Consider the following 64,788-nt stretch of genomic DNA (forward strand, 5'->3'; position numbering starts at 1 on the left):
GACAGAAAAAAATAGCTAAAAACAAGTGATTCAGATAAGATAGATGATAGAGAGATGATAGTAATAAAGAGAAAGGGATAGAGAGAGAAAAATGATCTTCAAAAATCTTAGAGCTCTACAAAATACAGCATTTAAAGTTTTTTATTAAGCTTTTTTTTTTTTTGACAATGGACAGGTCTGCTCCTGACAGCATCCCTATTCTACTTCAAAGATCATCAAAGGCTTCGTATGAGGCAAGCTGGCAATTGGGTGAGAAAAATGCCCTTTATGTCAGTTACAGGCAAAATACTGTCTAAAACTGGACAAACTGGATGCAAGAGAGTCAACTGCCAAGTTTTGCAAGGACAAGGTAGGTAAGTCCTTTATAATTCCTGCTGCACAAAAAAGTCTGTCAAATATTTTGGGCCAGAAGGCTAAAGTTGATGCCCCAAAATTATGGAGAAATTTTGAGGGCTTGTCCAGCCAGCCAAATATCTCTGTTATTTCTATACCTTTGGAAGCTGCTTGTCTGCACTTGTTACATATTTAGGTAATATTTATTCTTTCCTAAGTCTCTGATGGGGTTGAAGACTAGATAGTTATAGTCTCACTGTTAAATTGTTTAGGATGATAGAAATTGATAGATAATAGAATTTTTATCCAAGGGTGCCAAATGTACAAATGTAAATCTTATCTAATAATTTTATAATTGTTATTATTACAGTTTGTTATTATAAGGAAAAAACCTTTTATTAGTCTAAAAAGGCGATGTAGCCTTAGGATTATAGTGTAATTCAAATCCTGATTGTGTATACACCACATCCAGTTGGAATCTTTGTTCTGAGACTCGCCTGTCTCAAAGTTGTGTAAACACTACTCCCCAGTTCTCCACTGGTATGCCATTAAAGCAGTTTACAGCCAGTCACTGAGCAGGGGAGAGAATAGAGCTAGACTTTCTGCTAACATGAGGAAGTGGAGATAGAGGAGGAAATAGAGGATTCAGCCATGTGATTTAGCCATGGGCATGTGTCCAAGATGGACCAGGAGAGAGAGTGCAGCAAGAAAAGCTACAAAGTGCAATATTCTGGGATGTACTCTGGGAGGAGATCAAATTAGTTTAGAGGGTTAAGAATAGAGTAATAACTGCTCAGTTCTGGTGTTGTGAAGCTTATTATTAAACCAATATAAAAGTCTCAATTATTTGTGTGTTAGCTGGGTTAAGAGAGAAGCCAAGATAAACAAACACAGTTCAATAAAAATAACATTAATAAATAAGTTACACAGTTCTTATTCCAAGAGGAAGAAACATGGGGGAAAAATCTCAAACAAATTAAAGCAATATCCAGAAGCCAATTCTGGATATTCTGGATATTCTGGATATTAAAGCCAATATCCAGAATATCAAATCCAGTAGCTGAATGCCTAGTCTCCGGGGTTCACTCTCAGTCTTTGGGCTGCAAAGGTATGAGCATCTGTATTTCTGCCTTTGGCATCTGTAGCCCACATTGCTTGTCTCCTAGGCATGGGCTGGCTCTGTTTCATACTCGCTGTTCTCATTTGTAGTCAGCTCATGGTCCTCTTAGCTCCAGTCTCCTGGGTTATCCACTGAAATTGTGGCCATACCTTAACTGTCAGCTCCTTGGTCTTTACTCAGCGATTCTAACTGTCCTGCACAGTGCCAAGCTTCAGCTTCTCTTCATGATCCCTCAAGTACTGGGATTCTCAGGATACCTAAAGCCATACCTCTCTCAGTGTTTCTATCACCCTAGTTCTCATAGCAGCTCATTAAGCTCTGAGAATTTAAAGTTTTCCTAATCCAAAGCTGCAAACTCATTCTATAGTCCTCTGTAAAAACAACATGGCCAGGTTCATCACAGCAACATCTTGCTCTTTGGTACCGATCTTATTCCTAGTTTGGTGTCTACTGCTGTGACAAAGCACTGATTACAACCAACTTGAGGAGGGAAGGATTTATTTGGCTTACAGATTACAAGCCATCATTAAAACAAGCCAAGGAAGAAATCCAAAGCAAGAACCCAGAGGTGGGAACAGAAACAGAGATGAAACAGGAAGGCTACTTCTTGGCTGGCTTCCATGGCTTCCTCAATTTGCTTTATCATAGACCGCATGACTGCCTGCCAAAGGGTGGCACCGCCTCCAGGTTTCTGGGCCCTCCCATAGCAATCATTTACCAAGAAAATCAAGGCTAGTCTGATATAGGCAATTCCTTAGTTGAGGTTCCCTCTTTCCAGGTGTCTCTAACTTTGTGTCAAGTTGATAAAAACTAAACAGCTCATCCCACCTAAAAGTAATCCATGGCTGATAGCTGATATTGTATAATTGATGACTAGAGGAAAAAAAATTGTTTACCATCATCTTCGATATCCATAGACTTTGTCATCAGAAAAGCAAACGCAAGCTAAATATGCCTGAGAAAATAGGCCAGGTTCTAAAAATGTATATAACTTCTATAGAGTCTCTAACCAAAAGGATTTATTGGCCTTACCCGTGAAGCAATTGATTACTGAAAATCACAATAGAAATACAATCCATAGTTTTTAACTGTTCTAGAGTTCAATCTAATTTAAATGTTTGAAAGATTATGAAAATACCCTGTATAGAACATGTATGCCCAGTATGTACACATGGTACATATGTATTTTATGTGAACATATCTCTCTGCACATACAGCAAACACATAAACACATATGTTTGTGTCTTTATCCATTTCAAAACAAGCTGAGGCAAGGAATTCAAAGCAACCCTGGTCACTGAATGGTTACATCTATTTACAGCAAATACCGCAGATTGATTAGGAAGGACTAGCAGACGACAGGTTAAAGCCCCTTTCACAGCATTTGCAATGGCCACTATATTTTCCTAATTAGAGGATTTTAAATACTTAATTCAGTTGCAGTTTGTTCAATAAAGGCATTTGCGTCAGAGAAACCTATTACAGAACGTGCAGTGCATTCGGCATATACTATGATTGGCCAGAATGTGGTGTTATTATCTTAAAAACAAGGGGGGGGGAGGAAGAGGTTTTTATGTGTTTTTTTTTAAAATTTTAATTCTGTATGAAGACTTGCTCTCCTTTTGAGGATTAAAGAAAAATGCTTGGTTTCATAGACAAATAGACTGGACCCCGTGGAAGCTGACTGGCATACAGACACAAAATACAGATCTGATAATTGGATCTTCAGCTCCCATTAGAAGGAAGGAATTGTCAATAACCCACAATTAATATTTACTGGGGGACTCAAGATGCGAGTAGGAAGTAGTGTCAAACACATCCACAAAAAGTTATATTATTTCAAGTTACATATAGATTTGGCTCAAGGTTTTTCCCACCACCATCGTATTTTTTCATTCCTTTAGAAATCTAGCCATGTCTTTTTAAAGAAGAGCTGACCATATGTTCTTTAACTTGTTTCTTTTTTACTTCTCCTTCAGGCAAAAAGAAGCAACGGCAACAAAAATAAAAGTTTTTATGACCTCGCACTGAATCGAGATACCAAGACAAGAGTTAAATGAAGAGGCGTGGTGGTTTTAATGAAGAAAAAGAAAACAATTTAAGCGTTGCCAGGTGGAAAATGAGACAGTGTCTTTATATGGCATGTGTGGAAGAGGAAGAGCCACATGGATGCCTGGGAAGGCAGTTTCTAGTGTCAGGAAATTTTTGCTATGGTCTTTGATCTGCGGTCCAATTTTAGTTGTGGTCTAGAAGAAGAAAACAAAAAAAACAAAACAAAACAAAACAAAAACAAAAACAAAATGAAGAGGAAAACTATTATTTGCTTTAATGTAAACAGTCTCAGTGATCCAAGTGATGCAAAAAGAAGGTAGGAAAAGTGTTGATTCACAAAAGCAAACAAATCTTTAAAACAAAAATCAAAACAATGCAAAGATCTCCTCTCCTCTCCTCCTCCTCAGCCACTGCCAAGAATCAACCCTCAACGTCAGAACTACCACATGCCCAGCATGTTCCTCACCCAAGATGACCGGGTTTACCGTGGGTGTATTTTTTTATTTTTATTATTATTATTATTATTTTTTTTTTGTGAAGAGTTGCATTTCCTCAGAACTCAGGACTATCTGGATCTATCTGGAATGTTTCTTATTCACGCAAATTCTACAGCATGGATGGGATTATCTGCTCACGGGATGTGGTTCCTGGAGTTGTTTCCCGGCTCTGTTTACCTATTAAAATATATCTATGTCTAATGAACACCGTTTTACAAGGGGATGATGCCATGTTACAGAGATGGTAAATTACATGGGGCAGAGGTGCTGATGTCTACCTATGCTGGCCTGTGGCACAGAGAGTGGACACGGGAGTCTGCCTTCTACTCCCTAATTCTTGGGAAGTCTGGATAAAACATGGCTGGAAAAAACAAAACAGAGCTACAAACCGTGACAGAGAGATGGATATTTATTCTTTTGCCTATTTATTTATCCTGTGGGGGCTGGGGATTGAATCCAGGAACTCACACATACTACTCAGTCAATTCACCGCTGAGCTGAACTCTCATCAATGGGGAATTTTTATTTGTTCGAGACACTTGTCTTATGCTTTATGCCAGACTGGTTTCATGCTTGTGGCAACCCTCCTGCCTCAAACCCCTTGGTTTTAGGATTTGCCAGGAATGACCTACCACACTTGACATTAGAAAAATTATGACCTGCCAGAAACAAAAAGAAAATACCAAGATAGAGGTAGGCATGTTTTGACAGACTTTTATACAGTTCTTAGGTGCTGGTATCTTGAGGTCAGTGGACATCAGGGTCAAAGGCACTTTGTGGAGCCAGCAAGGGTTGTTTCCCTTCTAACTGGGAACAAAAGGCCAAACCTAATCCACTGGGGATTGTCCTGGAATCTCCACCACCACCGCCACTACTAGACATAGAGGGGAAAAGTTCCCTGTGAGAAACTGTGGGAGAGAATCTGCTCTGAATATAAGGATAGATATTTAACCACAAGCCCAAGACATGAATAAAGCTGCCTGCAGACAAGCCTAATGAAAACAAACACAACAAACCTAATTGTTTGTTTCTTTGATGGACTATAAATACTGAAAACCAGGATGGTCCATAGCTTGTGGCGTTAGTATTGTTGGATAAAAAGGAAAATAAAGAAACACCCAAAGGATGGTCATTCCATTTGTTTCTCTTGCCCTCTCTCTCAAGCATCAGTTCTGGGGTGTGATTTCGTGATACTTTTGAGTTAGAAATATTTCCTGGATACTCACAGGATATTCGAATGGGTGAGGCTGACCCTAGATGCTATGATTCGTGACACAGCTTGGTGTCTTTCTGAGGGACAGAGAGGTCTTAGTTGTCTGCCTGGATTCATTGTCCCTCTCACGCAGAAGAGAAACTCCAAGCTTAGAGAGTTACCATTTAGCCATGGTGAGGGAACAGTGCCTTTTTATCTCTTTACCATGTTCTCCCCAAGACCAGGCATTACCTCTTCTTTCATTCTTTTTTTTATTAATTACACTTTATTCATTTTGTATCCCCCCATAAGCCCCTCCCTCCTCCCCTCCCGATCCCACCCTCCCTCCTGTTTCTGCATGCATGCCCCTCTCCAAGTCCACTGATAGGGGAGGTCCTCCTCTCCTTTCTGATCTTAGTCTATCAGTTCTTGTCAAAAGTCGCTGCATTGTCCTCTTCTGTGGCCTGGTAGGGCTGCTCCCCCCCTCAGGGGGAGGTGATCAAAGAGCAGGCCAATCAGATTATGTCAGAAGCAGTCCCTCTTCCCATGCAATGAAAAGATGCTCAAGCACTTACCCTAAAACACTTTAGATGCTGTTTTAGTTTTGTTCTGTTTTTGCTCATTTCTAGACGATGTAAATAGCACAGACGTCCAGAGTGTTCCTGGACATTATGTCTTTTTTTATAGAAAAGTTTCCTGCATTGACTCTGCTCACCTCTGTCCTGCTGTATCGTACCCAGCTTCCCTTCACTTTCTGCTCCTTGTTTTTCTTGGGGCCCAGAGACTGCTTGTGCTTCTCTGAATAATTGCAGGTTCACTTTAAACAACATAATGTCATTTTCCCTGGACATCCATAAATCTGATATATTTTGATTATTTATCTCTCAGGCAATAAAGATCTTTGGACAAAACACATTTCATGAATTAGCTCAAATTACATTTTGTGCTGCAGAGGAAGGTGCCAAACATTTGATACTCCACCACATTGGATTTAACTTCAGGGGAGAATAGGACTTCTCGCTGTCTCATTAAAAGTAAAGTGAAAATAAAAATCTGTTTTGCTAAGAAAAACATCGGGCCATTTATTTTAATTTATCTGTCACTTTTATTAGAGAATTTCATGGTGATGTATGTGTTCTGCAGTTTAGGGATGAATCAAAATGAGCCGATGTCCATAAAAATGTACATCTGTCTTTTTTAGATGGTTTATTGTACAGTATTGATTGTGAACTATTAAAATGACTGTGAAAAATTGGAAAATACTGATACAATCTATACCCTCCCTCACTTCCTGGTAGTGTCGTCTTCATTTTTTTAGACATATTCTGCCTCAGCACAAGATATTTCAGTTGAAGGTATCCGGATAGGGAAGTAACTTGCCAGCTGGGAATTGAAAATGTGCTTTATTGCGATCTGTTTTACCTTAGAGGGGCTGTGCCAGTCATATTTCCATTGCTGTCACAAAATGCTTGAGGTCACTTATAACAAGAAAAGTTTTGTTGGGGCTCATTTCTTTTGGAGGTTTTGGCCCATAGATGACCAGCCCCCTTGCTTAAGCTTTGTGGCCATACATGATGGAGGGGAGAATCTGGGTCAGAAACTGCTCAACTCAATGGGAGGGCTTGGGGCTCACAGTCTCCTTCCAGGTCATAACTGCAATGAGCAGATCTCTCAAGAGGCTTCCTAACAGTTTTTCGCTGCTGCCTCCCAGTAATTGGGAACTGAATCTTTAACAAGTGGACCATTCCTAATCCAAACTGCAGCAAGGCTATAAGAATCCTTTCCCACCCAGCCCTATGAGAAATTCTCTTATGAATAACCCAGTGTCTGGATATGGGAGGGGCCGATACTTGCTTTGTAGTTAATTTGCTGATTAACTAGAGGTTACCTATCCAATTAAAACACTGGATAGGCAGCGCTTCTCAAAAACAGAGATAAGAAACTGACCTCTTGTGACAGAGTAGAGAGATGGTCTCTGGATTTCTTTGGCCTTTTATAATCAGCATTTTCCTCCTCTTGTGGCCCTCAAACATGATGGAGGATTTGATCAGCAAGCAGTGATGTGGGTCAGCCATGTCTTTCTGGCCTTGGAGAGGCACTGGTTTTGAGAGAGACAGACAGAGATGGATCAACGTTCAGGCAAAGAATGTACCAGAGAGCGGGACAAAGTGCTAAGAGGAGGACACACTTTTCTAACACACTCAGCTAGATCAGAGTTAGTTCTCGTAAAGTCCTATGAGAGTAGTGGGAGTGTGAAGACTCTGAACCCTGAGGAAATGGGCCCAAGGTCTGCTGATGCAGCCTAATTAGATATAAACCTTATGCTTTCTTGTATCTCTGGGTAAAGCAGGTGTTTTTAGAGGGATGTAAGGATGATGGACCCGGTTGCTAAGAAATGAGACAGTTACCTGTGTAGCCGTTCTCTGCTTTTGGTTTGTTATCGGGAGATGCCATTTCCAGGGAGGGTTGGAGGAATAGGAGACATAAGAGCTTTGAACACAGAAGACTGCAGGAGGGTATGGCTGGTATGTGAGGCCACAGGGGTTGTGACCTAACACTGGTAATTCTGTTAAACATCAGCATAGAAAGCGTTATCGATTTCAGTATAGTATATTCTAATTGCATGCTGTTTCTATTTTCTCTGGTAACTTAATAAAAGTTTATTGAGCATACCTGGTGGAAATCACTGAGTTCATTGCTGAGGAAAATTGAAGTGCATGTGATGAGAGATTGCACGGCCGTCAATGTGCCTGTCATTCATATTGTAAAAGTGTCTTCGTATCATATACTGAGACTCTGCTTGAGTTGTGAGGACATGTGAGTGTAATTATCTGTTTAAAAGACAAGTATCAGGGCCAGTGAGATAACTCTGTGGGTAAAGTGTTGAACCACAGAGCATACATGGGGGAAAGAAAGAACTGATTTCAGCAAGTTGCCCTCTGATCCCCATACCTGTACCAAGGCATGATTCCTGTGGTATACTTTGAATCAGAACGGCACCCATAGGCTCATATATTTGAATGATCGGTCATTAGGAAATGGCACCACTTGAGAGGGATTAGTAGGTATGACTGTGTTGGAATAGATGTGGCCTTGTTAGAGAAAGTGTGTCACTGGGAGTGGCCATTAGGGTTTCAAAAGCCCAAGCCAGTTCCAGTGTTGCTCTCTCTTCCTGCTGCCTGTGCTTCTGGTTGTAGAACTCTCAACTACCTCTCCAGCACCATGTCTGCCTGTGTGCCACCATGCGTCCCACCATGATGGAAATGGGCCAAACCTCTGAAACTGTTAAACCAGCCCCAATTCAATGTTTTCTTTTATAGGTTGCTGTGGTTATGGTGTCTCTCTTCATAGCAACTGAACACTAACCAAGACATTTTTGATAGATAGATAGATAGATAGATAGATAGATAGATAGATAGACAAAATTTCACAACATATAGCTTCCATATTTAGCATCCTTAAATATCATTTTAAGGGAACATCCTTGAAACAACCAACAATGAAGGCAGCTATCATTGGTCACTGGTGAGCCAAGTTTTGGGGGATTCCTGCCTCTATCTCTTGCTGATTTTTTTTCAAGTAAATAGCACTGAACAAACTGTTCTTTTTCTACTCCCTGGAGGGTTTGTGCAAGAAAAGGCTGACCGGCAAGGATCTCTCAGCCTGGGTGGTTTTGTTTTGTTTTGTTTTTTTTCTTCTGAAGGTAGTAACCACAATTTCTTTCGTAAATACTGGAACCCTTACATTTTTTATTGATGTAGAGCAGCTTTTTAATTTGATGGTTTTTTTATTTTAGGAATCTAGTTGGTTAAAATGTTTAAATTGGTTATTCTACAGGACATGTGTCCAATCATTTACACTTTAGCTATGATTTTATAAGCGTGTGACTGTTGAGATCTGAAGTTTGATTTTGCATTGAGGCTATGTTTTTTTTCTATTTATTATTGTTTTCTTTGACTACCTTTGACTTGAAATTGTTTATACATTTCAATTGTTTAACATAATATCTAATTAAATTTGGCCTTCTGTTTGAAGGTTGCTTCAAATATATTTATATATTTCATACTTTTATAATTACATTCATTTAGTCACTAAGGAACTAGGTAATACATGACATAGTTAATCTGCTATCTTTATATTATATATTGTTATTTTAAAATATTTGTATAAAAGTAATTACAACAATATTTTATATCTTTTTTGATTCAGTATATTTTATACATTGTATTTATATGTACATTATGCTTTTCTATTTAGTGAACAACTCTTTTTTGAGACAGGTTTTCTCGTAGCCTGGGCTGTCCTTGAGCTCAATATGTATTCAAAGATGACCTTGAACTCTTGATACTCCTCCTCCTGGCTCCCATTGCTGGAATTACAAACATGGACTACCACACCTTATGCTGTGCCAATAGTGAATCCTGGAGCTCTGTGCATGTCAGATAAGTTTTCTATTATCTTCATCCATAGCTGTTACTTTATTTTTATTTCATTTACATTAAAAAGGAAACCAACTGTGCAAACATCTATAATAATCATTAGTACGAAGTATTTAAATCAAACAAACTGGCAGACAGGTTTTTGTTTTGTTTTGTTTTGTTTTGTTTTAATTCTAGTTGACTGATGTACAACTTGCTGTACCACAGCTTCTTCTTGGCAAACTCAGGTCCATTCTATTTCTAAGACAGTGGCGGTATTTACTAAGGTCCTCAACTTCTTGGTTCTGAAATATTGTTTCCTATGCTTCCCAAAGCTATGGGAAATTCCACTTTGACATCCAGCTTCTTTACCTCTCTCCTCATAGCTAAAGACTTTGGTAAAGGCCTGGAGCAGAAAATCCTCAAAAGCCCTATTCACTTGTCTACTTTTCTGTGGGACCTTGGCTGCCCTGAAGAACTCCTGGTATAATTCTTTTCTCCATTGCAGTGAGGTAAGAACAGCTCAGACGGCCTCTTTGATCTCCTGGGCCAGGCCTTGAACTCTCATTTTTAACAACTAACCCAGTGCTAAGGACCAGAAAATGTCCCAGGTGGGGATGGAGGATGGATTAATCAAATAATCAGGTTCACATGTCCCTGGCTCCCTTCTCTCCATCACCTCAGCCACTCATTTCCTAGTTGTCCTTCACAACAGTGTCCTGACTTGGCGCTTGATCTGAATTTTCTAATTGTTCTTGGCAGGGAACTGCTGACATACCTGTTATTTTAAAATGCACTTCAGGGAAAGTTTTCAAAACCTGATACAATCTCCTGTTTGTGAGTCTTAAGTCCATGTGGTTGAAGCCATTTTAGTTACAGAATCAGTTTTGTGAAAACCAGTTTTTTTTTTATTAAAAATCATATTACAAAATTTTTATTTTGGATTGCCTTTTTAAAACATCCTTTCTATGCCAGCATCCCTCCCATTAAATAATATCATGTAAATCAATACGTATTTGTCACAATGATATACAAATTATTTATTCATGCTATATTTACCATGACAGGACAAGAATGATAAATACTTCAAATCTTACGTAGTGTAATAATTAACTAGACCCACTTTATCTATGCACATAAGATACCTTTCACAGGCCCACTGACAAATTCTGATATCCTCAGAAAAGTACTAAGAGAAGAATCAATAGGATTTTTAAGCCACTTAGGTAGGAGCCTAGAACCCGAAGAGAAAACCATTGCAAAGATTAAATGGCCCCACTTTAATTCAGCCAGTAGCAACAGCCTCACTGCCTTTGTTTAGAAAATATTGATTGAAGCTGATTGATGTGTTTCATGGATGGGAGAGAAACCGATTACAGGAAAGGGGTGGATCAACTCACGAAGCTCGGCTCATTCATTAGGGAGATGTAATGAAATTGTGCTGTGCATACATGCTGCCTGCTTGGCTTCAAGTATGTTTCCATTTTAACACATTTTCAGAGACTTTCTATTTTCATGACTTTGGAAGCGTTACCTGTATGCATAGTAAAACAGAGTCCAAGAGAACTCTTGGAGTTCCAAGAGATCCCTTCCGTTATCCCTTTAAGCTGGATAAACGCAACCACAGGGAGGCGTCCCCAAGGACTTGCACTGTAGGCTCATTCATCAACATATACCTTTTCATTTGATCAGTTCTTGTGATATCGTGGCATGGGCACACAGAAGTAATTTAACTACTCATATGGCTGTCAGGGCATTTTGAGCAAAGACGGCATTATTATTGGCTATGCAAAGAAGCAACTGATGTCAAATTGATTGCAGGGGATGGGAACTTAACAATTGCTGTGCTCGCCAGTAACATGTGGCTTTTCTACCTTCCTATGAATGCACATGTTGGCTCCTAGATTAGAATCTGAGGTTGGGACTTGAATCTGAATGTGCAATTCTCCTCATTCTTTCTTTGAAACATATGGTACCATTCTTTAATGCCAAGAAGGGGCAGAGAACAAAGCCCATGAACTCAGATTATATCTAAATCACAGGGTACATATCATTTGTTGAGTTTGAGCACTGGCCGCCTGGAAAAGGCTGTTTGGAGAAGAAGCAAGAATACACTTTTGATAAAAGAGCAGAGGGGTTTTTACCAGCCCTTTCATTCTATAAGGAGAGGCGTGTACATCGTGCCGATGACTGGCTGACCCAAGGCTCACTCTACCTCTGAACTGAAGCACTGTTTAAATTGCCACTTATTATGAGGGGAAAATGACTTCTTACTTAAAAGTATGGTCTGACAGGGGTTTGGTAGAGACACAAATTAAAAACACCGGAGAGGAGTTTCCTGAAGGTTTCTCTCCTATTATCTCAAGCATCTTGAGGCATATCTGGCTTCAGGATTACCTTTAGACAAAAATCACTGGAAATAACTGGTATTCAAACTCATTCTAGTAACGAGCTTTTCTTTGTAATACTAGTGCTAGCCTTACAAGCACCCCCAAAAAGCCATACCACACCTTTATTTACTCCTCAATACTCACAACCCTGCCTTGACTCCCAGACACACTGAGATAAAGTTCTGGCCAAGAGGACAATAGCTAGGAAGATTTAACTGTCAAAGAGCTATCCTTTATGTCTAAAAAAGCTAGATAATTGCCAGAAATGAGGACCTGGGAATTCAGCCAAGGTGTGTTTTTGCCATTACTGTGTCAGACTACCTGATAAAAGCACGTAATGAAGGGAGGGGTTATTTTGGCTCTCGGTTGCAGAGGGTCCTGTCTGTCTGGGTGAGGAAGGCATGGTTCCTGGGCAGGCACATCCATGCATGAGAGAAGATGCTTGTGGAATACTTTGTTTTCATCTCAGTAGATTCAGGGAGCGAAAACCTCTGGCCTGGACTGGGAAGTGGCTATTAACCTCAAGATCCACCCGTAGTAGAGGCCACTTCTGCCTGCTGAGTTACATGTGGCAAATGTTCACAGCATCAGAAAGCAATGTGACTGTCTAGAAACCAAGTGCTTAACCAAATAAGCCTGTGTGCATATGTCCGCGTACAGGACTGCACATTTCTTCTCAAATTATAGCACAAAGCCAATAATGGTGCCTCTGTGAGATGGTGGGTGTATCTACAAATGACGCATCGGAAAGTAACATTTACATAGGTTTTGGTTGTTTTTAATTTTCTGTTTTGGGTTGTTGGTCAACATGGAGAGTCTTGGGAATACAGTGGGAAATGGTTTGGGAAACTCTATTGGCAGGTCACAGTCTATAGGGGTCCAATGCTTGAGGACCTTCCAAAGCTCCTGTGAAGCTTGAACACTCCCTGTCCCAGAGTCCCAGAGTGTGGTCCTCTGAGGTGATGGCTTTGGATCATAAGCTAGAACACAGTGAATGATAGGCCTAGTGTCGAGGTCTCCGAGAGGTCCTGCTTTTCTATCATGTGTAGCCATAAAGAGAAGGTGCCACCTATGCACAGAACCCTGAGCCCTCACCTGACACCTGACATTCTTAGCAGTGTGGATATCCCGACACCAGGCTCTAAAACTGGCAAAATAAAATGCTTGTTGCTGTAGTCACCAGCCTATGGCACTTTTGTGATAACTTTCCAGGCTCAGATGGAGCTGGGACAACATTTAGATTCAAGAATGTGCCTATCATTTTCTCTGATAAACAGGTGAGTACGACTGTTGCCATCTTCTGTTTTGAATATAGGTATTAACTAATAACAGGGACAGGCTCTGCTTCTGTCACCTTTTATAGGGAGAGAACTAGTTAACTGAGGTTAGTTTTGGTAGACGGCTAAGAAGCAACAGGAAGTTGCAGGAAGCAGTGGGTCTTCTGCTCCTATATATTCTGAACCATCACCTACGGGCTTCTGGGGGATGCTGCAGTCTCCCAGAAGTACTTACCAGAGTAGATAAGAGAGGAAATGCAGGGAAAGATGTCCTATGCCACAGATGGAGAGTGAGGAGAGTGACATCAGATGGGCGTGACAGGGGAGCTCACTAAGGAAGTAACATGTAACAGGCTGTTCGTTGCTTAGGCAATGGTAGAATCTTGGCTCTGGGTGTTTTGACCTTGGACTGACCCAGAAGTAACTGTGGGGAAAGCACAGCAAGGTAAGTTGAATGATAGATTTCAAATACTTAAACTCCAAATTCAAAATCGGGGGTGGGGGGGTGGGGAGAAAACCCACCCAGGAAGGAGGAAGGTGGTGTGTGGGGGGGGGGAGAAATTGATGGGGGAGAGAGGAGACAGGCTATCTTAGGACTCCAGTTTCACCATTGCTGATGAATGGTGGCGAGTAGCGTATAACTCACAGGGCTGAAGGCACGCACTTTCTAAAGATAAAATTTAACGAACTGTCCTGTGTAACCAAGACCAAATTCTCCTATGGTGGGTTGGCTATGACTTTGGAAGGCAGATGATGGGATTTAGTTTACATATCCATAGTGCCGCACATAGAGATCAGATTTTTTTTTTTTACAACGTTTTGCATGTGTGGACAAGTCACACACAACTGGTCTCTTAATACACCATAAATCCACATGGAATTTATATGCCATAGGTGTATGGCGAAGAAAGAAACAAACAATAAAGAATTCTAGTGAACTGTCAGACAAAGAATAGTTTGTCACTAGGGGCAAAGTCTAAACAGTTTAAATCTCCGAGTTCTGAGAACATGTCAAGATATTGGGAAAAAGTGGCAATTTACTTTCTAAGAAAAGCTTTGAATATTTAAATCATTATGTTTACTAATTGTAATGCTCTGAGACCTTGTTATCATCTTTTCAGCAACTGTCATCCACCAACGTTAAATAATTCCATTGATCCCTGCTTGCCCTTTTCTGCAATTTAGAAAACAAAAACAAACGGAATGATTTAAATACTAAACAAAGTTTATGTTTTCTTTGCTGTTCATCCACTCTGCAGCTTTTAGGGGGCAAAAACAACAACAATAACAGCAAAACTCAAAAAACAAAAACCCTCCATCACCGGAAGTAGAAACAAAGATCCAAATAGAACTTTAAAAAATATATATATAGTTTTTATTTCTTACTTTAATTTTCAGAACAGCATTTGAAATTTCTAGTCACTCTGCATTTTCATCATATTAAATTTAGTTACATACATTTAAATCCACATATTGTGAAGTGTACAGGGGAGTGTAAGCCAGTGTGTTCCTGTGGCTTTTTTCCCAGCTCTCACACCCACTTCCCATGTTGAGACTCCGCTCCTCAGAGGCCAAACCTCTCTCAGAAGACCCTTGACCTCCCTCTAGGAAGACTGGCTGCTGGAAACCCATCATGGACCTGCACTTTGCCCCACCACGTGGATCCAGGATGGCCATTTCTTCCTTCTTTTGCTGGTGACCTTGTAGCTCTCGCTCGCCTCTCTCAGTGATGTAAAATGTCTTTCAAAGTCGAGGTTCTCTTTTTCAAATTGTTTTCAACCAAACACAGTAAATCTAACAAATTTTGACGGATGCCTGCTAAGGACAAATGGTAGCAGCAGCATGTGAACGCAGAGATGTTCAAGAGGGGATTTGGCAATTAGCATGAGGTCCTGTTTCCTTCCAGTAAGTAGTAAAAGAGAGAAGCATCTAACAGTGGGGTTTATATCAGCAGATATCAAGCAGACCAAAATTACGCATTAGATTCTTGGCTTCTATTTAATTCTGGGGGAGATCTTATGCGTTTCCCTCCTGGGCATGGAAAAGAAAATGCTTGTTTTTCCCAGGCACAAGCAAAGGCCCAGGTGACTGAGGCTTTGCCAGGGGCTCCCTGGGAGGCGGGCAGGAGCCAGGCCCAGCTCGTGGCGCAGAACCCTGCAGAAGCACGCAGGGCAGAGACAGGGAAGCACAGATTTGGAATCGGCATGCGGAACTGTATCCCTTATAATTATCCACTGTGCTGCTTTGATTCTCAAAATCCCCATCTTTAAAAGGAGTGAGCCATAGCCTCTGACCGGGGCCTGTGTGCCCAGACACCCCACAAGCCCCCTGAATCTTGGAACAGTGGGGGAGTAAGTGCTATGTTGGTTTTAATTAAATTTTGAAAATGACTCAACCCTATCCTGCTTTTTCCTTACATTAAGGATCCCACAATTATTACATTAGTCTGGTAGGATCTACTTTCGGGATTGTGAATTTTTACCAGCAGATAATTTCTGTCTTCTATTGTTGGCTACTTCCAGGGTGTATTTTACGGCTCTCCTCCCTGGCAGACTTAATCTGGTTTTCCTCAGCCACAGTTCTGCTCCTTAATCCAGTTACAGATTTCTGCATAGTTTCTCCTTGGCTGGGAAGGGCATTGCCTTTAAGGATTTCTCTCAAGACACTTAGGCTTAATTTCTGGTTTTCTGTCCCTAGTTGCCTGTGAAACTTCATTTCAGGGCCTGGCTGGGATGGAACAGATGAACATATCTATGTTCCAGATGTATGTATCTTCCAGTTGATTGATTTACTTTTAAGATGATTTTCATTATGTGCTTATAAAGCCCTCCACAGATTCATTATATATTTTTAATGTCTAGCATGAGGCACAGTTTATGAGATACCCTCCTCCAAAAGCTAGATATGATATTACTTCTGAATTCTACAGGTGCTTAAAGAGTTAGTGGCAATCCTTCTCAAATTCCTCCTTCTCCCCCCAAAAAAGAATCGGAAAAGTAAGAAATCTATCTATCTTATTCCGTGAAGCCAGCAGTAGCCTGATACCAAAGGCAATTGAAGACACCAGAGGGAAAGGTAGCTATCAACACCTTTTGTGAACAGAGATGCAAGCATCTTTCACAGCACACTCACAACCTGGTTCGCACAGCATACCAGAAGGACTGTACCACATGAGCGAGTAGGTTTGTTACCTGAGCACCAAGCAATGGGACAGACAGCCCATCTAAACAGAATGAAGTGGAATAAGAGAAAACAAAATAAACTCCTGATCATCCCAATGATGAGGATGTTTCATGTTTCAAACTAACTAACTAACTAACTAACTAACTAACTAACTAACTAACTAACGCTTAAGCTATATAGAGAAAGGAAGGTTTATGCATGATTGACAGCAATAGTGAAAAACCATGCATCTATGTCACACCCAGTGGGGGAGGAGTGGACAGTGTGAAGGGACAAGTATTGGCATGAGACACTCCAAGACCAAGTTCTCAGCACAAGGGACAAAGGACAGGGAATAAAAGACAAAGACAGGAAATAAAGGACCAGGTAGAAGAAGGAAACAAACAAGGGAGAAGGGGGAAGGGATGTTTGTCCTGGCGTGGTGGGAGTGGCAAAGGACTGCCTCAGGGTAGAGAGAAGGCAGATATGACCCGTAGGCCAATGGCGGTTTATGGTGGTAAAAGATACCCTGTGTTAGGATGAATTCTGATTGAATTGGTTAATTAGGGTATCTACAAGGGGGCTTTTGACTTCTGAACTTCACTATTTTGATAGCTGGAGGAGGAAGTGGCCAAATAAGGGAATGAACGTTGCTGGCTAGGTTTAGGAACGTAATCTAATGGGATTTTAGCAAGACAGAAGGAATAAGGGAAGGGTACGGCTGCCACAGTCATGTGTGCCCTGTGTGGGCTGGCGGGAGTCCCTTCAGAATACTCTGCTCAAGGTCAGGAGACAATGCCCACACTCACTGTAGGCTGCAGTGACCTCAACAGCGTGGGCCGAGCATTAGTACATCTACAGGCATTTGGGTTTTGATAAAGACGTCGAAACCATTTTACTGAAATTCATTCAAAATAGATCAATGGCTTAAAAATAAAGATTCAGGATCTGGGAAGGTGGTTCAGTGATGATTAGGAGCACACACTGCACTTGCAGATGATCTAAGGTTGGTCTCCAACATCTCCTTTGGGCAGCTCACAACTGCATATGACTCCATCTCCAGGGAGATCTGGCCTCTGTAGACATCTGTAGCCACATGAACACAGAGAAACAGATATGCATGTGTAATTTTTTTAAAAAATATAAATTTATAAAATTGTAAAAGTCTTAAAACATCTGCGGGCATCTTCATTATCTTGAGTTTAGCAAAGATTTTTATTTTATTTTTTTTAAATATGGCTCTAGGAATTAATCACAGGGGCATGTGTGCTGGGCAGACATATCACTACTCAGCAATGTCCTCCACCTCTGGGTACTATTTCATTGATATGATACCAAAAATAGAAACAATAAGCCTCATATGTAAATTGTATTTTGCCTGATGTAGAACCTGTTGCATGTCAGGTGACACTCTGAAACCACTAGAGGGGATGGCAGTAGACAATTTTACATATTACAGTATAGAAAGAGCTCTTAGAATTCAACAACAAAAAGCAAATGAATCGATTAAAACTGAGCAAAAGACTGAGTGGATATATATCCAGAAATATTAATGGTTCACAAGTACATAAAGAGGTTTTCAACCTCATTAATAATAGGGAAATGCAAGTCAAAAGCACTGGAAGATGCTAAGTCATAACCATTGGAATGGTGATCATCGAAAGACTTGATAACAAGATGTTTTCATGATGATGTGATACAGAGAAGTTAGGTAACTGGTGGGAATGTAAAATGGTACAGCTGCTGTGAAACAGGTCATTAGGGCCTCAAAGATTTTAAAGTGTGATGATCACCTGCTAGCATTTCCTAGAAAAAACAAGCCTCATAGAATTAATACATAAAATAAAAGGACATTTATGAGTCCAGTCTGGCCGACATGACAGGGGTGGTTAGTCCATCACTGACCATCTGCACTCTGCTGAGGCAGAGAACTGGATAATTACTTAGTGCATCAAGCTACATACCTAAGCCAAAAACACCTAGAAGATTCTTGGAGAGCAGCTCTTGTCTGTTCTGGAAGAGCTGAGTTCTGAGGTGAGAAAGGACTCATCAGCAACACCGGGATAGATTCACCTACCGGCGGGAAGCCAAGACACTGCTTTTGCTCAGACCTTTTTATGTCCGGGCAGCCATGGGAAGTTCCTGCCCATGTGGGAGCAGGTCTTCTCTACTGTTTATTTTGCCTGGGAGTGTTCTCACAAACCCTCTCAGAGGTTTGTATCTTGTTTGATTCTAGACCCGGTTAAGCTGACCATCAAGAATAACCACGGCAGACCCTATTACTCAATAATTCCACTCCTAAGTTACACACAACTGAGATCATACATTCAACCAAAGTATGTGGCAGCGTTCTTCATTGTAGTGCAAGGATGGGTACGGCACCTCGCATTTAGCAAGCAGATAGCAGACTATGACAGTGTCTGTTACACGTCAGCCTCTATGAGGAGTGCAGTCTTGATCCAGGCCGCAGCATGGGTGAACCTTGCTCTCTGTATAGCTTCTACTACGGAAAACTCTTCTCTTTTCTCTTACCTTACGCTCTTCCTTTCTATTTTCTTCTCCTCTTTCTCTTCACTTTTTAATAAAATCAGGCTGCCCAGGAGCTAGTGACTCTTTCGCCTTGGCCTCCTGAGTGATGGAGATTACACTGCCACACAGATCTGCCACACAGATCATCCTGTGCACTGACAAACCCAAACATCTGTTCGTTTCAGTAAGCCAACATTTTGTACTTTAAGCTTTCAATGTTATGGCAGGCCTATGATGTTTTTCTTTAAGGTACTTTTGTCTTTTTGATACTTTGTTCATCTTTTTCATCCAAACCACGTTCTCTGTTTGCATCCATGTGGTGAAGTTCCTTCTCCTTCCGGAGGCTCCTGACCACACATAGACCCTCCTGAATGGTGGCGGCGGCAGCATCCCCAGCCCGATTGTTCTTCTTTTCTCTGAGTGCATCTTAGACTACTTTTTCTTCAAATGTACCACTTTTATGCACTTGCTACTTCTTAATCTCTGTGGACTCATTCTATTTTTCCTATTTGTTTGCTTTTGTTCAATGCATTGGCTTTATTGCCGAGAGACAAAGAACCAACACATCTAAGAGTTCACAATCATTCTGTGACCTAACAGAGGTGCAATGGAATAACAGCACACGTTGAAGGAAATGATAAGGCTGCTCTTTGAGCGCAGTGTGCATCTCTTCCCAAATTTAAAACAAATACGTGGCAGCCCTGCTCTACTGCATGTGAGCACGATGTGATAGTTTGACATTGTAACTGAAGTTACAACTGTGGGTTTGTTTGTTTGTTTGTTTGTTTGTTTTTTGTTTTTGGTGTGGTGGTACTGATATTACTTAGCTAAACTCTGAAAATTGTTTTGTTCATGTTGGGGTTGTGCAAAAGGGAGAAATAGGAGCAAAATTATGTGGTATTAGGTAACACTGGAATAGAAATTTAAAGATAGGCTTAACCAGTCTCAATGACTTAGAGTTAGTGTCCTTGTAAGCAGACAGTCTTTGTAAGGCAGTATCGCGAACATCAACAAGCAGGATCAACAAGCAGATTAAGATCATGGGGTCATTGAGTGGAAATATCTGAAGACAGCAGAGAAAATTCATCCCTACTGTTGGAAAGAGGGAAGCGGGTTCGCAATGAAGCAGGGATCAGTCTAGTAGATATTTTTAAGGCTCTGAACTGAAAAAAAAATTATACTAAAATCAAAACTCTTTGTTAGGAACTATGGGAGTGGTGGTGGAGGGGATGGCTCAGCCAGTGAATTGCTGTCCATGCAGGTATGAAGACATACATTTTGATCTCCAGAATCCATATAAATGTTGGGTGTGGTGATGTGTGGAAGAGCTGTAGGATTAAGCAGGAGAGCCATCTCAGAGTAACAGAGGGGTCAAGGTGTGTCCAAGTCCCAGAAATCTCATCCTGAGATTGGCAGGAATAAGACTGCTCCCTCACTGCCCTGGGCCTGTGTGTCCTGGTGCACACAGCCCTATGCCCCCATTCCAGGAGGTCACATAGCCTGGTAGCCAAGTTCAACTTCCTCTCTTCTTATATAAGGTCATGTCCAGCAGCACCTGGAATTCCTCTTCAAATGAGGAATCCCCATAGTCCTGGCCCAGGCCAATGATGTTTACTCACCCCCAAATTCCCTACCCATACCCCAAAGGTTTAAGTAGCCTTTGCCCCCCCCCCATTGAAAAGGTAAAGCAGAGCCTGAATGGCAGATGGTTACCCATAGTCCTAGAATGGGGAAGTAGAGATAGAAGGATAATAGATCCTTGCCTGCCAATAGTCTAGTCAATCAGTGAGAGACTTTGCCTCAAGACTAGGTATAGAAACAATTTAGAAAGACACTTGATAACAGTTTCTGGCCTCCACAAATGCATGAACACACACATACACACACACACACACACACACACACATACACACACACACACACACACCCCTAATGCATGAAAACCACCATATAGCCATACCGCTTGACTGTACAGGGCATACACAAGCTATTCTGGTTAATAGAGGCATAAAGCCTTACATGTTCTAGTGTTTATTGCCCAATCTAGTTCCAAACATGAGAAAGTCATGAATATGCTTTTCCTCTTTAGGAAAAGAAAGGAAACCATAGTCTCAATGGCTGTCTTTATTTCACTTCTGTTGTTGTGATTATAATTAGCAGTCCAAAATGTCCGTGAACATTGGAACCAGGGGAAAAAAAAAAAAAACTGCCTTTCACTGACTGGAAGACATGGAAGAACCATTGAACCTGTGGAGACATTGACATTTGAAAGTTATTTAAGTAGGAATACACACACACACACACACACACACACACACACAAAGGTCTGGAGGTGAAGTAGAAAATTAGATCTACAGCTGAGGAGAGGAAAAGAGATTTGACAATTTTTTATATTATGGTTGCAATAAATCTATAGAAGGGAATGTTAACTTTGGAGATTGTGTAGAAATACGAAGGGTAAGGCTATATCTAGGACAAGGACTCTTCCTTGAGGCTTCCTGCACTAGAAGTTGTCATTCTGGTGTTACCCTATTGAAGTGATGGTGAAGTCCAATGTAAGGTAGCATGGTGTGTATAACTTGGAGGGATTCGTGCTTGTCTTAAAAAGTGGCCAAGACCTGAGAAGACTTCACTAGTTTGGGTGGGAATATAGTGTAGCAAGCCTGATCCCTTTCTCTCCTTGCTTCCTTTCTTTCAGTTGCACAAGCTGCTTGCTGTTTCCAACATGATGTCACCTAACCGCACTGTTACGCAGTCGGAAAGTTCTCGTCCTATAGTGGTTTTATGGAATTTTTGTGTCTGCCAGTGAACACCTTCTTTTTCCCTCGGGAAATCACCCTGAATTACATATGTTGTTCTACTAATAACATAATTAGCTGCAAGAGATGGATTCTCAGAGAAGCTTTCATAGGCTTCATCATTTAAGGAGGGAAGACCACGGTGGGCTGCTGAAGGTGACTTAGAGAAGTTAGGAGGAAATAAAATGGCGAACAGGTTGAGTGCAATGACTCTCCAAGATGGGGTAGATAGAAAAGATAGGGAAAAGATAGAAAAGGATAAAAAAGGAAACTGAGGGAGACTAATCTTATTTGTGGTTGGGCACTCATTGGGCCGAGAAAGAATGAACACCTTCAAGGTGGCTTGACAGGAACTTTGCTCCTGGCTTGACAAAACTAAGGGTATAAAATCAAAAGGCGCAGCAGCCGAGTAAGGTGAGTGTAGATGATGGATCTGAGGTGGCTTCTCAGAGGGCCGTCAGGGACAAGGACCACACAGTGACCAGTGCCAAATCCAGCATGTCAGCTGCTGGCCATGAGCTCCAGGCAAGGCGCATGTTAAAAAAAAATTCCTAGGACACAGAGTAGAGAGCTGGAAAGCTTTCTAGAGTGGAGAAAGAGCCTGGTCAAGAAAGAGGACTGAAATTTTTAATTGTCTTTAGCACCCCTCTTTTTATTGTTATTATTATAACTCGTGACCCTTATGGAGAGCGATCATTGTGTGGCTTTTTCTGGGAAGACATAAATGATCATCTGCTTAGCTAGACAGGGCACCAATGACAGACCAATGTAACCATGCCCCATAAGTCCAACTTGAAGAACCAGTAAGTTCACTGAGGTTATGTACGGCAGCACAGGTGAGGTGTCCCTTGTGGGAGCATGGGGGACTCAGGAAACTGCATGACTGAAAAGCTCCACCCACCATGGGTGTTGGCTCAGGAAAGGGGATGGTTTGCAGGTAGCTGTATTTGTCTGAGAGTCTCTTATACGCAACCTTGAGGATGATCTTTTGGATCTAAATGCCAGCTTTTGCAAACTTCGAATTTCCAAAACTCCCTGAGTCTCATGAGCCTCCTTCCTCCAGGAATGACTGTTTCAGTTTCAAGGAAAATCGCTAAGCAACTGAATTGTGCCAATTGAGCAGGCAAAAAACTAAAATTGGCAGAATTTAGTTTCGCTCTGTACTTTAGAGAGATATTATGCAGTGATGAGTGGGAGGCTGTGCTGTGGTTTGAATCTGGCATGTCCATCAAAGGATTAGGTATTAAACTTTTGTCCCTTGCTTGGCGTAATTAGGCTGTGGTGAGAACTTTAGGAGAAGGTGCTAGCAGGAAGATTTAGGACATACCGGTACAGCTCTAAAAGAACTGAAAGAGCTCAGGTATTTCCTCTTTATCCCTTCTTTCTCAGCATGAGGTAAACATCTTTTCCTCATCATGAACTCTCTCCCTATTATCTGTTGACCTACCACAAGCTAGAAGTATTAGGACCATTTTACTGTGTGGTGCAGTCTCCAGACTATAACCAAATAGCCTTTTCCTCCTCTGAGATTTGATTATCCCAATTATTTGTTACAGTAACCAAACGCTGACTGATGTAAGCATATTCAAGGAAAGATGCTTTTATTGGCTTACAAGAGAATTGATCTTATTCAGAGGCAGAAGAAAAGAAGTCAGGAAAAAAAGGGAGAGTCTGAGGACATAAGAAAGAAGAAATGACTTTGAGACTTTCAGAAAGAAATCAAATAACAGCAGCAAAAATCATCAAACAGGAAAAATCTAAGCATTGGGCCACTTGGATCCCAAGATGTGTCACCATCCGTTATAGCGAAGACTCTGGTTTGGAGAACTCTCAGAATCAAGGGGAAATACAGGAAGATTCTCACTTCTACCATCTTCTCTTTCTCATTCTTAGACGTACCTTGGTTCATAGTGACGGTTGTGGATTGGCAGCTAAGGATACACCCTTCTTAACGGCATTCATTTTTCATATGATTTCCAGAAATTGTTGGTATGTTCTGTGATCATGGAGGAGAGCCATCCCTGCACTATCTCGGGAGCATGATGTCTTGCTTACCAGGATGTTGATCACTGGGAAGTGAGAACGTTTAACAGCTCATGTAGACATTAACCAGAGTTAGTCTATATTTGGTGTATAATTTATGATTAAATTCATGGATTAACTGGTATATTCATTTTCTTTATTTGTTCTACGTGTATGTGGTACATGCACATGCATGTGTGAATGTATGGATGCTCTTGCCTGTGTATGAATGTGTAGACCAAAAGTTGACATCAGTGTCTTCCTCTATCACTTTTCACCTTAATTTTTCTGAGACAAGATCTCTCCCTAAGTCTGGAGCTCATGGATTTCAGAAGAGTGTCTGGCCAGCAATCAGAATCAGCTTATCTCTGTAGGCAAGCGCTGGATTTACAAATGTGCGCCATTATGCCCAGCCTTACACAGGTACTGGCCGCTTACGCTAGGCTGCTCATACTCATGCTCTGAGCTCTTTACACGCGGAAGCGCCTCCCTGTTCCCTTATACTCATTTTCTGTGGAATATCCTGGAGACAAAGTTCTCTATCATCCTGATTGGCACTTGATGCGAGAAATGACTGTTTCCAATCTTGTTGAAACCTTTGTGTGTGCATTTAGGCTACTCAGACCATTTGGTGAGAGTGAAAATGATATTAGAAAATATTTTCATGTACGTGATATATGCTTACTCTCCTTTAAGTCAACTTCGGGTGTCCTATGTTTCTGATCTGAGTTTGAACAAGAAAAAAAAATTCTTATGTTACACCAGGTTGGTCTTATGGATTCTAAGGGAATCCCAGTATCAGGAATTGCTTGGTGGGAAGACAGTCCTTGTCTACCTCCTGCCTAGCATGTATATAAAGAATTTATCATAGGTGTGATGGGCTCAAAGAGTTTTTAAACTATCTGGTGGTCTGTAGAAAGTGATGGGGAAGATACAAAAAGGTTTTCAACATCTGTCTTCTGCCATTCACTTTCTCATTCTCTGTAGTCAGGGTGAGCTGAAGCTGCTGGTGGGGTTAATGCCTTGATTGTTGTGTCAAATATGAGACTCTGCTACATATACTTCTGTATATGTGAACAACTGTTTTTTAATAACCTGCCAAGAAGCTATAATATCCCATTGCAGTCCCCCTGGGATTTAATTAGAATGGCTTTCCAAAGCCTGACATGTTTATGGGGCATAGGTAAAGAGACAGTTCATAAAACTGTCAATTTTCTGAGAAATTAGAGAAAAATTGGGCTGTTTAGTGCTTTGGCAATTCTGGGCTGCTGATACTAGCATTGCAAGCAATGAGATCAAAGAGAGCATAACAAGATCCTAGTGCATTAGGTATGGGCAGGTTAAAAATAATGTACAAGGGCATTTGTCAATTTGAATGCATAAAGAGGCAAGTGGAGGTAGGACACAGAAGCTGGAGTAGCTTGAGTGTGAGATGTTTGGGAATGAGGAAGTGAACTTCAGTTTATTTGCATCTGGAAAGAGTTATTATTTTTTATTTTCATAGACGAAATCAAGAAATGAATTCTCAGAAGGATGCTGGGTCTCCCTTGGGAACTGATGATACGATACTGCTTTTTTTTCCCCCTGAGAGGTTCTTCATTTAAACTATTTCTTCTTTTAAGTGAAAGGTGCCAATCACAGAGACTGTTGAGAGAGAGAAACAGACACACACACACACACACACACACACACACACACACAGAGAGAGAGAGAGAGAGCGAGAGAGAGAGAGAGAGAGAGAGAGAGAGAATTACCAAGGCTTCTGAAAAAGAATCAAATATGAACGAATTAGGCTGACTTGTGTACTCATATTTTTTTACAGTGCCCTCTCCTTGGAGGCTAAACATGACCACATCACTGAGTGTGGTGAGTTAATACATCTTGCTTGCTGTAGGAAGCAGGTTAAAGTAATGGCACCACATGGTCTTGATATTAATGATGGCCAAGGAGTATTTTCAGAGTTACTGGGAATGACACTACCAGCAATGCTTAATTTATCTCAGTAATTAGATTGGGTCAGTTATTATAAATTTCTCCTTAGAATTTTCCCAACTTTGCTCTGAAGTGTGCATTATAAGTCTCATTTTAAATGTGAGCAAAAGGACCCAGAGCTATTTTATGGAGTCTATTCAAGATCTTTCGGGCAGTATGAGGTGGACAGGGCTGGTACCAGGGAATCATTTTTTACATATTTTTAAAGCATCTATAAAACTGTGGGACACGTGTAGAACATGTAGGGTTTGAAGTAAATGGAATTGTAAAAGACTGTTACCCAAGTAGCAGAGAGTTAAATAAAGATAACCACGTCATAAGAGTGGATTGATACCTTCCTGGGCATGAGTGGCAGCATGCTCCTGTTATTCAGTTCCCACTGGAGGTCAATGAAAGATAGAGCTTGGACATTAGAGCAGAATATGGATTTCTCACTGTGTATCTGGAGTTTTCTTTCACCATCACAATAATGCGACAAAATTCATGATTTATATATCTATATATTCATTAATTTAATGTGATTCTTTTTCAGACTTTTGGAAAAGCGTTTGAAGTTTGAAATTCATTAAGACACAGTTTGGTTTGCATAGTTTGTAATAATAGGATTTAAGCCATATAGAGTTGGTTCAAGTTGCTGACTCTGGCATTCAATAATAGAAAGACTGATTATTATCTGTCTCTTTGTTACCCAGTTTTTATCACAATGAAATAGTGCTTATTTGAAAATTGGATTGACACCTAAAATACCACTTTTATCTTTTTTTTTTCTTGTTCTTTGAGACCTCCTAAGTCAGTAATGTATGTAGGCACAGCAAAATCAAGGAAATGATGGATGTTAGCATTAATCAATGGATAATGCACAGATGTATACATAGAATTTTACAAAGTGTTTGACATTTAACTTAGAGTGTCTCCAAATTTCAAGGCATTAAATCTCTAGATAAGTGCTAATAGGAAGTAGTGGAACGTTTAAAAGGTGACTGTAAGAAAGCCCAGTGCCAGATGTGAGATAACCTTCTCTTGAGTTGTTGGTCAGAGGAAAAACAGTGACTCCCCCTCTCTCCCAACAACACGGGCCATTGCCATTGCTTCTGTTTGTTCACCAGAACTTGATGGTAAGGTCCTATTGTCAGAAGCACCATATGCTTTGACCGTAGAACATAGAGAATCAAGTTGGTACTGTCTGGGAGGCACCGTCCTTGCTGGTTAGATTTCACAGTATCATAAGATGCTGGGTAAGCCGCTGAAAATAAAATAAAATCAGCATTCTTGCCCAACCGTGCACTCTGTTGAGCTACAATAATAACCAAAATGGCAAGACATGCTCCCGTGAGCAATGCTTGTACAAATGTTACAGGAGTAACCAACTGATTTCTGACTTGGTTTAAGGTCCCCTATATTCTCAAAAAATGCTATAAATGCTTCTCTCCTTTGTTTCCTTTCACTCTCTGGATAGGACCTGAATCTCTCACCAGCCTGCACCACTACCCTCCCAACTTATTATGGGCCATCTTGCTACAAGCCCAAAGAAACTGGGACAACTGATCATGCCAAGCAGAAATCAGCCTTTTATTTTTATAAATTGCTTATTTCAGATATTTGTCACACTAACAGGACACTGACTTACATAGAGAAAAAAAGAAGCTGATGCTTTTCTTTTTTTCCACTGAGATGTGGAGAAATTTTTTACACAAGAATTGAGTTTGAAGAGCATAGGCATACTTTGATATGGGCACCAGGGAAGAAGAGAGTTTGTGGGTAATCTCGAGAATGTGAAGCAACCCAGGTTCTTGACGCACAGCGGAGGGGGATGGGGGTTATGAGTGAATGTGGTATGCATGTGTGTGTGTCCACACATGCACACATATGTGATTATGAGAATGAGGTGGGGAAGTGGCAAGACGAAAAAGCATCAGAAGTTGAAGATGGGCCTGGTCCTGAGAAGGAAGGCTCATTTATACTAACGCTTCACTCCATCAGAATGGAGGCCAGTGTGCTGATGCAAGCCTTTACTTCCGTTAGTGAGGAGGGTGGGCAGAGGCAGGTGAGTCTCTGAGTTCCAGGTCAACCAGGGCTGCTTAGTGAGACCCTATCTCAAAACAACAACAACAGCAACAAACAAGCAAACATAAAGAATAACTTAAATGAAATAGTCATATAATTTCAACAAAAGTTCCTACGGGATGATAATATTTAGTTCTCAGCCATGTTTGTGCTGACATTGTTGATTTCGTAAATTACAAAAACTTGGAGAAAAAAATGGCATGGCGTCAATGGCTATGGCTTAATTAATCTGGGTGCTATTTCCCACCGCAAACCCCTTTCAGTTGTCAAGATAAGAATCTTTTTGGAAAAAACATGCTGGATAAGGCATCCTATAGCAAAACATAGCTTCGATTTTAAATAATCTGTAGATTGTTTTCACCAAATCAACGGCATTATGGCTAGATAAAAATCCATAGCCTAGCAACACAATTTCGCATAATTTTGCCAATCAAGAGGCCTGCCGGGACTGGATATGATTGCTTGAGTTAAGTGAATTATAATTATAGTCAATGTAAGCCCATAATTAAATGCAATGTTGTATTTATAATTTTGTAACGGTAATAGTTTAGCATGCTGTAACTTTTTACATCTAAGGGTTAAGGAGTGATTCATAATCATTAACCAACTAAATATTGTAAAATATTCTTGGGATACTTTACAGTACTACTCACACTTAGTACCCTAATCAGTAAATTCACTCTGTATTTGGTATTGTTGGAAATTAAATAAATGCTAAGGTAGAAAAAAATGAATTTAATTTATGATTTAATTGAGATTGATTGGGAACATTCCTGACTTGTTTTGTGAACTGTGCTTTGTGTATCAAATATGAGGGTCTATGTGTGTGCTGTTTCCAGCAAGAAAGCAGGGTGTGTCAGAGTTGGGGAGATAAGTGACCCCACAGAACAGTGACGAGGAGGCTAAGGAGGTTTCCCACACATGTAGCACAGGGCCAAGACCTCAAGGAGCACACTTTGGTCTAGGCTGATGAGATGGCTCAGCAGGTGGGAGTGCTTACTGCTAATCCTGATAGCCTGAGCTTGAGTCCCAGGATTCACCTGGAGGGAGAAGGAAAGCGACTCCTTTAAGTGTTCCTCCTACCTCCATATCTGTGCCTAACCACTCACACACGTACACAAAACAAGTAAAGTGTAATACATAAACCTTATAAAAAGAAAATGCTTTGGTTTAAGCAAGAGATATGAAGGTTAGAGATGAGAGAGCATCACTTATAACTATCACCGAACACAGGAAAGCTTGGTTCAAGATGTACCACTGTGTTCAGGAATGACTCCGCAGCATCTCCTCTGCCGAGTGTTTTTACCAGAATACACAACTAAAATGCTATACTTCTGTTTGTCATATTTACAACATATTAAAATAAACTTATGATAGAATCAGTATATGGTAGTATTGCCAATTTGGTCTTTCATTTCCTTTCCTGAAGATGAAATTCTAGAGTGATCACAGCTTTCCCTTTTCCCTCCATCTATAATGTTTCCAGCCCGGCTTCCCACAGAGCACAGACTTCATCATTGTCATCCATTCTTGCTTTGTCCTGAATTTTGTTGGCCCTTGTCCTCTAAGCTTTTGAAATCATTATTGTTACTCTTAGGGAAAAATATAAAAATGTCATTAGATGCAGACTTCGTGTGATTTGTCTTTTATGCAACATAAACCATTAGAGGGAGACTACTTAAGCAGTGTAAGACATTGCATTTTCATTTCTTGGGAGATTATTTAGCTTCTTGTGTTTTGACATTTTTTTTTCAAATCACTAAGTGCCTTACTGGTTCTCACACATTCATGAAATAAAACCAAGTAAATACCTTTGAAAGTGAAAACGAAGGTACACACACATATGCCTGTGCATTGAGAAAGGAGGAAGCAGTGTTTGCAGCAGAAGTGGAATAAAAGAGCAAAGAACAGAGGCCTGAGAGATATGTACTAAAGATAACCAAGGAGAGTTCACTCAGATCAAAGACAGCTGGGAGACGTGGGACAGGGTTTAACAGGAAGCATCTCCACTGAGGGGTCTTTAGTGAGCAACTATTCTTCTTTTGGCTTGCAGAGTTCTGTACTGTCTCCAAAGAATTCAGTTTCCGGAATGAGGCCACTGCTTCCTGGTTTCCTCTGCCTGTCCAGTTCAGGAGGGGCATGGTGGTGTGATGTGCCTGCCTGCATGATCGATGTGTCAGTCCCTATAAGTGCCGCGCTCCCTGATTCTGGGGTGCTGTGCTACAAAATGCATTCTTTTTGGTGCAGCCACAGATAGAGTCGCCTTTCATGTGCTTCCTAGGGCTGTAGTGGATGGAAAACAATGAATTCCGAATTCTCAAGCCAGCCAGACCATCTTCTCGACCAGCTTTGCCTCGGGCACCCTGGATATTGCTGTGTGAGAGCTATATTTCATGTGTTCTCAAATGTTCTCAGCTAACAGCCCATGGTTGAAGGCTGAACCCTCTGCCACATAACCAACCTGAGCAGCTTCCACCACTCCTAAGAAGCCATCCATCAGAATTTGCTGGGATTTATTGCAAGAACAACTTTCTGTTTCACATGTCACCATGTGTGAACCCTCGTTTTATCAACTATTCGAGTCAAGTGATAACTTCTAATCTCTATCTAATAAAACAGAAAATATTATCAATTGGCTAGCCAAAGAACTTTCTAGCTTCAAAAAAAAAATAATCTTGAAGTCCATGTTCAAAACTTTCAGGAGATACTGTGAAAAACAAGGCAAGGCGTTGAGGTTGGCCTTCTCATTCTTTCTTAACAAATGTCTAAAATCCACAAAGCACAGGCTCTGGGTTTTTTGTTTGTTTGTGTGTTTGTTTCTTTTGTCCCTGACTTCAGAGGACACAACCAATTTGGAGGATAATTCATGCATCTCTTTCTTTTTTTTTCTTTTAAAATCTTATTTTGAAATAAAGCTAGTGTATATGTGTGTGAGTGGGCATTGTGAGATCTCTGTGTGTGTACATCTGTGTGCAGATCCTGCGGAGGCCACAAAAGGCCATAAGATCCTCTCATCTCCCCGTCATAGGGAGTAATCAGCTGCCTGATACAGGTGTTCGGATCTAAACTCTATTTCTCCACAGGAGCAGCAAGTGCTCTCAATGGCTAAGCCATCTCTCTCCATTCTTATATTTTAATTTCATTGTGGTGGCTGTTCTGGGGATCCAAGCCAGAGCTTTGAGTCTTCTGCATGCTAGCCCAGTGCACTTTCACAGGGCCTGCTCCCTTACTTCCCTCCTTAGAATCAAAACAGTTATGTGAATCCTTCCTGGTTTCTCTCATTCTCTGTCTTCTCAGCAAGGAAATGGGCCCACATCATGGATGACTTGTCTTTCCTGCTCCCAACTCAAGGAGCAAATATCCTTTCTCGGGTGTTACACGTGTGAGGCGAATCCCTCCTTCACTGGATTCGGTCTTCATTCTTTCCAGTCACTCTGGGATCTTCTTTCTAATCCTTATTTTCCCATTTTTATTTGACTTGTGTTCCCACCGAAGAAAATCAATTTGCACCGCTTGCAAACTCTTATCAGCTTTGCAATCTCTGGAATGTTTTCAATATTTTTTTTTTTCTTGGAAAGTTTCCTGTGAATACAGGCAGAGAAAACAGAAAGGATGGGCCCCACTCCTGCAATACCAGCTGCCATCACTTCCGGATCAATCATTTCCACTGATACACCCATGCCATCTCCCTGTCTGAATAACACATCTCCCATATCAGAACATCCTCATTTTGTGTCATGAAAGGTCTCGTTAAGTTCTATGTAATCAAAATGTCACTATCATATGTCTAAACCAATAGCAGTGTCCTAATATTGTTAAGTATCTAGTGTTCAAATGTTCTCTATTGTTTCCGGCAATTCTTATAACAGTGTTGATTAAAGACCCAAACGGAATCACACGTTGTCCCTAGCTGATCCATCTCCCATATCTCTTTTACCATTTAGCAGTTTGTCAAAAGCTTTGTAACACTCTCTGCACGGGGTTCCTCACCTAGTTGCTTTTGCTGCGGCAGTCTGTAAACATTTAGCAGCTCTGGTGCCTGAAATTCCTACGAATTGGTCATTGATTGAGGAAGGCCGGTTCAACTCAAGTTTGCTGTTTGTGCCAAGTACTGTACTTTAGACACTCATCTATAAAGACTGTCCAAGCGGATGCAGTTCTACTGAGACTTTTTCGAGGCTGTTACGATGATGAAAATGGTGTAAAGCTTCTGTACCTCAAACTTTGAATTTGGATTTTCCCCTTCAGGTAGCAAGCTGAAACCTTCCCATCCCTATCCGCCCTGAGATCGCAGGGAAAAACAACTGACGTCCAAGTATGCCTTGTGGTCCATCTAGGGGGTTTTCCAGGTTAGGTTCATTAAACACCTGTGTGACTTCCAAGATTTTCACTTTACAGTGAGTTTACTGGAATGTCACCGCCACCACAAGGCAAGGAAGAGCTCCGCTGTGGCAATACTGAAACTGATTGAGCAGATTTAGGGGTGTGCCTCGTATTCAGGTCAGTAGGACTGAGGTGTAAGCCAAAGGGGGTTCTTTGCCTACAGTACTCAACATGGAAGTAAATTTGGAGAAGACTAGCTACATAAACTCATGAGTAAGCATGAGGTGGGAGTAAATGTTTAAATTTTGAGAATAAATTCATCAGGATCAGGAGGCATTGGAGCGTGGATTGGGATTTTAATATTTCCTGTGCCACAAACTCCCACATTCAGCTTAATTCAGGAGGGACATGAGGGCCATCACACAAAGACATAGACAGAATGTGAGGTACTTTGCTTCAAGGAAACTTTTTTTTTTTTTAAAGACAGAGTGCCAACTGCAAGATGTAACAGATTTGTGTGATAAGTGCAAATCCTGTTTCATCAAGTCATCTCATTGATCAATCTATTTAAATAGACTTGGTTCTTATATGGATTATTTTAAAACTAAAGAATGTCTTTTTGCTGCTGCGTAGAATACACGTATCTCATTCTTCTTCTTTATTTACTAGCTTTCTAAGTAATGTTTTGAACCCCTGGCCAAGTGTCCCTGATGACCATTGTGGCCACCAGGCACTCTCTGACTGGGGCAGCACTGCATTAATCAGTTGTGGCTCAGCTGCTGACACTGGCCTGCCTCCTCAGCCTCTACCATCAGTGCCCTAGACTCTCCAAGGTAGCCCCTGGAATTTTCTCAAAACTTTTTAATTTTGTTTGAGAATGTTTTTGCTGTTAGATTACACATCCCTTCAATTTTACTGTGTTCAGCCTACGTACCAAGTTTAAAATCACTCTTTTCTCTTAAAAGAACCTAGTTCTTGCAGTATACAATAGTTTGGATAGTCAAACACACACTAATGTGGTCCAGGCAATGCTTTCACAGCATTTTCAGTGGATAATGAAGGCAAAATGCACAGTGAAACCTTACTGATCTTTCCAAGCCTAATGCTCTTCTCCACATTTCCAGCTTCTCTAGTCTGATAGCATATCATCTTCCTACAGTGGAAAGTTTTTCAGTAATGATGACATAAACATGAATTGCTTTATTACATAATTCATGTAGAACACTGTCAAAATCACAAAGCCTGTACTACCTCGAGCGCCACACTTCACAAACAATGCAATGATATCTGGCTTGGACTCCTGCACCTTTGTCTATTGATTTCCTTTTTGGAAAACTACATGGATCGTTTTCTAGCACAACCACACACAAGTGTATACTTCCATATCTCTGTGTGGAAGTGAAGTAACTGATACCTCTTGGACGTGTTTCAAATATTACTTTGCTCAAGAGTATACAGATGTAAAGCAGTTAGTAATTGACCATGAAGAGCTTAGAAGAGTGCTCAGCAGTACAGTGAACTATGCTTTTGATGATCATTTCTCCTCTGCATTGTCTCTTTTTTTATGAACCTACAAAGCCTAATATCTTTATACAGAGTAGAGACCCTTGGTTTTGGTATCACACTGCTTGCATGTAACTGTGCATAGTGCCATTCCCTTTAACTGTGTGTTCAAGGGAAGATGGCTCTATCATCATACTTTCTATGAGTCAGTTTGTTTTCTCTATAAAACATTAATAAATATTAACACATCTCTGTGAGTTCTAATATGCCAAATTGTAAGACAGCAACCGACATGGTTATTATTCATAACAAAGTATTAATTCTTATTCTTAACACAGTCCCTTGTTCATGCATTGATTGTAGTTCCAATTCTTCAAAAGCTGTCATTTGTGGTAAGACTGGAATCCAAGGGGCAGTAGGCTAGACAGCATTTAGGACAGTGGAAGACACTGGCTATCCTCTCCCATTGGTTGACTTCTCTGACGTAATGGATCTCACAAAAACTTCAGCTGTTTTTTTATCTCTGAAAACTTGATTCAATTTAAACCAGTCTTAAGCTGCTATTTTCTGAAGGTAATTTCCCTGACTGTTAGTTATGATGATGAGGAAAAAAAGTTAATTTTAAAACAAGGTTTATTCTTTGCCTTCCCCACTACCACATCAGCAAATGTCTATTTGCTGAGAAGACCCAGAGTTGAGATGTGATCCCCTAAAATGACTTAATTCTTAGCCATCAATCCAGCCATTTGTTCAGCCCTTCTGTCATGAAGTACTGAGAATTGCTTTGGTTGGTGGAAGGAAAAGCAGCTTGGAGATCACCCATGCAGTACAAATGTGACAGTCTCCCCTCATGAGAGTTCATATTGATTGCCTATTTCCTGGCATTGGTGACCAACCCTCCCTTGCAGAAAAGGTGCCAAGTCAGGCATGAGCACAGCTTTGTTCTGCAGGAGGAGGTGGGACTGGAGAGTTGAAGTGGTCGTAGCCCTCTTGTCCAAGTTTCTTATTTAACAGAGGAGAAAGTTTCAGTTCAGACGGGGAAAAAGAGACTCGCCTTAAAAATCAAATCAGTGAAACTATAATGCGTCAGGCCATTTCTGCCTTTATTTTTATACTTTATTCTATCTTTCCAATTTCACAATAAAAATGAGTACTGTCATTTATTTATCTTTAGAAAATTACCTCTTTTTGACATTCAATATCCAAGGAAGGTATTTTTTTTCTAATCTACTCTTTTCTTCTTACAGCATATTCTGAGATATTGAAAAGGCTTTATTTTTGCAGATAAATCTATAAATTTGAAGAAGTACTGATTTAATCCCCAAAATATACTTTATGAAATTTTATAAATCAATTATAAAGATGCCAACGAAGAAGGGTAATTGGCAAAAAGATTATTAAGTGAGAAATAGGACAAAACTTTTTCCATAGACATTGAGCTACAATAGAAAATGATAGTCAAAAATCATGTGGTTTAAGCAGAAAATAATAAAGAAGTATATAGTAGATTGTAGTGGAGACATGATGATAATCAAAGAAATATTTTTTAAAAAATTAATTTGTGTTGGTATACAAATAAATGGGTTTATCTTTTATAATATTATATTTATATATTATCAAAATTTAATAACCTAAATGGTGATATATACTTACATGACTATCCAGCTATATTATTATATTACATTATAATATAATATTATATAATAATATAATATATTATATTATATTATAATCCATATTTCTCTTTTTTTTCTTTTGGTTTTTCAAGAAAAGGTTTCTCCATGTTGCCTTGCTTTTCTGGACTCACTTTGTGGACCAGGCTGGCCTCAAACTCATAACGATCTACCTGTGTCTGCCTCCCTGAGTGCTGGGATTAAAATCATGTGCCTCCATGCCCGGCTAAGGTGAATCTTTTTTTAATTTGTTTTTATTTTATCATCTATCTATCTATCTATCTATCTATCTATCTATCTATCTATCTATCATCTATCTATCTATCTATCTATCTCTCCATCTATCATCTATCTGTGGTTAAAAATTTAGAAACTCTAATTATATGATGAGCACACAAAAGAACAATTGATAATTTTAGCAATAAAAACAAAATAAAAATGATCTTGTGTGTATGTAAGAAAACTGCAACCACATGTGCAGTCTAAATTGTGCATGTGCCTGGCTTGGGCAGCACAGTAGAGCGGACCCTGGTGGCCGGGGTGCAGATGAGTAGCCCTAGGGGTGTTGTGTTTGGGATAGCTGACTCCGCCCCTTGCTGGCTGTGGCGATGGGTGAGCTAGCTGGGACAGTACTGGATTGCTCTCCCTGATGGTGTGGGTGCGGGGAAAGCTGGCAGCCCCACATGCTCATCTACCTCCCAGGCCCAGATCCAGGGCTTTGAGTTGGTCCATCTCAACATCTACTCCATCTATGATCTCCCGAAGAGCATGAAAGTGCTGGTCCCGAAGAGCCAACGCTGCAGACTCTGCATGTCACAGGGCGGCATCTCTGTGAGAACTGATGGTATAGCAGAAGCCAGAGGCTTCGGAACAGACCAATGACCCATTGCAACAGACACTTGCAAGTAAAGAAGTGTGGACAAAAGACTATACTGTGGGGCACGCTGCGGCATGCTGCAGCTTTCAGGACAAGATGTTTCTGTGTTTTTTTTATTTTTATTCTATCATATTTTATTTTATTTTTTGGGGGGTTACAAGGGCAGAAAGAGTATACGAAGGGATTGGGAGATGAGTGTGATTGGGGTGCACAATGTGAAATTCACAAAGAATCAATAAAGAGTTAATAAAAAAACATGAGTATGTATAAAGCAAGAGGAAAGGAAACCATCGGTGCAGACAGGAGAGGATGGTACTTTTTCATTTTTTGACTCTATATGCCTGTATAATCTTTTGAATATTTACCTTTGCAACTGTTATGAAGAATTCAGCTTTATATAAAGAAAAAAAATTCTGGTAGGATTTAGGTCCTGCTTCACAGGGTGAATTCCATTCCTGACAAAAGTTTTTGGGCCAAGAGACTTATAGCTAGACAGGTTGGAGGACTCAGGAGAAAACCTAACAGTGTTATTCTGCCAAATGGGCATTGTATTAAACTGACTCCTAATGACTTTTCATTACACCCATAGATCAGTGCATCTGTCAACCCTCATCAGAGAAGCTTCTATTTGTAGCAGATGATGATTAACACAGAGACTCACAATTGGCCAAGGTGCAGAAGCTACAGAAGAATTCTCAGCCCTAAATGGACCATATACACTTAACTCCACGTCTTCTCCTCGGTGCTCGGGAATCCTTGTGGAAGAGGGAGCAGAAGGACTGTAAGAGCCTGACACAGTGGGTGACTGATTGTAGAGAGCAGTGTCTTCAGATACAGTTGGATAGTTGCACATCTGAGCTCTCAATAATCATGCACAATACATGTGCAATCATAAAACAAGCTGACTCTCAGCACAGAGATGTGTGGTGGGCATAAAGTCCTACTCGTAGGTGAGAGGCTATTGGCACATACTAAGTTTCCTCTAAAAGTGTAGTCTCTGATAAGCTGACGTTTTTCCAGTGGAAGGCCACACATCTAAGCATATTTGGGCAGCAAAATTGGCTTTGATGGGCTAAAAATAGGACACAAAGTTGGACGGGTAGAGAAGAGGGGTGGATTTGGGAAGATTTGGGGAAGGGGGCTGGATCTTATTCTGACAGAACTAATGCAAATATATTTTTAAAGTTTAGGTCCAAAAGTGTCCCCTAATGAGTTGCACATTTTCTAGAAGATTATTTAGCAAATTGTGTCCCTTTGGTTTGTTTTAAAACCACATCATATTTTAAATTAAGTAAAGGGACTATTGTGTCTGCTCTGTAACACAGTAAGTGTTCTCTCTCCAAAAACCAGAATTATTCCCTCATCCCTCCAGTACTTAGGCTTGAGCATTTGTCCATCTGGTTTTCTTTAATTCTGCTTCTTTCCATTTATTCTTGAAATCTGGGTGCCCTGATGCTGATTAAGCATGTCGTCCTGACTTCTAAAATGTGGGGATTTTTCTGGACCCTGTTACATGCTTCTGCGTAAGCAAGTTTTCTACAGTTGAGATGAAGTCTGACGACTTCAAGTCCCCTGCTTCACGAATGACCTAGTATCTAAAGGTCAGTGATGTCTTTTTATATATTTATTTTTCCTGTCATGAAAGTTGAAGAAACTGGTCTTAGGAAGTAGATGCTAAATTAATGCTATTATTATAAACAACGGGAAAGATTTAGACGTAGAAGACTTCTTTGAATTCCTTCTAGGCATCAGTTCGTGCAACTCTCACAAAAAAATGAGGCCAATTTTCTCATGAAGAAACTATAGCCCAGGGAACTTGGAGACCCTGAGCTCTGAAGTGGAGAGCCTGAGCTCAGAAGTGGAGAGCCTGAGCTCAGAAGTGGAGAGCCTGAGCTCAGAAGTGGAGAGCCTGAGCTCAGAAGTGTTGACATCAGGATGGAATGAATCCAGGCTGTTTCCTTAATTTATTCTGTAAACACAGCCAAGGGTGCACGAAACAGTTTTGTATAGGTTTTCTCATTGCCGCCCATGAAAGGTGGATGTGTATTTTGCGGCTTTTGGTAACCTGGCTACAACTTGTTTCTTTTTCTCTATATTCTTTCCAGACTTTTGCCATGAATCTGTAGGATGACTAAATTTTGGTTTTCAATCTGATTACACCTAGAGAGAGCTGAGAAAGTTCCTGATGGGTTTGTCCTATAATTTGTAAGATTTTTTTTTGGATGGTCTAAACAGAAAATGATACATTCTATGGAAAAAATATATCTCTTGTTCAGCTGCTTTGATCTTCTTTTGGCCCTGCACTGGTAAGCATGGCGCAGTTACAGGAAACTTTCCTTCTCGTTCACTCCCCAGTCTAGCATTTCACATCAATAAGAAGATATTTTCACCATTTTTGCATTCAAGTTGGGACTGTTGTTGTTTATCTAGACTGTAAATGTTACCAGTGGTAGGGAATGCCATTTGGACACTGATAACCCTATCATCATCATCATCATCATCATCATCATCATCATTATTATTATTATTGCCGAGCCTGGTGCTGCAGAGTCCATACTAACTGGCCACTTGTTACTGATTTGATGCCTTTGGGTGATGATGAGTGGAGGAGTGTCTGCTGAGCAAGGCCATGTTTAGTGGAGCAACATTCCAAAGGCTGGATGTGGAGATATCCCAACCTAATGGTTATGATTGAATTTTACTGCTTGTACAAGTCCTTTTTTTTTTTTTTTTTGGATCTACAATGCAAAATGAGCTCATTTTGTCAGTCACCATTCCAAACAAAAGTACTAAAAAAATTAGACAAAAACATAGCGTTTGAAATGGCTTAGTTCTAATGATCTCCATAATCGATGTAGAGAAAAAAGAAAAATTATGAGTTTCAGTGCTTTGTGCTGGAAGAACATGGAACATATTCCAACTGTTGAGATTATATAAGCCACCATGCTCCTCCTTTTGGTAACCTTGGGCAATGTCTTTCAAAAGCCATTCCTACCATCTGCTCAAGGTTTTGTTTGGTGTCTCATATCAAACCTCTTCCTTGTTTTTCAAAGCAGTCTTACAGGCTGCACATATATTTCCATTTAATAGCTGAAGAAACCAAGGCTTAGAGAGTTTGGCATAGTAAACCAGCTAGATGCAGCAAAACTGAGTCTTCAACAGGGTTATGTCAAGGTCAGGTCTTGTTTCATATTATCCTACCCATTTTTCATTCCCTAGCAATATAATTTTGAAAAAAAAAAGTTGAAATAGAAACAAAGTGGTGAATATTGTGGGGTGATTTACTTTTTAATTGTATAAAAATTGCTATTTTTCTATTAATTTTTAATTAGACTACAAAGAATAGGTTTTGTTCCACCTCTCCTACCTGCCTCTTTTCTTTCTCAAAATAGTCCACTCTGCATTTTTGTTATATATGTGTGTATGTGTGTGAGATAAAAAACATGATACATGATATTTTGTATTTCTTTATGACATGTTTCTATTGTCTTCTTTATCCCCTACCTTTAGACTTCTTCTTACCTCATAGCCCTATTCTCCTTCAGTCTCTTGAATCTCTGTCTATTTGTATGTACATTTCATAAAGTATTAAACTTAGATTACCCAGGTGAGATAAAATAGGGTATTTGATTCTTGAGTTAGCTAGTAAATCCTAAAGTTTGAAAAAGCCCCTTTGTCTTAGTCAGTGTTCTATTGCTGTGAAGAGAGACCATGACCAATGCAACTCTTCCACAGGAAAACATTTAATTTGGACCGGCTTACTGTTTCAGAGGTTTAGTTCATTGTCATCATGGTGGGACACATGGTCCACTCAGGCACACATGGTGCTGGAGATATAGCTTAGTAGTCCATGTCCACATTTTCAGGCAGCAGGAAGAGAGAGAGAGAGAGAAAGAGACAGAGCAACTGAGCCTGGCTAAGGCTTTTGAAAACCTCAAAGCCTATGTCCAGTGTCCAGTGACACACTTCCTCCAAGAAGGCCACATTTCCTAATCCTTTCAAGTAGTGCTACGCTCTGGTGACCAAGCATCCTGATTTATGAGCCTCTTGGGACATTCTCATTCAAACCACCATACCATTCTTCTGGTTCAGCCTATAATGATTCATTCCACTGTTTATATGCTTTTGTATATACTTTTATATACTTCTTCTTTTGTGGAAGAAATCTCTTGTGTTGGAATGAAAGTATCACTTGTCAATAAAAACCTAATGGCCTATAGCTGAGGAAAGAAATAAGAGGTGGGATATCCAGCAGGCAGAAAGGATTCTAGTGCCAGGCAGGAAGAGTCACCCAGGAAGACATGAAAGAGGACAGATGCATGATACCTGAGCAGAGGTAACTAACCATGCAGCAGAATGTAGATTAGAATAAATGGCTTATTCTAAGTCATGAGCTAGTCAGAAAGGAGCCTAGTTATATGGCCTGGATATTTGTAAATATATTTTGAGTCTCATGAGCCTTTATTCTGGAAGTGTAGGGCCGGGAAGCAAAACTCCTACAATAAATTTTATTACTTAAGTTGCCGAGAAATTAAAGTTCTGTTTATGAACTGTGTTGTTGTGCAGTTTGCTACTTCCGTTCCTACGTGCACGTGGAGGTGGTCTCAGCACTCTAAACATTTTGCATGTGGCTGACTGCTGGTGTTTTAAGGAATCCTGACTTCAAGATCTGTGCCTCCAGGTACTTCTCAAAAACTGTGAATATAGAGTTGTATTAGTGATAGACAAACCTGATACAGGCAGATCAGGGATTTTTCTATTGGATCTTTTTCTTTGCATTTTATCTAAAAATTTGAAAATGAATATGGATGGGATTTCCAATTTTTTAAAAGATTTATTTATTTTTTTTTATACAGTATCCTACCAGCATGTGAACCTTCATTCCAGAAGAAGGCACCAGATTACATTATAGATGGTTGTGAGCCACCACGTGATTGCCGGGAATTGAACTCAGGATCTTTAGAAGAACAGACAGTGCTCTTAACCTCTGAGCCATCTCTTCAGTCCACAAATATATATTAAAGTGTATTAGTCCCAGTTTTTTATATGGAAACTTTAAGTGAATAAAGATTATTGTTTAAAAAGCTTTAAAAATATTATTTAAACTTTTAGTATGAGGAGAGTGCGTTACAGCCCGAATCTCATTTGAAAACTGATGCACTTCATCTGAAAATACTCAGGGAAAAGAGAAAGGATTATTTCCATTCATAGGGCTTAAAGATCAAACTTCGTAGAGAAATTTTTGAGTGGCTAACACCAAAAATGTTACAACAAGGTAGGCATTATGGCACATTCAGAATGCTATGGCAGGCAGGCAGACGATGAGGTTAAAGCCAGCAATGTTCTGGAACATTCAGAAGATTTGAAGGAGGAGACTTTTTGAGTTCAAGGCCAGATTGAGCTGTGTGGAATAGGGAGGAGGATGGTGAGTTCAAGACTAGTTTGAGTTAAACAGTGAAATCGTCAAAATACCAAAGGTTAAGAAAAGAAAGAGTGAATCATGTCAAAGGAGTAAGAGATGGATTTGAGCTGACATCTGTTGCACCATCAGCTAAAGGATTCGAATCACTTCAGTGCAAAGCATCCTCGAATTTTGTTTTCTTTTAACCAATATAAACTGATACAATCTTAATCATCTTATCTGAGAAACCTGTTTTATAGTAAAAAAAAAATGTGCTAGAGGTTGGTGGCATAAGCAGTGTAACTCTCTGTGACTTACCCAGTGACACAGGCATAGCTGGTTCCTCAGGGTTGTTCTCATTGAGTCTATGGAAGATACTCACCTTCATTGTGCCTTGACCCTCCATTTCCTACACACTCTCTTCACCAAACCACTGGGATTCCGAACCCTGGGTAGCAGGATAGCGTGAGAGTCAGAGAGTTAGATGTTAGAATGTTGAAGACCCATAAGGCTTGGTCCCCAATGTCTTGTTACTGAGAGGGGGCTGAGTGGGTGGCCAAGTGGGAAGAGGTTAGGTCACCAGGTGCATGCATTTGAAGGGGATATTGGAATCCTGCCCTTACCCGATCAGATCACTCAATATTTTGCTTCCTGCCTATGAGGTAAGTGGTTTTGTGTCTTTATATTGTCTGCATGGCTGCCATATACTATCCCACCATGGATCTAAAATAATAAGTATATCCAATCACAGACAAGGACCACTGAACCGGCCAGGCAAAGTAAACCATTTGTCTTTATAGATAAACTATATCAAATGTTAATCATAGTGACAGAAAGCTGGCTAACACATAAGTGACCCTGACTCTTAGTTTCAAATTAGAAAAATCATAAAATTTCTCTTTCAAGTTAATCTGACATGACTGGATGTCTCTCACCAGAGAATAATTGGCTCTCATTTTTATACAAACAAGAAATGGTTTTTAATGGACCAGACATACCAAAAACTATACATCAAGTTCCCATTGTGCTTTTGCTGTATGTATATTCTGTAATGCAAGGTGGACCATTTCATGCCTCTGATTTTCTGCTAACAATAGGCAGAAAAAATGTCATTTAAAGAGGTAAATTGAAACTCTTGTCTGGTTTGAAATACTGAATTAGGGGAAGAATATTTTAGCTATGTGCTAAACTAGGAAGGTGATCAAATAATATTGAAGAAAAATCACCCTCCCCCCAAAAAAACCCTTTAGACTACAGTAAAATCAAAATGACAGATCATTTCTCACATGCGTGGACATAATTTCTCTAAGCCCCCAGCCTGCAAAAAAGTATATAAACTTCCTATAATTATAATAGATAGCTGTAAAATCAATTTGTTCAAGAGCCTCTCAGCTTTATTGTTTAGACTTGCTGGGATATTTTGCTTATACATAGATTTTATATGGAAATTATTTCAAATCGTAAGACAGACCCTTTTCAGGCTGGTATGGATACTAGGCTCTGGGTTACGGGACTTCCACAGGCATTTATTTGTCCTCCCACCAGATGGGTAATCGGTTTTAGAAGTGCTCAAACAGCACATGGGTTCAGTGTAGACTAGGAAGATTTGACCCCCAGACACAATGTTATTATTTTTATTTTTAATAAGAGAAAGTGAAAAAAAGGCAGGATTAAGTGCAGTTGTTACAGACAAGGCCGAGGGAGGCTTACTCATCATAGAAAGAACCCAAACTCATTAAAGAAGGTGAGTATTACCTCTGACTTGCAGAATGTGGATTGTTTTAAATTAAGGTTCTTAACGAGGCATTTCATTGTGTGTCTTTAGCCGAGGAAGTTTGGGAGACAGCCTTGCTTCTGAACTCGATGCAAATGAAGAGCTCTATATCCAGGCATTTGCTGGAAAAGAATATTTGCGGAGTGACTCAATCAGGAATATTAAATGCACAGATGCACGTGAAACTTCAGAAGAGAATGTTGGTGCGTGGAAAGGCTTCCAAGCACTGTGCTCATAAGCAGAAAATTTAAACTTTGCCTTAACCCAACAACATGAGTGATCGTGTCAGACAAATGACAAGTGCCCAGTCCTCGTCCTTATTCAAATGAGTTTGAATAAGGAGTTTTCAGAGAGCATCATAAACAAATTCTCTGCTTTCCCCGTTGATTTTATTACTGTTGATTTCTTTGCTGTTGCTCAACAGATCTCTCTCTGCTCTACACACTGAATTGTTTATAGGATGTGAGGCAAGTCTCATTTTCTTTGAGACTTAACCCTTTATACTCCCACAAGATGAGAGGTTTTCTGGACCACCAAAACCTCTTTATGTCCATCCTTAAGCAGAGCTTGCCTAAATATAATATACATTGATATCCACCTCTTATGATACTCATATTCACAAATGTGTATATTTTGAGCAAACTAAATTGCTTCTCACTGAGCACATTGATTTTAAAAAGATCTATTTTGTGGCTCTTCTTTCCTACATTTAAAAATATCTCACCAAACCACAATGCTATTACAAGAAACGAAACGGGGCTGTTGCTCAAATCTAAAGTTTGCATTCAAACTCTTTCTCCAAGCATATAGCTAAATTCTGGAAAACCTAGAGCCCATCAGCCTGATTTCCCCTGGGATTTTTACCTGTTCCATCTAAGAGTAAGTGATGGTATAGCAATTTCCTAGCCTCATTTTCTCTATCTATCAGAAAAGCAGCAGTGTCTACCAAGTACCCAGGAGACACGCCAAGTCCAAGATGGAATCTTTGATCTGTATCTACCATGGAGAGAAGAGTCTAAATCTTTCTAAACTTTAGCCGATGATAACATTTGCATGGGACCCATAATATTACTAACGGGTTAAAATCCATTTCCAGTTAAATTACAAAGTCCTATTGTTACTCACAGGAATATCACCACGGGACTTTCAAGGCTGGTTTGTGTCCTTGGTAAGGCTCCAAACCATCTTTAAGGTCAAATAGTCTGTGACACGAACCATTACGTAAGTACTTTGTGCGGCCCGGCTTCCATTGGTTTCCATCATGATGTCATGCTTCAGATATATGTTTAGCCTGATTTAAAAATAAATACATCATTTTCTGAATCTGTTATGCACTGTCTTTCCGATCCTGACAATTTCCCCCGACCTTTGCATTATTTACATTTTATATGGGCGACATCTTATCATTGGCCCTGACACAGTTTATCCTGTACATTTCCCCATAATTAAAATTAAGAAAAAAAAATGTATCTGTGGAAAGCACTAGATTATTAATTTGCCTAGCTGTGGTACAAATCCACTATACATTTGTATAAGAAAACATCATGGTATATACCTAAGTGTCCATAAAGCATGGTAAATTAAAACATTAAAAAGAAAATTGAAATTCAGAATGTGACTTTAACATTAATTTTTTTTGCAGGTTATGCATACAGTGTATTTGATCGCTGTAAACATTATCTGTCCTCTACATCCTTCAACCCCTATTCTTAGGCCCCACCTTCTAAGTCCTCATCTCACATCTGAGTCCTTTTCTTTTATTTCGAGGCTCACTGATCTTAATAAGGATCAGCTGAAGACTGTTGCGCTCCTCAGTGGGTCCACAGTGGAGGACAATGAGTGCCCCCTCCCAGAGCACAGGAGTAGCCAGTAGTTCCACAGCAAAGGTGCCCAGTGGTCCCTCATGATCAAGTGAGTGACTGTTGACAGGCCCAGCCTTGAGTGTGCCCATTGTCTTCAGCCATGGCTGATCTGGGATCATGGCTTCATTAGCTGTGGTATGCACAGAAGACAGCATTTCACAGCTCTTCTCCCTCTCTTCTTCCTCTTACATTCTTTCCACTCTTATTCCCCCACCACCACCACCTGGCTCCCAAAGATTTAGAGGGAGTGGTACAAATTTCCTGTTTACAGATTAACATTCAGTGATAACTTATTTTCAGCATCTTGAGCAAAAGTGTGCCTCTGCCCTCACCACCATTCTTTGCAGAGAAACGTTTCTGGCTATGGATGGGAGTAGTGTTTATCTATGGGTATAAACATAAATATTTGTACTTCAGTGTCTTAGTGGTAGCAATACAGCCTGGGATGAGGTGAAATGTCAAAGTAGCTTTAATTTGCACTTCCCTGGTGGCTAATGAAGACAAATACTTTAAAATATTTATCGGCCCTTTGTATTCATTCTTTTGGGAATTCTCCGTTCATTTCCATGGCTTCATTATTTTTTTTAAGTCAAGTTGTGTCACAATTCCAAGTTGTGCAGTCTAGATATTAACATCAGTTAGAGGTGGGCAAAGATTTTTCTTTTATTCTGTAGGCTACTTCTTCACTCGGTTCTTTTCCCTTGCAGGGCAGAAGCATGTTGATTTGATAGGATCCCATTTGGCAATCATTGGTCGTGTCTTTCTTTCTTTCTTTCTTTCTTTCTTTCTTTCTTTCTTTCTTTCTTTCTTTCTTTCTTTCTTTCGCTAAATTATTTTCAGAAAGTCCTTGCCTATAGTTACATGGCGATGTATATTCACTACTTTTCCTTTAGGAGCTTGAGAATTTATGTTGGGATACTTAATCCATTCAGGAGTTAAGGGCATTGCAGAGAGAGAGATAATTGCATATAATTGCATTCTTTACTTCTTGACATCCTGATTTCCCAGAACAATTTGTTGAAAGGTTTTCTTTTCTCTATTTGTATGTATGTCATTTTTATACATAAAAATCAGGTAGCTGTAGTTGCTCGGACTAATATCTTGGTCCTTTATTTTGTTCTGTTGTTTGTACTTCTATGCTTTAGTGTCCCTTTAAATTTGCTATGGCGATATAGCTCCATTGAATTCTTTTATCTAGGATTGTTTTGGCTGTTCTTAATCTTTTTGTGTTTCCACATATATTTTAAGATTATTTTCAAAATCTTTAAAGAATGGCCCTGGGAATTTTGATTGGGATTACATTGAATTTTTAGGTTGTTTTTGATATGATTTCCAATTTCACAGTATCATTTTTTTTCCTGCTCCATTAGCAAGGGAGCCTTTTTATCTTTTAGTGTTTTCTTTAATTCCTTTCCTCAGTGTCTTAAAGATGTGTCCTTTTCCTGATAAGGGTTATTCCTGTATATTTTATTAATTTTTGATTAGATATTGCTAATTGGGTCATTTTCTTTCTCACTGTGCTTGTCATTGGTATATAAAAAACTACTGTGTGTGTGTATCTTGTCACTTTGCTGAAAATGTTTATCTGATCCAAGATTTGCTGTTGTTTATGCTGCTGCTGCTGTCTTTAGTATCTCCTATGTATATAATTGAATCGTTTGCTAGCAGAAATACTTTGAATTTCTCTGTTCCTATTTGTATGCCCTTATTTCCTTTTCTTGTTCTTTGATTCACCTACCACCTCAAACACTATATTAAATAGGAGTGAACAGTCCTATCTTATTCCTAACCTTAGGGAGAATTCTTAATGATTTTCTTCATTTACCATTATGTTAGCTATAGGTTTGACATAAACCTTTATTGTGCTGAGTTTTGCTGCCTCTGTCCTTAGCCTTTCCCTGACTCTTATCATGAAGGTATGTTGGATTTTGTCAAAAACATGTCTGTATCTATTGAGAAGATCAAATGATTTCTGTCTTTGAATTCATTTATTGGTTTAGGTCTCTTGAACAATCCTTACATCTTTGGAATGAGACCAACTTGATCATAATTTTCTTTATAATACAATTTTGACTTTTTAAGTATTTCATTGAGAATTTTGCCCCATCTGAATCAGGGAGATCAACCTAAATTTTCATTTTTAGTTGTATCTTCACCTGTTTTCTGTATCTAAATAATATTAACTTCCTAAAAGAGTTTTATGATTGTTCTTTGAATCTGTTTGTCCTGGGATTTGGGGGGTTGAAGAGTTTTGGTTTTTTCTGTCCTTCCTTCCATTTTTTTTTAACAGGGTGTCTCCACACTCTACACAGTCCTGGCTGGCCTGGAACACTATCTATACCAAACTAGCCATGAACTCACAGAGATCTGCCTGCCTCTTCCCCTGGAATGATGAGATTAAAAGCATATGCTACCACTCCCAATTGGAACAGCTTTTTATTAGTGCTTCAAACCAATTCATTAATGGTTAGAGAGCTGTTTAGATTACTTATTTTGTCTTGGTCTAAGTTTGATAGATTATATACATCTAGAAATCTACCCATTTCTTTTGTATACTTTCAATATTGGTATCTGTTATAATCTCTTCTGCCTCGATTCTGATTTTACTAATTTATGTCATTCTTTTGGTCAATTTATCAAAGGTATGTCAGTCTTGTTTATCTTTCCAAAGAACCAATTATTCATTTGATTCTTTGTTTTTATTTCTATTTCATTAATTTCTGCTCTGATCTTATTTATCCTCTTGTACTGCTTTAATTTGGTTTCTTCTTGTTTATTGAAGGCCTTAATGTAAAATATTAACTTATTTGAGTTCTCTGTGATACTTTTTAAGGTAGGCACTTAGAGACATTGGCTTATTTCTTCAGACTTCTTTTATTTCTATCTCTAACCATAAATTTTATATGGTGTAGCTACATTTTCATTCTAGCAATTTTTACTTTTTCTTTTTTGCTTCTTTAATGATTCGATTATCATTAATAATCTGTTGTTCAGTCTTCCTGATTATTCATATTTTCTGTAGTTTCTCTAGTAAGGGTTTAATAGATTAGTCAGAATTCATTAGATTGGCTTACACAATATGGTCTGAATAGTCCAATTATGGCTGTCTCCCACTGGAGAAACCAAGAACTTAGTAGTTCTTGAGTAGTTCTTAGTAGTTCTAGGTTCATGAACTGGCTGCTTCAGTAGACCTTGTTGGCAATGAAAGCTTGGAGGTTTCCTGAAGAGCTGCTGGTCCTCAGACCATGCTATTAGCCAAAAGAAGCTTGGTTCTGACTTCAGTGAAGGAACATAGCAACAGCAGCAGAGACAGCCACAGAGCAGATGAACTAGCCACTAAGACTGAAGCCAAGAAGGCATAAGAAACATTTCCGCCTTCCACCTCCTTTTATCAGGGCTGTCACCAGCAGACATCACCCACATTCAGATTATGTCTTCCCACTTCAAATAACTCACTGAGTAAATCTCTCACAAGTGTGGTCCAGTTAACCGTCACAAGTTCACTCTTTGTCATCGTGACAGTCAATTGCATCTCTTTGCCATTTTTTTTTTTAACAGATCTTGCCTTGGGTTTATTTGTAAAATCAGCATAGGAGAGTGGTCATCTGTAAATAGTGTGTAGGTGGGTGTGTCACACCAATCCATAGTCTTCACGTTGACAGAAGCCTTTCCTATGGAGCCTTCACAGGGGCCCAGGCACCTTTAGGAGCCTGAGCTGGGGCTGCTGCCTCTGCCATCGTTTGAACCTTGGGCTTTGTTTGGCAAAGCCTACTACCCTTGGCCATGTAGCTTCGAATCTGCTTCTCAAGCTTGGGGTGAGAAATGAAAACCAGATGGCTGAGTTTGCTCCTGGGGCCTTTTGGCATCTTGGGCTTAATGGCCACAGGCTTCACCAGGGCACTGATGGCCTCTGCTCCCGCATTCATTGTCTTTGCGTTGTTTGCCTCCATCTTCTTCAGGCCTTTCTTGTGCTTCTTGGCAAAGCGCATGTTGTTCAGGAACTTGGGGTCCACCCCCTTAAGAGATTTGTATGTTTGTGAGTAGGGTTTCTTGATGCCATTTCTATGCCATTTGTGGGACTTGTTGTGTGTGGTGTGGTTCTTAGACCTGGAGAGACTCTGTCATTCTTAATATCTAAATGAAAACAATAATATTAACAAGGTAATAATTCAACTTAATATGATATAACTGCCCTATGTACAACTGCAAATACATTATATTATTATTATCATTATTATTATATTTTTAAAATTTTATTCTTAGTGAATAGGTGACAAATTCCCTCAAGGAATGCTTATTCTTTTAGCGTTCCATAACTTAAATGTGGTAACAGAGATTTATATGACTTAACTACTGATATTATTTCATTTGATGAAATCGTACCTTATAAAGACACAGAGGAAAGGAGACACAGATTTCTGCTTAATGCATGGGCACTATGCATGGTTATAATGCATATAACCATAGGCATTCCTAACAAAATAAGACAAACACACTCATGGAAATAAAAATCTTCATTCCTGTAACAGGGAGTGTGGCCTTAGATGAATTCATAACTATCTTCCTATCTACTGCCCGTTTTTTAGGCGGAGGGTTGTGATGGCTTGAACTTTTAACTTAACACAATCTAGAATCACCTAAAAGGTAGTTTCAATAAGGGTTTTGACACCGTTCTATTGACAGGTGGGTGCATCTGTATGGAACTGTTTTGATTATGCTAATTAAAGTGGGAAGAACCTGCCTCGAAAAGTGTGTGACGAATTCCCAGGGTTCAGATCCTAGACTATGTAGACAAGGAAGAAAGTGAATTGAACACAATTCTACATGCATCCATTTTCTCTCTATGCTCTCAGCTGCATGCATGACTAGCTGCTTCAAATTACTGCTGCCTTGATTTCCCCGTATTGATTGACTGTAACTTGGAACTGTGGACTAAACTAAACTTTTATCTCTTTAGTTGACTTTGTCAAGGTATTTCATTACATCAACAGGAAAAGAGTAATAAGACAATGTTTCACATCTGACATTTATGGAAAAGGTTTTATGTTATTATCATGATCAATTTTAAGAGATTTTTGTTAGCTTAATGTTTGCTGCTTTAATCAGCTCTTAGATTTGTGTGGTTTGTAGAAACTACTAAGTACAGAGAAAGCATTCTCAGATGTATATTCTCTAGACTGTTCCTTTTAGCTACACATTAATCATTCATCAAATTACAACATTCAAAACCTGACAAATCTTATCAGGTTTCCTTATTCTCCACATTTTTATTCCTATGTAAATCACATGTGTTAAGCTTTTGTGAGATATTTTCTTCATTTGGAAGTTGAAAGGATCAAAAATATCATTATTATATTTTAGAAAACTAGAGAAGATTCTTTTGAAGATGTCCATTTGTAGTGTATGGTTCCAGATGATCACTCACTGCGAACATTTTCATTTAATGGATGAGAAGGCAGGTATTCTGAAGTGTGGAAGTTCAATCCAAAAGGAGTATCTGATTATCAGCACTTGGAATAAAAGAAGAAAAGAATGTGACCTGAATTTCATGACTCTTCACCTTCTGATTTCTTCCAATAAAATAAGTCCAGCTTTGTGGGAAAAAAAAAAAAGCCAATGTCATTTGCTAAAACTCAGTGTGTGTTTTCAAAACAAAGTATCCTTTAGTTACCACAGTTAACAGGAAAAAGCCATTGCTGTCAAGGTTTTTGAAGAGATTTGAACTGTTGGGAGGCGTTTGGGCATTTAAAATTTAAAGATAGTCTGAAAAATGTTATTCTGTCTTTTCCTTATTCCCCTATGTTGCCACCGTTTGGTGAAATCTGCCCTTCCCAACATGGACACTACTGCATGGACAGCTCTGAGCAAAGACAGGCAAAGGTAGTGCCCACCTGATCACGGCCTTTCATGACCCTGTATCCATGTACATCACAGCCCTCCACAGAACTTTCCCTCCGTGTCGTCCCTTTCATTATCTTGAAAACCAAATGAAATTTTTTTCTTGATATTGCTATTGCATGGATGCAATGAGCTTTTCTGCCACATTAAAAAAGTCTCATAACTCATTTATTTACTTACTCATTCATATTCATTCTTATATTCAATAATTTTAAATATGTATATTAGACAATTGATATGTTGCTGGAATATTAGAGAGGCATCTGTTAATATCTCTGACCCTGCCTTCAAGATACACAGCATGAATGTTCTTCCTTTATTTCTTTCCACACTGACTATTTTCCTTGTTTATTTAATTTTTTCATAGACAAAATAATTTTTCTTGTTTAAATGCCCCATATGTAACATATGGACAGATTTTACAACAAATTTTTAGTCATAATCTTGCAATCTTAATTACAGTCTCTTTGCCTCTCCTATTAGAATGTTTATTGATTGATTGATTGATTGATTTGTTTGTTTGTGTGTTTGTTTCATGCTTTAGAATCTCCTTCCTAAATATTAATAGACCCCGGGAACTCTGGGTAAGAAGTTGGAGATTAGGTGACTGAGGAACTTTGACTTCTTCTTTGGTGAGGTAGCCCTCGTCTGTGGGAGCAGAATGAGGCTCCTGTGGAGTAAGAACACAGCCTGGGTCATAGGATTCTGAGCGCCAATAGAGTGGCGGGTGAAAATGAGAGGTGAAAGAGCATTTAGCACAGAGCATGGAAGCCTTGTTAGGCTATGTGCTTGGCACATGCAAGTCTGAAATATTCGACTGAGCTTCAGATGATCCTTTAGGCATATGTTTATCCTGAGCTCTTTTGGAGCCAAGCGCAGCAGCCCTTGCAACCATTTGGTTAGCCAATTCCCTTGTTTTCTGGGCCAACACCCATTCGCCTTCTGACCCAGCCATTTGACCTTTGCTGCACCTTCAGAATTCTTTATATACTTTTATTTAGTTATTCACTTTAATCTCAGACTTAGCCCCCTCCCTCCTCTCCCAGTTTTTCCTCTTTATCCGTCCCTCATCCCCCTTCTCCTGCCCCTCAGAAAAGGAAAGCCTTTTACAAACCCACCCCAGCACATCTATCTAGTCTCATGTGGACTGTGTTTCCTCTTTCAAGGTGTCCTAGCAAGGCAGCCCTGCCAGGGGAAAGTGATCAAAAAGCATGCAACAGAGACCATGTCTGTAAAAGCCCCCATCCTCTTTTAGGAGACCCGATGGAAGCTGCTACCCATTAGATACAGCTGTGTGAGAGGGCCTAAGTCTAGTCCATGCATGGTCCTTGGTTGGTGCTTCAGTCTCTGCAAGTGCCTCTGAGCCCAGATTAGTTGAGACTGTTGCTCTTCTTGTGAAGATCAGGTCACTTCCGGGTCCTTCTATCCTTTCCCCCACTCTTCTATAAGGATCCCTATGCAGTTTCATAATTCCTAACAAACGGATGCAATTGACAACTGTCCCTGCAGTCGTTTTAAAGAGCCATCATCATGAAAAACCCCGCAGTGCATTTTCTAGACTGCACCTCCTTGATTGCAATCCTAAAACCACTCAGAAAGAAGCTATTCTTTCTTTGGGTTGATTTTTATCTTTGTTGACAAGAGTTTTTAATTTAGACCCTCTGCCTCAGATTCCTTTTTTGGTTTGCCATTTTCTTGGTATTTCTAGGTGCTTCACGCTCAACTGGGACTGAGCTCAGGGATGCCCTGCTTCATAATTCCACAGCTGAGTTCAAACAATGACCTGTTTCTCAGACCACCTTTTATTCTTGGCTTTATATGATGTCCTCTTGCTCTGTTTTATGAGATGTTCTGAAATTGTTTGGTAAAGATCAGCTTACTTCCTGTTTGGCCTTTACTGAGTGAAGGAGCCAAACTCTTCAATTTGTTGTCACATCTCTATCAGCTTCTTCTCTTCCTGAGTGCTCTTTCATCTTCTATCACGGTTTCCCCAATGTTTTTAAGTGTGTGGTGTTTGCCTTTTTAATCTTTCTTTAATCTCTTTCTTTTGAATACAGTTTTGGGAGACAGCAAAGATGCCTATCTGCATTTAGCTGTCTGTGATTAACGGAATGCCTCCAATTTTCCTTTCTCAAAGGTCAAAAACAGCTTGCATGTTAATCCTCAATTTTCCCAAGACTCTTAGCATTGCAACTTACATTTGAGTTGTGTAGTGCTAAATATTTCTTATTCTTCCCTTTGTCTATTCTTTCTTACTGATCTTTTGATGTCTACTCCTTAATATGGAAGTTTGCAAAGGCCCTGTTTATATCCTTCTCACTTCTAAGTACCAAATTAGGTAGCACATGTCCATCATTATTGCAGAAAATAACATAAGACATAAACTCAATTACTAGCCCTTGCAAATGACCTTCCTGAGTTTTCACTTCTCCTTATGATACTTACTGAGCCAGGCTGTGTTATGTGTGCAGTCAGAATCTGACTTTAAGTTGCTCTTGTTCATAAAATGTAGAGCCATATCTAATATATGTGTATATTAAAATGATGATTGTTCAATGGATGTTTGTAGAGGCAGGCTTCCTGCCTCCCTAGTAATAGGCCATCAGGATATCTTTGTCTAGTTCCAGAAAGCAAAAATCTAGTAAATAGCAATACATAATATCTGTTCAAACAAATAAGTTCTGTAAGAGGAAAGGCTTATGAGAATATCTAAAATTTCTGCAAAGTGAAGATTATTCTTAAAGTCAAGTTCATAGCTACTCATGCCACATGATAACCAGGCTGCCACAGTTCTGGTGACAGTTCTATGAAGATGATGTGGTTGGGTTTCTCCAATGGCTCTCATACCAATGTGTGGCAATACATGTTAATCTCAAAGATGATCATGTTGACACTGGCTAGGTCATTTTACAATTTTTCTGTCAAACCATTCCTGTAAATATTGCATTCACAGTGTTACTTTTCTGAGCAATATCCAATTATAAATGATTAGCTTTAATATAGGTCCTTGACAGTTTTGTTTTCTTTATTACTTAATAATGATCAAAATATCCTACAACAACTTCATTTTAAATAGGGTTATGCTATGACATTGAGTGGGGTAGTTCAGACCTTCACCAGAAACCACAGGGGTGGCAAATAAAAATCTCAGTACCAGGAATAAGTAGCCTCTTTTACAGTTGTTGGCCAATGAGACCGTATAGACCTCCCCCCACAGCAACATAGCAAGCTATTATCATTGCTTTCATTTTCCTTCCAGAACTTCATGGTATGACTCTCTTGTTGAAGACAGCATCATGCTTAAAAAAAGAAAAAACCTTTTATTAATTACACTTTATTCACTTTGTATCCTCCCATAAACCCCTCTCTCCTCCCCTCCTAATCCTACCTTCCCTCCCCCTTCTTCACACATGCCCCTCCCCAAGTCTGCTGATAGGGGAGGTCCCCCTCTCCTTCCTTCTGATCTCAGTCTATCAGATCTCATCAAGAGTGGCTGCATTGTCATCTTCTGTGGCCTGGCAAGGCTGCTCTCCCCCTCAGGAGAGATGATCAAAGAGCAAGCCAATCAGTTTATGTCAGAGACAGTCCTTCTTCCCATTACTATGGAACCCACTTAGACACTGAACTGCCATGGGCTACATCTGTGCAGGGGTCCTAGGTTATCTCCATGCATGGTTGGAGTGTGAGTCTCTGGAAAGACCCCTGTGTTCAAATTTTCTGGTTCAGTTGTTCTCTTTGTGGACCTCCTGTCCTTCCAGATCTTACTATTTCCCACTTCTTTCGTAAGATTCCATGCACTCTGCCCAACAGTTGGCCATAAGTCTCAGCATCTGCTTTGATAATCTGCAGGGCAGAGCCTTTCAGAGGCCCTCTGTGGCAGGTTCCTAACTTGTTTCCTGTTTTCTTCTTCTGAGACAGCATCATACTTTAATCATCAAACATGGATAAATCAAGCGGGCACTGAGCTGGAAGCTTCGTCCCTACTGGTTAGATATCATAGTTAAAAGTACTGTATACCTGCTATTTGAGAAAAAAAAATCACTTTTTACCGAGCTGTAAACCCTGTAAATTGTAATAATGACTATCCTAGGAAGGTTTGAGCATTAATGGAAGAGCAGCATGATGTTATTTGAGTAACCAACCATGTTCTTTTTTCTTTTTCTTTCTTTCTTTTTTTTTGGGGGGGGGGGAGGGGGAAATCAAAGGTATGTTCCATGAAATGGAACTCACACTTGGCACCATTTTAGGGGCCAAGAATCTGTAGTTAGATATGTCATATACCCTAAGAAAGAACCTACTATTATCATTTTGCTAATGGACCTTTTTCTATAATTAAAAATAATCCCAATGACAGACATTGGTATATCTGTAGATCAATGCATATCTCAACCCTCCTAGATGTTTTGCAGTAGATGTCAAATAACACAGAGACCCCAGCTCAACCAAAACTAAGATACCTGTATCATACCACTTCTGCTAATGCTTCATGGTAGAAGGTAAAATAGAGCTATTGCAAGAGCCAGAAATAGCAGATGACAAAAATGAAACTGTTTTGTTTTGTTTTGTTTTGTTTTGTTTTGAACAAAACAAGGCTGTTGTTTATATGAGCTCACAAAAATTTTGACAGTATGCCCAAGACCTATTCAAGCTCAGCCCAGGAAAAAAAATGTAGCATGGAGGTTTAGAGGTGTTCATGAAGTTCCACTCCTAGCTTCCAAACAATTGGTGTCTTGTAAGAGTCTTTAGTCACATAACTCCTGGTAAATTAATTGTGGTTCAGAAGAGGCCCCACAGCTGAGAGTATTTGGGTAACATAACTTGGACTGACTAAGTTTTTGAGAGAGAGAAAGAAGAGAGAAAGAGACATATGGGTGTGGAAGTAGGGGGTAGGTCTGGGAGGAGTTAGGAGAGAGTGAATATGTTCAAATTACATTATGTGAAACTCCCAAAGATTTTGTGCAAATAGTATTTTAAACAATATGGAAAAATTATTTTACTTCAGCCTTTTCTGCTCACATTCTAAGAAAAGAGAGGCATTTATGCTAATTTTCATAATGACCATTTGTCCAGGTTAGCTGATGAAGAAGCTTTGGGCTATCAGATAACCCAACCTGTTTGTCTACAGGAAAATCCTGTGATTTGGGAGTTGGGTCAGCACTGTCCAACTTAAATGGGCATCCACGTGGGATGTATGCAAGGCAACACATTCCTGGGTAAGGGGCTCAGAGTGCTCTCCTGAGGAACTCAACTTCATATCAGGAGAGGTAAAGTGGATACAAGAAAAATGCCATGTGTGCGGAAAGCATTAGGAAAGGTCATATATTTCAAAAAAGAATATTGTTTACAAGGAGTGTTAATAGGTTTCAGGGGAAATGTTAATTTTTTTTTCTGGATGAAATAGCTACTGTAACTTTTTAATGGTTAATCATTCATTCCTGAATTTTTATATTAAGCATTTCATATTACTTTATTGACTTAACTTTTATGCTCTTCTTCATTTTGACAGTAAAGAATGACCAGGCAATACTCTTGGAAAATTGGAGACCATTTTGCAGCTGCTCTCTGTTGAGAGGAGTGAATAATAGGGTGCCCTCAAGGAATTTCAAAGGTATCACTCAACGGAAACTTTTGTGTCTGAAGAAAACTAGATCATTTTATCATGGTAGGCATACTGATATGTTTGCTTTAATAAAATGCCATATTTCTGCCTTTAATCTCTTGTCAACCCACTATTAAAAAAAACCAGAGTGCATGCGTGCAGCACATGTAAACACTTGTGGTTTTGATGTTACCACAGAACATACTAATAAAGCATGTAATTTGTGTTTGGTGCACAGACTGCAATAATTTATTGAGTGGTGGAAAGAAGCTGGAAAAGGGTTTTCCCTGACGTTAGCCAGAAAGACAATTTAATTTGAGTGCTCCATAAAGGGATGCATGTATGCTTATGTTCATGTGATGAAATCAGACTGAAAAAGAAAAAAAAAAAAAGCACTGAGGAGAATGAATGATGCAAATCCACTTTGTTCATGCTGGAAAAAAAAAAAACCTATCAGGTGTAATAAATGCTCTTTCTGTCAAGGACAAGCACGTCATTTTCAGAAGTGGTGTGTGTGTATGTGTTTGTGTTTGTGTGTGTGTGTGTGTGTGTGTGTGTAAGCGTGTGCGCCCGCGCGCATTGGTCCTAAAACTGACAATGTATTACCCGAGCACAGAACAAGTTAATTCAAGGGATTTAAGACATACCATAACAGCAATCGCTTTTACGCTTTATGGTCATTTTCTACATAGCCCTTGGGAAAGAGGGCAGAGAACCATGTCTCTCCTCTTTTTATGTGGAATCCCAAAATGTGGAAAGCGCGAGTCACTCCCATGGCTTCCTGGGAGATCTCATCGTCAGACTTCAGTCTGACCGCGACCGCGCTTCTCTGAGCAGCCAGTTTACACATTCGTGTAAAGTCCTTGTAGGCAACTATCCTTTGATTGGGCATTGCTCCTCTTTATTGTCTCACTTCATCCCTCCCATAAGACATGCTGCACACAGGAAATCAACACAGATGATTGGAGTGGAAAGGCCACAAGTCAGTGGAAGAACTGATGTTAAATATGCCAATTTCTGGAAATTTTTATGAAATTCTGTATTTTAAAAATAAAAACCACATTTTATTTGCTCGGGCAACATAAAAGCATATACAGTTAAGAGAAAATATCTGTGCTCAGAGCAAATAACCACTGGGTATTAAAAATGTGTTTCTTTCGAAAAAATGCAAGACTTCTCTCCTGGAAACCAAGTCACTGTTCACTGTGTATGTTCTTAAATGTAAACTCTGTTTAATATACATGAGTATACAGGTGCCACGTTTCAAAAAATACTTGAATCTAGTGCTGCACGGCAATTTAAATTTGAGGGTTGGTTAAAATGAACCTCTTGCCCAACTTGTGTGTAACAACCTGTGTTTTCATCTTTCATATTTACCTGTCCCCATTCAAGTGGTCCCAGATTATGGCAAGGAGTTAAAAGGCATCTAAAGGCTGTTGGTTCTTATAGATCTCCTGTGAAAATCTGGAAGAAGACAAGTGCACAGTAAGACATGCCTGCCTGGGTGTCCTCGGATTAGGAGAAAAATTCAAGTTGCATGTAGTTATCCATTGAGGATGGCTAGTGTTCCTGTCTTGGGGACAGATGAATATTGGCTGTATTGAAAGGGGGGCTGTGCTTTCTCTTATGTCATTGAACCAACATATCTCATGTTTTCTTCTGTAATAGCAACAACTACTCTGTCTGCCTCCTTCAAGTCATTTTTGATACCATGAATGCCTGTTAAAGAATACCTCAGGTTACGATACCAGGACAAATTTCATCAGAGTGTAATATGACATTCTGGATTCTGCCCTCTAGGATGGACTGAGGAGTGGCCTTGATGGAAAATGACACTCAAAAATCTTCCTGAAAAAGACTGGATTTTCTGTGGGAGAAGCAAAGTCATCATAGAAGATGATCTAAAGGAAATGCCACATGATCAGACAGGCAGATTCTGACATAGAAGTGTAGGCTTAGATTTTTCACCAAACCTACTTTATTTGGGGTTCTTAAGTACCTTTATCTCCCTTACTCCCCCATCCCCCAACACACACACAACTTTAGGTAGGAGAATAATGGGGAAAAGGGCCATAGACTCTTTTATCTTTTATCTACTTCAGGGTCGATGGATCATTAAGGGATTACCATACTCAGTTGTCAGGATACCAACAGTCCAGTCCAAAGACCAACACGGAGTACCACCATGAATTCAGCAAAAGCCAAAGCCACAAGACCAAGATGGATTGCCCAGAGAAGCTCTCTGGAATGTTTTTCTCTGCGAAGTCAAGTATTGGAGCACGAGGATCAATGCAGCGATGTAGCTCAGAGATGTCTATCCAAAAAGCGATGTCTCTTGTGTGTGGGCCTCTCAATATGTCCTCTCCTCAAAGCCCACCTACGAATGTTCTCAGCTGGCCATAGTCAGACCCCTCACACAAAAGGGGTCACAGCAAAACATCATGTGCCCTCCCACAAGCCAACCTCGGCAAACCATCACATGTCCGGCTTACAGCAAAACATCACATGACAAAATGCAGCCCTCGGAGAAACCAGAAATTTCCACTTCATAGAAGCAGCATTATTTCTGGTGTGGTCCCATGGAATAAGGGTAAGGAGAGAATCTTCATGAAATCGACAACAACCAGAAACAAATATTTCTGTGTGGCACAAATGCAGTAGCTGAGAGGGTTGGCTGTGGATCACATCACAGGGTGGCAGCAGTCTACAGATAGCTTCCAAGAGGTAAGACTGTCCTAGTGTGCTTTCCAGCATGGTGATGAACACCATGATGGAAAGCGACTTAGCGGGGAAAGGTTTATTTGGCTTACTTGTCCAGATCACAGTTTATCACCAAGGAAGGCAGGGATTCAAGCAGGAGCAAAGGCAAAAACCATGGAGGAATACTGTATACTGGCTTTTGGGTTTTTTTTGGCTCAAGTTCAGCAACTTTTCTTATACCTCCCAAGACCACCTACGTGTCCAGGGTCACAACTTGCAGTGGGCTGGGCCCTCTCACATCGATCCATAACCAAGAAAATGGCCCATAGAAATGTCTACAATCTGATGGCAACATTTCCTAAAGTGAGGGTCTCTCCTCTTAGCTGTCTACAGTCGTATCAAGTTGACAAAAAATAACCAGCACAAAGAAGCTTTCCTATAGGCCGATGGCCACAGACAACTTCATCCCAAGTTTGTAACAGATAACTGTCAACATGTTTTAAATGCTGTATTTCTTTGCCTTTTTTTTTTTTTTCTTGTTGCATTTCTAGGAAACTAAAAAGGCAGCTTCTTACCTTTCACCTGGGAGCCTTTGAGTATACAAAACAGGTCACAGCCATGTGTGTTTGATTTATCGCTCAGACCATCATAGCTTTCTTCATGGCCACTGGTGTTCGGTCTTTAAGTGTTCCTTTCATCCTAGAGGGACTATTACATTCTAAGAGGCATTCTTATATTTCTCCTTTTTTTCCAGACTGCGTTTAACCCCAGATTACAAAGGTAACTGGTTGCAGAAAAGCGAGACTGTCCAAAGACCTGGGGAGCCCATAACCTGTCAAGGCTGATGCTGTCTGCTCCATCTCAGTCTAGCAAAGCCAGAATAAAACATTAGGCTTGGATTTGTGCTAGCCAGGGTGCTTGCCTTTTATTTCACACCAGCATCAATCCTTCACCATCAACAATGCAGTGTGCTAAAACAAGAGAAACTGATTTCTCTTAGCTATTACGTGTAAGCCCACCTAGTTTGTCTTATCACAAAAACATGAGATGTCTAGATCCAGGCTATCAAGAGGTTGCAAGTCAGGTTTCAGGATTGTCTTTTCTCCCAGTTCTCCGGTTCTGCTGGAGGAAGGCAGTATAGATAGGTTAATCTGGAAATGCCTCGAGGCTAATTCCGTCCTTTTCAAAGTTCCTTCCAAACACCAGGATCATTTTACACCCGTGGATTATTTGCCCAATACATTTCCTCCCTAAGTTAGTTAATGAAAGTAAAACCTCTAGAGAAACTACTCTTGTATCTTGTTTTTATATTGATCCATTTAATATCTTTCCCCATCTTTTGGGGAAGTTAACCCAGTGTCAGGTGTCCTTTTCTTTTCTTTTCTTTTCTTTTTTTTCCAATGTGATAGTGTGCTTGAAAGAAATCTGTTTGGAGAGAAGCAAAAGAAATCCCAGAGGATATTATTCCCTGCTCATCCCATCGCTGCCAGCAATGGGCTGTATGGTGTAGAGGAAGCACCAGGCTAGCTGCATTTCTCTTCTTGACATATGGCTCTTCCTTGCGGTTTAACCAGAGAACAGAGGTTATATGTTACGTGTGGATGATGAAACATGTTTACTGTGTAGCCCACACACCTGTATGCATTCTGATCAAATACATGCTCCAGTTTTCTATTTGGTTCACTTATTCTTGTTTTTCATAGTTGTTCTCCCTTTGCTAATTAGATGCCAAGCCAAGAATTCAGTACTGGAGATATAGAGTCTTTCATTTGTCACAATTACCCACACAAGCTCTCTCGACAAGGAAACATAAGAGCACAGGTGTAGGAATGATAGACTTGAAGAAAACTAGCTTCCCCACTCTTTTTGTGCTTGATGTTAGTTCAAGTTATTTGTTTTCTTCAGCATTCTTATTCCCAGAAACAGACTTGGAGTAGCAATACTGACATGAACTGATTGGCCTGCTCTTTAATTACCTCCCCCTGAGGGGGGAACAGCATTACCAGGCCACAGAAGAAGACAGTGCAGCCACTCCTGATGAGACCTAATTGACTAGGACCAGAAGGAAGGAAAAGAAGTCCCCTCCTATCAGTGGACTTGGGGAGGGGCATGCATGCAGAGGGTGGAGGAAGGGAGGGATTGGGATGGGAGGAGGGAGGGAACCACAGGGGGGGGATACAAAGTGAATAAAGTGTAATTAATAAAGAATTAAAAAAAAACAAAAAAAATGAATAAAGGAAAGGGGATCTAGTTAGCAAGAAATAAACAATACACAAAACAAAACTGGACTGTTAGGTGTCTGTATAAAATGCAGCTGAATACTTTCTAAGCTCATGGCCAACCCATCTAACCCAGTGGAAAGGGACTTGGGAAGTGCTAGGAAGAAGGGATATTTGTACAGGAAGCTGAGAGACAAATGAGGGTTAGACCCATGAAAGGGAGGAAACTCACATTTGAGAAACACAAATCAGAGGGACATTAGAAAGCTTGAGTAGAGCATGAAAAAGAGTGGACATAGATGAAGCTGGAGAGAGTCCAAAACACCTGACAGTGAAAAGGCTGTCTTCAAAAAGAACTGGACTTGGAAGAAAACCTTAATCATACGTAAGGTTTAAAATGCCACCTGTGTCTGTGATGTGAAAATAGATTCAGAAGGTATCTATAGGATGTTTAGACATTCAGCAGGAAAGAATATTTGTTATTGCCTAAAGGCATTAAGATTTCCACAGTCAACAATTAATAAATGGGATTGCATGAAGCTGAAAAGTTCTGCAAGGAAAATGACATTGTAAATAAGACAAAACAGCAGCCTGCAAATTGGGGGAGGGTGAACTTCACTAATCTTACATATGAAAGAGGGCTAATATACAAAATATAAAAAAGAGTTCAAGAAATTAAACACCAACAAACCAAATATTCCGATTAAAAATGGGGTAGAGATATAAATGGAATTCACAGCAGAGGAATCTCAAACAGCAGAGAAGCACTTGAAGAAATGTTCAACATCCTTATCTGTCAGGGGAATGCAAATCAAAATGACTCTAAGATTCCATCTTATGTCCACCAGAATGGCTAAACTCAAAAAACACAAGTGGCAGCTCATGCCTGTGAGAATGTGGAGAAAGGGGAGCCCTCCTCCATGGCTGGTGGGAGTGCAAACTTTTACAACTACTTTGGAAATCAATATGGAGATTTCTCAGAAAATCTGTAATCAATTTACCTCAAAATTTCCACAAAGAAACCAGAACATTTGCAAGTATGCACATGTATTCCAATCGAGTATTCAGTTTGTAACTGCTTTACATGCACTAGGCTACAGCCTCTGCAGAAACAACACAATCATACACTTTAGCTTTTCCAGACGAACGAGTCATCTCTATGCCATCCATCAGAGGTCATTCTGTTTTCTCTACATATCCGGCAATGGAAAAAATAGGCAGTACTTTCAGCCCCTTGCTTCAGAGTTTCGAATTAGACCTTGTGCAAGTAAGTCTAAGTTAAGGAGGTAAGCAAGCTTATGCATTTTTTTTTTTTGTCATCTTTGGGAATGTAGTATCTTGCTTTCCTTCACTCCATCTTCAAATTGCCATGGCAGAGCAAAGAGAGGCAAATAGAGGGGCTGTTTGCAGTAAGTATAATACTTTTTAAAAACATGCACAGAATGTTAACACACAGGTAAATTGCTAAGGACATTGTTCTAGTTTGCTTCCTGTTGCTGTCCCAATACACTCTGACAAAGAGCAGCTTAGAGAGGAAAAAGTTTACTTTTTTGGCTTCCAAGTTACAGCTCCTCACCCAGGGAAGCCAAGGCAGCAACTGAAGGAAGGCTTGAAGGAGAAACATGAGGAGCACCCCTTCCTGGCTTGAAGGAGAAACCATGGGCAGCACCCCTCACTAGCTTACTTCCTCTGGCTTGCTCAGATGTCTTTTGTATATACTCCAGGCCCACTCTCTAAGGGTTGGCACCGCCCACAGTGGGCTGCATCAACTTTTCAGTGAGCAATCAAGAAACGCTCCCTAAATATGCCCACCCACAGGCCAATATGATGAAGAAAGTTCTTCAAGTGATAGTCCTTCATCTGAGTATGTCTGGATTTGTGTCAAGCTTACAAACTATCAGCACAAAAAAAATGTTGTTTTTTTTTTAATTAAATGGTACAGCCACTGAGCATGGTGATACAAACCTAGAATATTGGCACTCAAGAAGCAGAGGATCACGAAAATGTGGTTAGCCTGAACTATAAGAGACCCTGGTGTTTGTTTGTTTTAAATACAACCGTCTATTTTAGGGCCTCTTTATGGAGTGAAAATAATTACACAGACTTAGGTAATGAATGATAAATAAAAAACATTGTATATCCTTTGTATCTTTTACAAAAATAAAAGCAAATGATTTTAAGTTCTAATGCAAGTCTTATTTACCAGGCTATTAAATTGCAAGAAAACCTGGTTCAAAGCAGTCTCACACCATACTTAAACAGTTAGCCATGCTTTTTAAAAATTTAGTGTCTTCCTAATCTTAATACCCACTTGTCTATCATCTTGACCTGACATGGGAAAGGGGCATCAGTTGTTTATTAGTTATGGTTCCTAACATGCCACAATAGCATAATTGCTCTGCTTAAGCCTATTTATTACTTTTATTAAAACATTATTAAATAGGACAAAAATCTTTTAAGAGTTGAGTCTGACAGGTTTTTCTTATTGAACAAAGCTTACACATTTAATGCTAATTGCAGATCTATCTAATTATTACCCTATGGGGTTGCCTGACATGTAATGGCTGGAATTACTGTTTTTATGGAACTGGCTTATTACACAATGTGATTAACACAAGTTTTTGCTTAACAGTGATGAGAAAGAGAGATGCCACACATCACTGACACCGTAAATAAGATGGACAAATCACCACAGGGTCCATGGACACTAAAAGGCAGTGGGCATCTTCATGTCCACAAATACAATAACACTCACGAAATGTATCAACTTGTACAAAATCTGCCAAAATAATGTAATACAAAATTAATAACCAGAATAGTTTTCACTTGCCAAAGAAACTAAATAAGTAATTTAACCTTCAAAGCAGGAAGTATTAGGCTTATAAGAGTTCATTGGTAAATTTTATCAAATATTTGAAGAAAAATTTATATCAGTTTTATACAGTATTTCTCAAAAGATAAAATCAGATGTATCCCATCTAATTTACTCTGTAAGCCTCAGTATGGCTGTAAGGAAAATAAAATAAAATAAAATAAAATAAAATAAAATAAAATAAAATAAAATAAAATAAAATAAAATAAAATAAAATAAAATAAAATAAAATAAAATAAAA

At 39.7% G+C, this 64,788-nt stretch overlaps 1 protein-coding gene across 1 annotated transcript; it reads right to left on the reverse strand.

The window, feature by feature from the left end:
* Positions 1 to 48,930: 48,930 nt before the first annotated feature.
* On the reverse strand, positions 48,931 to 54,043 carry LOC129667445 (60S ribosomal protein L29-like). Its single transcript, XM_055595095.1, has 2 exons — positions 54,005 to 54,043; positions 48,931 to 49,377 (listed from the first exon to the last, which is right to left on the reverse strand). The coding sequence occupies exons 1-2, from the start codon at positions 54,041 to 54,043 to the stop codon at positions 48,931 to 48,933; spliced, it is 486 nt and encodes a 161-aa protein (XP_055451070.1).
* Positions 54,044 to 64,788: the final 10,745 nt, after the last annotated feature.

The sequence above is a fragment of the Psammomys obesus genome, unplaced genomic scaffold (genome assembly GCF_907164565.1).
Source record: "Psammomys obesus unplaced genomic scaffold, mPsaObe1.curated_primary_1811, whole genome shotgun sequence".
NCBI lineage: Eukaryota > Metazoa > Chordata > Mammalia > Rodentia > Muridae > Psammomys > Psammomys obesus.

Coding starts and splice junctions, on each gene's coding strand:
- LOC129667445 (XM_055595095.1), bottom strand. CDS start 54,043: ATGATCATCTTTGAGATTAACATGTATTGCCACACATTG. Junction 49,378..54,004: donor ACATGTATTGCCACACATTG/GTATGAGAGCCA, acceptor TAAGAATGACAG/AGTCTCTCCAGGTCTAAGAA.